Here is a 57,789-nt window from a genome sequence, read left to right as displayed (position 1 = left end):
GAAGTCCATCATTTCTGATGGAGAATCTGAACGCATTTCAGCATTCACCACAAAAACTCAGATCCATGCAGTGCCCTGGAGGTCCTAGTCCCATTAAGTATATTATCAACGTGGGAGTAACAGGAGGAAAAAGGAGGGACTGCATTAAGTGTTTAAGAAATTCATCTAGTTGAAATGAATGAGTTTTAGTTCAGAAGTACATAAGAATAAAATTGCAATTTGGGTTTTCTCCTTGTTCAAATGACAGTGTTCTTAATATTATTGGTCCAAACTGTAAACAAGTGTTTTTATTTGTCTTTAATCAGTCTAAAAATCAATCTAATTGGCCTAGGAAACGAAATGTCTGTGCTTTGTCTTTATTAGGTCTTTGATTATATCAGAAAGTTGAATCTTCTCAATATTATAAAAGCTGTTCTGTTAACAACTATAGAAACTTCTGTATTTGCCTTGAATCTCCTATTGCCACCTTCTCTAAATAGATAATTATTAAGTTTTTCATGACCTGTAATCCTATTTAGGCATTTAAAACTGCTTATTTGGGACAAAATCCAGCTCATTATTTTTAATATTTTAAGTTTATTTTACTTGTTTGGAGAGAGAGAGAGTGAGTGAGTGCGCACAAGAGGGGCAGAGAGAGGGAGTGATAGAATCCCAAGCAGGCTCTGCACTGACCGTGTGGGGCTCAAACTCACAAACCATGAGATCAGGACAGCCAAAATCAAGTCAGTTGCTTAACCAGGCACCCCTCAAACTTCGGCATCTAAATAAAGGCTTTTTGACTATTTAGGCTTGTTTATTTAGTATATCATATTACCAGGGAAGCACTGTCAAATACGTGATGGTAAATCTTCTTAGGTTATAGTGTATGGGTGAATGTTATCATTGTTCCAGAATTTCCTAGAGTTTTGATATGTGCTGGTTTAATCACAGAAATAACCAAAACTCCTTGTCAATTGCATTGATAAACCATGGCCATCTTTGAGTCTGGCCACTGACAGTAATTGTTTTACTCTGATGCTCTTGCAAATGTGTTTCTTCTTTAAGGAAACTCATAAAATTTTCATAGAAAGATTTTGACAACTACAGGACTGTGATAATTTCTAGAATTGAATACTGCATTCAGGCAGACATGGGATTGAATGAATTGAGGAAGAAGTGTTGTCAAAGTCTCAGATGCTGTGGATTCCTTTTGCACATTGAAGCAAATCCTGTTAGCAATAGCAAATGACACACAACAAAGGCTTCCAAAGATGCATGTAAGTATGAAGGACTGATAGATTTATCATTTTATGCCATCTAAGAGATCCAAACTGAATAAAACCTGTTTAGACTCATTGTCAACTTTTCCTATCATTATTTTTAACATGAATTTGTTAGGGCAGATTTGGGATTAGCATTCTTTGAAGGAAGCCAAAAATATGCAGGTGACACCCCAAATAAGGATCATGACTTATTCTCTGAACATATGATTGCAATAAGAACTAGAAGGCAAAGAACTGTTAGCAGTGTCATAGTAACTGGTCCAGATTCAAATACTTCTGTATTTGAAGTGGTTTCTGAAACCATTATTAGAAAGATTAAAGGTGGTTCCTGTGGAAACAATAGGTCATATTCCCCCCAACTATTGAGAAAGTACATTGTTATGCTCAGCAATATGTCTATCCAAGGCTATCCACAGAAGTTTCTCAAATTCCTAAAGATTTTTACCTTCAGCTCTGTAAACAAAGCCAGTGGTTAAACAGCTCACCAATCAGTGCTAGGGAGCTGGGTTGTCTGATTTATTTAATGAAGGCAGCAGCAAATGTAGAATTGAGAGCAGAAGATGCTAAGGATTTCAAGTTTATCAACTTTGGCAGACTGCCAAAAGCTAAACATACAGGTTGCTCTTGTAAAAGAACTACCAAGCCAATACCTCCAGGGATTCTTAGAGACCATGGAAAGAAAATTCTATGACTCTCATTGAAAACACTGCTGGTTGTCTGTTTATTCTTCCAGGTTTTAGAAAATTGCTTCTTGTAAGCTATGTATAACTTAAAGAAATTTGGTAACAAATATCTTTTTCTCCTTCAAGAATTCGGAAACTGAGTATTCTTATATTTTCATGGCAATGCATTTATTTGATGAGTTTTATAGGCTTCTGTTCTCCTTCTGTGAGGACACCATTGGAAATGTTGGTCATATTACCAAAGATCTGACTGGAATGTTCTATGTAGGAAAATATGCATAGGCTCAGAAATGACCAGACAGCTTTAAGGAATTAGGCTGATCCTATGGAGCCAATAAAGTCCCTTGGAAAAATCAGCCTGGTACCTTGCTTATATGGTTTCCAACAGCCTTACCAGGTAAGTAAAGAGGGTCACTTCCTGGAAGGTACAGGATCCTCAGGATGATTTGGGGACCTTGTAAAGAGAGGAATCCCTCAAAATGTATAGATACTACAGGCAAAAATCTGATGGCAAGTATTTGGCTTGGCTATTTAGCACTAAAAGGCTCTTAAAAGTTCAATTTGAAATTCCTTATGAAAAGTTGCAACAAAACAAATTAAACAACAACTGTGTGGCCAATCATTATTCTTTCTGTGCCTATGTAAATAGGCCAAGTTTATTAAAATTGGACTTATTTTATGAATTTGCCTTAATTTGACTATCTTTGGTGGAAATGAAGCTCATTTTAGAGAACTATGTTTCAGTCACACACTTTTCATGTTAGATCCTAGTTCTGATTAACTTCTTTGAATGTTTGCTGTTTGCCTATACACCTGGACTAGATCCTAAATTCTGATTTCCTCTAATGCCTAGACCTGACTATTCAAACTAAGGTTTCCAATTTTCTCCCATTCTTTTTATTTAGAGTCACTGGAAACTGAAATATTGTTTTTTTCCTATACCCTTGCCACCTGAAGCTAGACAGCTTGAGGTCATCTTCAGTGGCAGCCTGTACAAAGACTTCAAAACTCTATAAAGACTTCAGTACCATACATAGAGTTCACTAAATATCAACTCGAGTATTTCCTGGAGGACCTAAGACAGACTAAGAAATGGGGACTTGGACACCATGCTAGCACTAAAGATGGCTAGAAATATAATGAATCTGTATCCCAGAAGTTGTTATAGAGGAGATAACCATATTCACCACAGCACCCATTACAGGTGAGGTGCTACTCTAGTAGATCCAGAAATATATAGGGGTGCCAATCTTCAGAGGCCTGTTTTTTTTATGTGACATCTGTGCTAAAACTATCCTAAAACTGGAGTCCCAGCTCTTCTAAAAGGTATTCAACTTAAAGGCATCTTTATCTACCAGACTTTACTATGATGCCAAAAACAGGTAGTTCGCAATATTTGCTATATTCTTTTTAACTTTTTTATGAGAGTATAGTTGTCATATAATATTACACAAATTTAGGTGTACAACATAGTGATTCAATGTCCCTATACCCTATGCTTATGACTAGTGTAGACATATTCTGTCACTGTACAATGCTATAACATTATTTATGACTATACTTCCTATGCTATGCCTTTTATTCCCATAACTTATTTATTCCACATCTGGAAGCCTCTACTTTCTATCTCCTTCAACCTTTTTGCCCATCCTTCCACTACCCCTTCCCTCTGGCAACAATCTGTTCTCTGTATATTTATGTTTGATTCTGTTTTTGTTTCTTCTGGTTTGTTGTTTTGTTCACTATAACAGAGGAAGTATGAGATTTTGCCACTTGTGACAACATGGATGGACCTAGATGGCATTATAGCAAATGAAATAAATCAGAACAAGAAAGACAAACACCATATGATTTCACTCAGATATTTGCTGGTATTTGTGGACACCTTTAGAAGTTGAGTTGAAGCTTTTACATTCTATTCAGAGAATAGAATGTTGTTAAATTTTTAAGCAAAATCTTTTTTAGGTTTGGATTGCCTCTAACCATGCATAGAAATAATGGAGCAGCATTCATGGCAAAAATCACACAAGTAGTGTCCAATACCTTGGACGTTCAATGGAAATTACACTTCCTAGATGTCTTCAACAGTCTAGAAAAACAGGAAAAAAATGAAGTTTGGCAAAGATATGCCAAGAAATCAACTTAACTTGAGGAAAAATCCTTATGAACCTTGCTTCAGGTAAGCGTAGTCTTTAGAAGTAGGCTTGATTTAGGCCCCTATGAAATGTTATATGGAAGACATTTTGACACTCTTTTCATGACTTAGGAGTTCTTGATGGGGCTCACATTAGATTATTAGATACTACCAGGTACATTAAGTACATAAATTTCCTTCAGCAGGTTGATGTAACCCACAGATGTGCCTTTGTACCACCATTAAAGACTTGGAAGAGCCAGCATCCAGAGAATCAAATTCAACTTCGTTGGACAATACCTTTAGGGGGTATTGTTAACTACCCATTCTTGAGTGAAATCACAAGGGATTTAAGCTGTGGCTTAATCACACTGAAGTTACTAAGAATCCACAGGTTCCCTATTCCCCTGTCAGCAAAGAGAAAATCAAAAGGAACACTGGTTGGACCAACGATGGACCTAAAACTATTTGGGAGAGCTGATCCATCGGTAAGTACAATAAACTATTTAGTTGCAACATCTCCCCTAATGCTCTAGATAAAATATAGTATAAACACTATTAACCAAAGTATAAAATATCTTGTTAACTCAGAATGTTGGGATTCAACCTTGAACTAAAGAATATGTATAGGTGAGTGAGGAAGGGTTCATTTTTCTAATCCTAATCCTTACCCCATTTCAGCAGGAAATATCTAGAGGGTCCATCATCCCAACTGCCTCAAAAATGAAGGATGATGAAAAGAAAGTGAGGATTGGAAGCCTTAACCAAAGGGTTTTTTGGATTAAGAAGGGCAACTGCAACTTTTTACCCAGACATTTTTGTCTGCCTTTCGACCGCCCTGACTCTCCTATTTCTGGGAGGTGGTTTGAGGCTTGCCCTGTCTTCCCCCTGTTTGGCTGCCTCTCAAATAACCATTTTCCTTGCTGTATCCTTGATGGCTCAGTGATTGACTTTGCTGGACACTGGGCAGATAAACTGGGTTCAGTTACAAGTACCTTGAACCTGGTGTAAGGAATCAGATTGTTTAATATTAATGTTAGTGCTGATATTGTTAGTATATTTTTGAGTTGTACTTTGAGATCTATTTGCTTGAAAATGTCTTTTAAATGTAATAATGTTTACAGATGACTCAGAGTCATGGTTTTGAAGCTAATAATTTCTATTTCAGTAATTAGAATGCATTTCTAAATATTTCAATAAACCATTGAAGCTATTTATTGGAAAATATATATTAAGTGTCAACTGTATCCAGTATTCTACATTCTTGCTGCAACAAACAAAGCAGACAAGTTCCTGCTTTTATGAAATCTATAATATACTTAGTGGAAAGAGACAATAAGAGGGTAAAACAATCGATAGATAATTTCAAAGAGTATTGTGATCAGAAAGACATTAAGACAAAGTTTTAGAACTTGTAAGGTGAAGTTACTTTAGTTAGAGTGATATAAAATTACATCACCGGAGCAATTTAGAACTATCTTTAATGTCTCAAAAGAAATCTAAAATTTGAAAAGATGAATAACTTCAATAATAGTTTCAGCTTAATGAGCCCTGTCAAACTGCTTGCTCAGAGATGAAATAACTTACACTTTTACTTTAAAACTCTGGTTTGGACTAAAAATTCCATGGCATTTTTTTTTTTGAGAACTTTACTAAGATTACCTGGTCATTTAGATAGCAGGATTTAGGGAACCAGTAGACCTGGGTTCTAGTCCAAGCCCTATGCTGACAATCTACTGGTCTTTGGAAAATCATACCTTTCAGTTTTAGGGATTTAGTTCCTCTGAATTCATGTTTTCTCATCTGGCTACTGAAGGACTAAGCCTAACGATCTTTAATATATATATATATATATCTTCAGGTTGGGGCTTCATTAGCCTAAGATGTCAGGGAAAAAGTTTTTGCTGAAAAATCCAGTACATGAATATCAAAGGAAATTCTAAAAATTTACAGATACAGAGGACTGAATAATTTTTTTGCAGTTTCTTATGTATTATATCTTTAATTTTTATTTAAAATTTTAATAGAATTTATTGTTGTCATCCCAAGTGCCCTCCTTAATGCCCATCAACCACTTTCCCCTCTCCCACACCTCCCCATCAACCCTCAGTTTGTCATCTGTGTTTGAGTTTCTTATAGCTTGCCTCCCTCTCCTTAACTATTTTTCCCCTTCCCCTCCCCTATGGCTTTCTGTTTTCAAGATTCACATAGGAGTGAAAACATGAGATATCTGTCTTTCTCTGACTTATTTCACTTAGCATAATACCCTCCAGTTCCATCCATGTTGCTGCAAATGGCATGATTTCACTCTTTATCATTGTCAAGTAGTATTTCGTTATATATATAAACCACATCTTCTTGATCCATTCATCAGTTGAAGGACATATAGGCCCTTTCCATAATTTGGCTATTGTTGAAAGCACTGCTATAAACATTGAAGTACATGTGCCCCAATGCATCAACACTCCTGTCTCCCTTGGGTAAATTCCTAGTAGTGCTATTCCTGGGCCATAAGGGAGTTCTATTTTTAATTGTTTAAGAAAACTCCATACTGTTTTCCAGAGCGGCCGCACCAGTTTGCACTCCCACCAAAAGTGCAAGACAGTTCCTGTTTCTCCACTTCCTTGCCAGCATTTGTAGTTTCCTGATTTGTTCATTTTAGCCACTCCCGCTGGTATGAAGCAGTATCTCAGTGTGGCTTTGATTTGTATTTCCCTGATGATGAGTGATGTTGAGCATCATTTCATGTGTCTGTTGGCCATCTGGATGTCTTCCTTGGAAAAGTGTCTATTATCTTCTGCCCATTTCTTCACTGGATTATTTTTCAGGTGTGGAGTTTGGTGAGTCCTTTATAGATTTTGGATACTAGCCCTTTATCAGATATGTCATTTGCAATGATCTTTTCCCATTCTGTCGGTTGCCTATAGGTTTTGTTGTTTGTTTCCTTTGCAGTGCAGAAGTTTTTACCTTCATGAGGTCCCAGTAGTTCATTTTTGCTTTTAATTCCCTTGCCTTTGGAGATGTGTAGAGTAAGAAATTGCTGCAGCTGAGGTCAAAGAGGCTGTTGCCTATTTCTCCTGTATGTTGTTTTTTAGTTCTCCCAGTACCACTTGCTAAAGAAACTTTTCTTCCATCGGATACTCTTCCCTGCTTCATCAAAGATTAGTTGGCCATACATTTGTGGGTCCAATTCTGGGTTCTGTGTTTTATTCCATTGGTCTATGTGTATGTTTTTGTGCCAATACCATACTGTCTTGATGATGACAGCTTTGTAGTAGACTTTAGTCTGGGACTGTGATTCATCTGCTTTGGTTTTCTTCTTCAATATTACTTTGCCTATTCAGGGTCTTTTGTGGTTCCATGCAAATTTTAGAATTTTTTGTTCTAGCTTTGAGAAGAGTGCTGGTCCAATTTTGATTGGGATTGCATTGAATGTGTAGATTGCTTTGGGCAGTATTGCATTTTAACAGTGCTTATTTTTCCAATCTATAAGCACAGAATGTTTTTACATTTCTTAATGTCTTTCTCAATTTCCTTCATAAGTTTTCTATAGTTTTCAGCATACAAATTTTTTATATCTATGGTTAGGTTTATTCCTAAGTATTTTATGGTGAGTGGTGCAATTGTAAATGGAATCAATTCCTTGATTTTTCTTTCTTTTGCTTCATTATTGGTGTATAAAAATGCAACTGATTTTTGTACATTGATTTTGTACCCTGCGCCTTTGCTGAATTCATGTATCCATTCTGGCCATGTTTTGGTGCAGCCTTTTGGGTTTTCCATGTAGAATATCATGTTATCTGTGAAAAGTGAAAGTTTAACTTCTTCTTTGCCAATTTCGATGTCTTTGCTAGAGCTTCCAACACTATGTTAAACAACAGTGGTGAGAGTGGACATTCCTGTCGTTTTCCTGATCTCAAGGGGAAAGCTCTCAGTTTCCCCCCCTAGAGGATGATATTAGCTGTGGACTTTTCATATACAGCTTTTATGATGTTTAAGTATGTTCCTTTTCTCCCAACTTTCTTGAGGGTTTTATTAAGAAAGGATATTGTATTTTGTTAAATGCCTTTCTGCATCTATTAACAGAATCATATGGTTCTTCTCTTTCTTTTCTTAATGTGATGTATCTCATTGATTTGTGAATATTAAAACAGCCCTGCAGCCCAGGAATGAATCCCACTTGATCATGGTGAATAATTCTTTTTATATGCTATTGAATTTGATTTGCTACTGTCTTGTTGAGAACTTTTGCATCAGTGTTCATCAAGGATATTGGCCTGTAATTCTCCTTTTTTGTGGGGTCTCTGTCTGATTTGGGAATCAAGGTAATGCTGATTCATAGAATGAGTCTGAAAGTTTTCCTACCATTTCTGTTTTTTTGGAACAGCTTAAGAAGAATGAGTATTAATTCTACTTTAAATGTCTGGTAGAATTCCCCAGGGAAGCAGTCTGGTCCAATACTCCTATTTGTTTGGAGATTTTTGATAACTGATTCAATTTTTTCACTAGTTATGGTTCTGTTCAAGTTTTCTATTTCTTTCTGTTTGACTTTTGGTTTTGTGTGAGTCTTTGGGAATTTGTCCATTTCTTCCAGGTTGTCCAGTTTGTTGGCATATAATTTTTCATAGTATTCTGATAATTGCTCATATTTCTGAGGGACTTGTTGTGATAAATCCATTTTCATTCATGATTTTATCATTTGGGTGCTCTCTTTTTTTTTTTTTTTTTTGAGAAGCCTGGCTAGAGGCTTATCAATTTTCTTTTTTCAAAAAACAAACTTTTCATTGATGTGTTTTACTTTTTTATTTTTGGATTCTATATTATTATATCTATATTATCCATCCATCCAATCTCTATATTATTATTTCTCTTCTTCTGCTGGGTTTGGGGTTTTTGTTTTTTGGGTTTTTTTGTTTGCTTTGCTTCTAGTTCCTTTAGGTGTGCTGTTAAAATTTGGGATTTTTCTCGTTTCTTGAGCTAGACCTGGACTGCAATGTATTTTCCTCTTAGGACTGCCTTTGCTGCATCCAAAAGGGTTTGTATTGTTGTATTTTCATTTTCAATTGTTTGCATATATTTTTAAATTTCTTCTGTAATTGCCTGGTTGGCTCATTAGTTCTTTAGTAGAATGTTCTTTAACCTCCATGCATTTGGAGGTTTTCCGAACTTTGTCATATGGTTGCTTTCAAGTTTCATAGCATTGAGATCTGAAAGTGTGCATGGTAGGATCTCAACTCTTTTATATTTATCAAGGGCTGTTTTGTGACCCAGTATGTGATCTATCATAGAGAATATTCCATGTGTACTCAAGAAGAATGTACTGCTTTAGGATGAAAAGTTCTAAATTTATCTGTCAAGTTTATCTGGTCCAGTGTATCATTCAGGGCCATTGTTTATTGATTTTCTGTCTAGACAATCTGTCCATTGCTGTACGTGGAGTATTAAAGTCCCCTGCAATTACCAATTATTATCAATAAAATTGCTTATGTTTGTGGTTGTTTTATATATTTGGGTGCTCCTAAATTCATAGCATAGACATTTATAATTGTTAGCTCTTCTTGATGGACAGACCCATAATTATTATATAATGCTCTTCTTCATCTCTTGTTATAGCGTTTAAAATCTAGTTTGTCTGATATCAGTATGGCTACTCCAGCTTTCTTAAACTTCCAGTAGCAAGATAGATGGTTCTCCATCCCCTCATTTTCAATCTGAAAGTGCCATTGGGTCTAAAATGAGTCTCTTGTGGACAGCAAATAGATGGGTCTTGTTTTATTTAAATCCATTCTGATACCCTATGTCTTTTGATTGGAACATTTAGTCCATTTACATTGAAAGATATGGGTTTAGAATCATTGTGTTATCTGTAGGTTTCATGCTTGTAGTAATGTCTCTGGTCCTTTGTGGTCCTTGCAAAATTCCACTCACAGAGTCCCCCTTAGAATCTCTTGTAGGGTGATCACTTCCTACAGTTTTTGTATGTTGGGAAAAACCTTTATCTCTCCTTCTATTCTGAAGGACAGGCTTGCTGGATAAAGGATTCTTGGCTGTATATTTTTCCTGTTCATCACATTGAAACTTTCCTGCCACTCCCTCTGGCCTGCTAAGTTTCAGTAGATAGGTGTGCTATAACCCTTATGAGTCTGCCCTTGTATGTTAAGGCCCATTTATACCTAGCTGCTTTCATAATTCTGTTTATCTTTGTATTTTTCCAGTATCGCTATGATAGGTCAGAAGATCAATCCAAGTTATATCTGAAGGGAGTTCTCTTTGCCTCCTGGATTTTAATATCTGTTTCATTCCCCATATTGGGGAAGTTCTCAGCTATAATTTGTTCAAGTACCCTTTCAGCCCCTTTCTCTTTTTTTTCTGGAACTCCTATAATATGGATATTTTTCCATTTCATTGAATCACTTAGATCTCTAATTCTCCCCTCATGATCCACAGTTTTTTAAATCTTTTTCTCAGCTTCCTTTTTTTTCCATTATTTTATCTTCTATTTCACCTACTCTCCCCTCAGCTTCTTCAATCCTTGCTGTTACTGCTTCTATTTTATTTTGCACCTCATTTATAGAATTTTTAAATTCATCATTACTACTTTTTAGTTGCTTGACTTCTACAATAGATTCTCTGCTGTCTTCTATGCTTTTTTCAAGCCCACCAGTTAATCTTATGACCATTATTCTAAATTCTTGTTCAGTTATATTGTTTATATATATTTTGAGCAATTCTTTACCTGTCCTTTCTTCCTGGAATTTCTTTTGAGGAGAATTCTTCCGTTTCATCATTTTGGCTAGTTTTCTGTCCCTTATGTGTTTTAATTGCTTGTTATGTGCCCTGCACCTGAGAGTACTACTATATTAAAGAGGTGCCGTACACTGTCCAGAGCCTGCCCCTTCAGGAGGTGTTTTTTAGAGAAAGTTACTTGCTCTCTGTTGTGACTTCGGTTACTTTATCTTTCTACCATAGTGATGGTTTGGACCCTCCACCAGGGGTGCTTTGATTTGTTCCTTGAAGTAACCCATATTACTCAGCAATTCCAGTCCTAGGTATTTACCTTAAGGAGGGGGGGCATATGAGCAGCAATGTTCCAGAGAACCATAAGAAATCTGGGCCAAGAGATGTGGAATCATGAGAAAATCCTAGCTGAGAATACTACATTGATGCAGGTGGAGACAGGCAGAGCCCACAGCTGCCCTACCAGTGTGCAGCTTTTTTTTTCTTTTTTGGCAGCTTCAAGTTTTTACTTAGATTCCAGTTACTTAACATACAGTGTTAACAGTTCAAAAGCAGAATTTAGTCATTTACCACTTACTTATAATGCCCATCACCCATTTAACCCACCCCCTGCCCACTTCCCCTCCAACAACCCTGTTTGTTCTCTATAGTTGAGAGTCTGTTTTTATAGTTTGCTTCTCTTTTCCCCCCTATGTTAATCTGTTTCATTGCTTAACTTCCATACATGAGTGAAGTCCTATGATATTTGTCTTTCTCTAACTTGTTTTGCTTAGTATAATAGACTCTAGAGCTCGATCCACATCATTGCAAGTGGCAAGAAATCATTCTTTTTGATAGCTGAGTAATAGCGTGTATGTGTGTGTTTGTGTTGCATCTTCTATATCCAGCCATCAGTAGATGGGGACTTTGGGGTCTTTCCATAATTTGGTTAATGATACTGCTGCTATAAACATCAGGGTGCATATGCCCCTTCAAATCAGTATTTCTGTATCTTTTCGGTAAATATCTAGTAGTGCAATTGCTAGATTGTAGGACGGTTCTATTTTTAACTTAAAAAATTTTTATTTATTTTAAGAGATACAGAGAGTACATGTGAGGGAGGTGCAGAGATGGAGAGTAAGAAGCCCAAGCAGTCTCTGTGCTTCCAGCTGAACCAGGGGCTCAAACTAAAAAAACCTTGTAAGATCATGACTGGAGCCAAAAGTGAGTTAGACACCTAACTGACCCACCCACAAACCCCTATTTTTAACTTTTTGAGGAACTTCCATATTCTTTTCCAGAGTGACTAGACCACCTTGCATTCCCACCAACAGTGCAAATGGGTTCCCCATTTTCTGCATCCTTGCCAACCTGAGTTGTTAATTTTAACAATTCTGGCAAGTATGAAGTGATATCTCATTATAATTTTGACTTGTATTTCCCTGATGAGTATGTTGAACATCGCTTTATGTGTCTGTTAGCCATATGGATGTCTTCTTTGGAAAAAAGGTCTATTCATGTCTTCTGCCCATGTCTTCTACCCATTTCATAACTGGATTATTTGATTTTGGGTGTTGAGTTTGGTAAGTTCTTTATAGATTTTTGGGTAGTAACCCTTTATCCAATATGTCATTTGTGAATATCTTCTTCCATTCTGTGGGCTGCCTTTTAGTTTTGTTGATTGTTTCCTTCACTGTGAAGAAGTTTTTATTTTGATTCAGTCCCAGTAGATCATTTTTGCTTTTGTCTCCCTTGCCTCAGGAGATGCATTTAGTAAGTTGCTTTGGCTGAGGTCAAAGAGCACAGGTTGGTGTCTCTGTTCTCCTCTAGGATTTTGTTGGTTTCCTGTCTCACAGGTCTTTCATCAATTTTGAATTTATTTTTATGTATAAGAAGTGGTCCAGTTTTCCCATCACCATTTGTGGAATAGATTGTTTTCCATTAGATATTCTTTTCTGCTTTGTCAAAGAGGAGTTCACCATATAATTTTGAGTCCATTTTTGGGGTTTCTATTCTGTTCCACTGATCTACACGTCTGTTTTTGTGCCAGGACCATACTGTCTTGATCACTACAATGTTGCAATATAACTTGAAAAAGAAAAGCAAAGCTTGAGGCATCACAATTCTGCATTTCAAGATTGCTTTGGCTATTACAGGTCTTTTGTGGTTTCATACAAATTTAGTATTGTTTGTTCTAACTCTATGAAAAATGCTGGTTATCGTTTCATAATAATTTCATTAGAGGTGTAGATTGCTTTGGGTAGATTAGACATTTTAACAATATTTGTCCTTCCAGTCCATGATCATGGAATATTTTTTTCCATTTCTTTGTGCCATTCTCAATTTCAGAACAAAGTCCAAAATAATGGGCCTGGTAAGGATGAGTTATACTTGAAACACTCTTCTGAGGTATAATCAACAGGGATTTTTGGTCAGTTGGCCATGTAGAGGGAGAGAATTGATGTAATTTGCAACTACTGAGCTTTCTACGTTAGAAAATAGAACCCTAAATGAATGTAAGAAGAATAAAATCCTACCATGCATCTTTACCAACCATAGTAGTAGGAAACTAGAAATCACAAGGAAAAGCCTGGAAATACAAACACTTGGAGGCTAAACCATCAATGGGTCAACAAAGCCATCAAAGAGTAAATTAGTTCATTTAGGTATAAGGTTATCTGGTTTATTTGAGCGTTTTCTTGTTCCTGGAGGTAGGCCTGTATTACTATATATTTTTCTCTTTGAATGGCTTTTGCTGCCTCCCAAAGATTTTGGACTGGTGTGTTTTTCATTTGTCTCCACATATTTTTTTCAGGCTTGTTCTGTGGCCTAACATGTAATGTATTCTGGATAATGCATGTACAGCTGAAAATGGATATAGGGACACCGGGGTGACTCAGTTGAGCATCTGGCTCTTGATTTGGGCTCAGGTCATGATCTCACGATTCATGAGACTGAGCCCTGCACTTTCAGCATGGAGCCTCCTTGGGTAGACTATTCTTAGGGGTAGGTTTATGTTTCCTTTGTTCCCCCTCTGTCCACATGTTGAATTAATCCTGTCATTCCCTTGGGGCTTGCAAAGTTTCTGCTGAAAAATCAAATTTCCCCATGTAGGTCACTTTTTGCTTCTTTCTTCCTGACTTTTCTTCCTGATTTTACAACTATCTTTGTCTTTGGCATTTTAATTATTATGTGATATACTGTGGACCTCCTTGGTATAGATCTTGTTTGGAACTCTCAGTACTTCTTGAACCCAAAGGTTAGTGAAGTTTTCAGCTAGTATTTCTTCACATAAATTTTCTACTCCTTCCCTTACCCTGTCTTCAGATGGCTGTCACGTTCTTCTGTATTTGTTAATCTCTTGTTGATTCCCTCTGGTGTGTTTTTCATATCCGTTATTGTATTCTTCAATTCTGGTTCTCTTTTATATTTTCTCTTTATTGATGTTATCACCGAGTCCTTCCCCTCTCCTCTCCAGGCTCTTGAGCATCTTGATTATTGCTTTAAAGTCTTTTCTTTATTGGTTATATTGCTTATCTATTTTTCATTTAGCTCTTTTTTCAAGTTTTTTTCCTTGTTCTTTTCTTTGGAACACTTTCCTCTGTGTCTCCTTTTTGCTTGGATTTCTGTGCTTATTCCTGTGGGTTAGGCAGAACAGCTCCTCTTCGTCTTGCTGGAATGTTCTTATGTATCCTTTGTTACCTTTGGTGTCTGGCAGGAGCTATGTGTTTGTTAGTTATTCTTTTAAATTGTGGCTTTTTCCTGAAGGAAGAAAATAAGATGACAAAAAAATTGAAAGTTAAAAACCAAAATGTTTATAAATCAATGGAAGAAGAGAGACAAAATTGTAAAAAATAATATTTTTAATATTTAATTCAGACATAATACAAAAGATAAAACAACCCATGGCTTATTTTTTATGTTCCAGCACCACAAAGGATGGTGTGGGCTTGTGAACTCTGGGATCACAGTGAGCACCAGATCTGTTGGTAATGGTATATGGACCCCACTCTTGGCTTTTAAGGTGGGGTGGTAACAGTTTTGTTTTGTTGTTTTTCCCCTCCATTCCCTGCTACCTGGATAGTGTTCTTGTAGCACTTTGCGTTGCTTGGTGTAGTTCTAGTTTTGTCTTTTTTATGCTAGTTTCTCTTTTAAACTGTGGCTTTCTCCTGTTTCCAGAGACAGAGGAATCTATGCCTGGTTGCTCAATACTACCCCTCCCTACAACCATTCCACAGCTTTGGAGTTCGTTTTGTTACAGTGTTTCTTATTCTCTTTTGCTATTCTAGCTTTAGTTGTGTAGAAGCTATTTAGTGGGCCCTCAATTCTTCTTCAGGAGGAAGAATGTGGATAGTTATAATGTGGGGTGTGTGTTTCAGCCAGGAGGTGAGTTCAGGGTCTTCCTATGTTGCCATGCTAGACTGGAAACCTTAACTCCATGAATGGATGCTCATCTCTCTAAACAAGGTTTCAAAACATGGGAATTACTAGTTGTAATAGTGAGTGAGTATGACAACTAAACTCAGTACATGAACAGGTTTTGTCACAGCATTCCTCTTAAGATCATTTTCACGTGGAACTGTAGTTGTAGAAAATGTTTCAATGATACACAATTGGCCAATTACATCTGATATTGAACATATATGTGACTTTTTTATGCCAACATAGGTTTTTTGTTTTTTTTTTTTTGCTTTTGGAAATTTAATGGAGATCTTTGTCCTTTGTTGTATGATCCATTTTTGATTTGCTAACAGCAGATATACAATTCCTTAAAAAATTTTACTATTAATATTTAAGAGAAGTACAACTTTGAAGTTATTTAAAATCATGTATTTCTATTTTTAATATAAATTTTTACACAGGTACAAATTTCCATTACGAGTAAGTTCTGGTGATCTAATGTGTAGCATGGTGACTACAGTTAGCACGTTTTAGGTATATAATACAATAGCATTAAAAGATCTTAAATGGCCTCACTACATACACAAATAGGAAATTATGTGAGGTGATGAAGGTGTTACCTGTCTTAGTGTCCATATATGCTTTATCAGATGCTTAAACTTATACAATGTTGTATATCATTTACATCTCAATAAAATTAGGAAATATGCTATATGAAAGAAGCCCATCACAAAAGACCACATGTTATTCCATTTGTATGAAAGGTCCAGAAGAGGGAAGTTCATAGGAAAAATGAGTGGTGGTCTAGAGCTGGGAGTGTAGAGGGATATGGGGGATGACTGCTTATGTGTACAGAGTTTCTTTTGGGGTGCTGTGTTGTATAATAATGGTGATAGTAGTACAATTCTGAAGAATCTAAAATACATTGTACATTTTAAATGGTGATGTTATTGCATGTGTATCCTATCACAATATCACTATTTCTTATAAAAAGAAATTATACTAAATAATTTACAGTAGTAACTTAAACATTAATTTTCCTTTTAAATTGAATTCAATTTTTATATTAAAAATCTAATCTACATGTGGCAAAAAGAAAATAGGAAAAAGAGAATGTTTATGTAACTGTTTTAATTCCAGGAGAGTTATCAATAATAATGAGTCTTCTAAAGAGATTAATACTAAATCTGTATCTAGTAAGAACATTTAGCTAAATATGGCAAGTGAGAATGTGTTTATTCCCCCTTTTAAAATCCCACTAAGAGGAAGGTAATGTAGTGTATTGCATATAGTTCCAGGCAAAGTGTTTGAAATAAAAATCATCATTTATTATGATAGTCCTGAACTGGATTGGTAAAAGGGATAAGATGGCTTTCTTGTTCAATTTCATATATAAGTGCAATGGAGAGTAGCAGTGAGTCAAAGGAAAAAATAGAAGATTCTCAATATGGACTGGCTAGCACCTATATATAAAAGAGAGCCAGTCAAGAGAGCAGATAAAAGCTTACAATAAAGGTATTTTTTAAATAAATGATTATTCCATTTTAGTTTTGCTGATTGCTTCCTTCACTATGCAGAAAATCTTAATTTGTATGAAGTCCCAATAGTTTATTTTTGCTTTTGTTTCCCTTTTCTCAGAAGACACAAACCTATTAAGAAGTTGCTACAGCCAATGTCAAAGATTATTGCCTGTGTTCTCCCTTAGGATTTTAATGGTTTCATGTCTCAAATTTAGGTCTTTAATCCTTTTTGGAATTTTTGGATATGGTTAGGAAAGTGGTCCAGTTTTTCCAACACTCTTTGTTGAAGAGGCCATCTTTCCTGCTTTGTCAGACATTAATTAATCATATAGTTGTGGGTTCTGCACAGCGAAGGGAAAAAACATCAACAAAACTAAAAGACAACCTATGGAATAGGAGAAGTTATTTGGAAATGATATATCTGATCAAGGGTTAGTATTCAAAATATACAAAGAACTTCTATAAAACACAGCACCTAGTAAAAATAATGCAATTAAAAATGGGCAGAAAACATGAATATTTTTCCCAAAGAAGACCTACAGATGGCCAACAGAAACAGATGCTCATCACCCTTCCTAAATGAAATACGAATCAAAACTAAATGAGATATTACCCCACACCTTTTTAGAATGGTTAAAATCAACCACACAAACAATAGATGTAGAGAAAAGGAAACCCTTTGCACTGTTGGTGGGAATATAAACTGGTGTAGTCAGTGTGGGAAATGGTGTGGAGGGTACTTAAGTTAAAAATAGAACTATCCTATGACCCAGCAACTGCACTACTAGGTATGGACCCAAAGAATACAAAAATGATAATTTAAAGGGATATATGCACCCCCATGTTTATAGAAGTATTATCTACAATAGCCAAATTATGGAAACAGCCCAGATGTCCATCAGCTGTTGAATAAAGATATGGGATATTTTAACATGGTGGGATATTACTCATCCATAAAAAGAATGAAATCTGCTGCTTGTGAGGAATACGGATCCAGCTAGAGAGTCTAATGCTAGGCAAAGTTTAAGTCAGAGAAAGACAATTGTCATATGATTTCACTCATATGTGAAATTTAAGGAATAAGACAAGTGAGTAGAGGAAGAAAACGAGAGAGCAAACCAAGAAACTATTAGTTATAGAGAACTGATGGCTACTAGCGGGGAAATGGGTGGCAGAATGGGTGAAGTAGGTGATGGGGATTAAGGAGTACATTTGTGATTAACACTAGGTGTTGTATATAAGGATCAAATCAATAAACTGTACAATGAAACTAATTTTACACTGTATATTAACTAGAATTTTTAAAAAAGGTTTAATATCCCCAGCACCTTTTCTTCCTAAGGTCCTGGAAGAGTGCTTGTAGAACAAGATTTTGATAAATGTAAAAAATCAGTGCAACCAGACCCAAGTGAAACAAGGAGACTGAGAAATAAAATAGTAAGTCTGCCTTTTGGGCAAATAAGACAAACAAAAAGTATATGTATTTAAATTATGACAGAGATAATAGGTCAAAATAAGAATTGGTGTTTGGAAATTTGTAGGTGAAACATAAAGCAATATTAAACTGAAAAGCAAAACTTTTTTTTCTTTTGTACAATGTTTCAAAATCGTGATAAACGACATAGATAACATGACATGAAAGTCATTAGTGATTCAATCAGGAAGTGTGGTATTAACTAAGGAGTACAAAGAGACAGAAGTAAATTGTGCTGGGGAAGAACATTAAATGTTCATCTCTAATTGATCAAAATAGAGATATAAAATTATCTAGAAATATCAATGTAAGTACCAGAATAGATTACACAATTAGAAATTTTATCTTGTCACAGTAGGACTGATCATGTAGAGGGAGGAGATGAAATTATTTTTAAGACTTATACTGCTAATTATATATCTCTTTATAATAATTATATACATAGATATAAATAGAAACATACTATTTGTGTAATTATATAAATTTATTATTTTAATAAATATAAAATTAGAATGTATTTACCTTGTTATTTTCCAGCATAGTTGCTAATATCAGAAAGCAGTTCAATTTGATAACATTTTTTGGATTCAGTGACTTTGGCTGATGACTTCTAGGTCCAACTGTGACTTGCTTTCTTAGCACGCCTGTCAATCTTGGTAGTCTTTCTATTTCATTTCAGTCACAGACTTCAGTGAATCATAAGAAACTGTTAAATAGAAAAGGATATGGCATTTCTCAAGTACAGTAATTGAATAGTGTTAAAGAAAAACTGCAGTAAAATGCTATTAATGTCAAAACAAAATTGGAAAATATGGATTATTTCTTAAGTGATGGTCCATGCAATTTAAAGGAAAATATGTGAAAATTGCTTTCATTAAAAAGTGACACCTGAAAGTTTTTGAATAGGCATATGTTGTTAACATACTATTATATTTTATTTCATAATCATACTAGGAAAACATGATCAATACTGGATGCAGCTTTGAATCAGGAAGATTCCATTCATACTAATGAGCAGAAATCAGTCTATATTTATGAAATACAGATATAAATAAGTCTACATTTTCTGATTATAATGCATATTTTTCTGATTTCCTGCCTATTTTGACAAATAAGAACTTGAAGTTGTAATATAAATGGAATTGATATGCACAATTTAAAGTTAAGAACAATTTGATAGCTACTGCTAAACAAGACAAAAAGGACTCCAAAGATTTTGCTGCAAATCATTACCAAAAGCAAGGGATAAGTAAGTACTTATTTGTATTAGTTGAATAAAAAAGAAAATTGAGCCCTTACGTGTAAAGTAAATAATGAAAGAAAAATACCTCAGAGGACATACAGAGAGAATATATTCTATTTTGTTTGTGCTTATAAAGTTTGCCAGGTTGAGTAAACTTATCTAGTGATAAAACTCAGGGGATATGATGCATTTGAATAATGCACTTAGGTACCTTAATCCTAGCCTCCTAGGTTGTTTTGTAGTTGTTATTTTCAAATAAGTGGTTGACTGTTTTCTGCACAGACCACAGTGCTAACTTCTTAACATTGAATTGTGTCAAAACATAGGAGGAACATACATGTAAAGGTCCTTTGGCTTTCTATAAGATGATCATTAAATTGTAATGTTTTACAGGCTTTCTTTAAAAATCTGCCCTCAGATTCTAAATCCATTGTTACATACTGATTTGAGAATATTGTATATATATACATGTTTAAGTTCAATGCTTATATATAATTCTTGTCATTATGCATTTTACTTTCCAAAGTAAATATCTATTTGTCTATTATTTACTTTCCAAAGTAAAATGCATAATATTTAAGAAAAAACAAATACTTCCAAGAGTTTTAAAAATAACAATTTAAAAAAGAGAACAATTTTGTTGATGGAAAAGATCTATATTTTGGCACTAAAACTGAATATTTACCCACATTAGCATTCAAGATGAAGCATTTTCCCCACTGTCCCAGTAAACAAATACTCTTGTGATATTCTACAAATATAAATCTGCATTGAAAGAAATAGAAGCTACAAGGTTTCCATACGTTAGCCACTGTAGCCACAAGGACATTAGGCCCATATCCTCTGAGCAAAGATAAGTCTGTGAAGCATTTCTTTACCCTACAGGTGAGTATCTCAGACATTCGAATTTCCATGTAAAAGACTTCATTGGGACACTGCTTATAGACAGAGAAGATGATGTTAAACTTTTGATCGGTGAACTGTCTTTCACAGTAAATTGAAACTACTCGCTGTGTTAAAAGGACCCAAAGATTGGCAATATCTCTGACTTTGCCTTAGCTCTCGAATGACTGGAGCAAGGCCTTTGCTGGGCCTCTAGAAGATTTGGAACTTGTCAAGGATTTTTGAGAACAGGAATCCATATCTGCAAAGACAAGATTTGAACTTGCCTGAGAAAACAAACTCAGAATATGTGAGGTATGGATTAGGATTTTTCAACATTCAATTTACATTTATGTAGGTAAAGAGATTGGAGAATAGAAATTCTTGAGTGTGTTATTAAGCAACTAAATGTAATAGAAAATCTGTACAGTGGGAAATTTAGAAAATCTTATTCATAGATTTTAAACATATTTTACTGTTGTTTCCTTTGTGTAGCTGAGTTTTAAGACTTTATAAATTTGAAGTAAATATATTCTAATACAACCACAATTTTGTGTGTGTGGGTAGTGAAGACAATGTGAATGACAAATAGATATTATGTGTGATATAAAAATTTATAATCTGGAATACCTATAATTTCTATTCTCATAATTATCTGTATGTTAGGAAACATTTAAATATTTAGGCATTTTTTCATGTTAAGTACATTTTATGGTTATTTTTAAAGAAAACATGTGCCAGTTTATACACACAAGGACACATGCAGAACCACCCTGAACACTCCACCTAACTTGCTAATAACATGCTTCATCCCTGTGCTCTTCTGTGGCTCCACCCCTTCTAACAAAGTCTCAGAAGTTTTCCAAAGATGCTACAGGTATCCTCCAAGCATATCAGTACAAACTTTACTAAGACCTGATCAGCCACCACCAACATGACCTTGGCAAGAGTCCATCCAAAGCCATACCACAAGCATGACTGCGTACAAGCAGCCCAGAGGCAAGTATGACTTTGAAGTGACTCCTTCCCCTGGGATAAGGGAAGATAACCACATATACCTCTCTTATTGTGGCCCCAGCACTGGATAGGCAGCAGACATCTGTAGACATCTGTTCTGAGAACAGGCCCTGCCTATAAAAAAAAAAAAAAAAAAAAAAAAAATTCTCAGAGGGCAACACAGGGATTATGTTCTGCAGTTCTATACAATGATAGCTTTGGCAAATGCCTTGTCTGAATCAACTCTAGCCCAAGGCTACCATAGAATACTCACTTAATTGCCTAGACTAGAGAAGAACTACAAAAACAACTGTAAAACAAGTAGCAAAATGGCAATGAGCATATACCTATCAATACTCACACTGAACATAAATAGACTAAATGCTCCAATCAAAAGGCATGGGGTGATGAAATGGATAAAAATGCAAGCCCCATCTAGATGCCACCTATAAAAGACTCACTTCAGATCTAAAGACACATTCAGAATGAGAATAAAGTGATGGAACAGCATTTGTCATGTAAATGGAGTAAAAAAAAAAATCCAGGATAGCAATAATTACATTGGAGAAAATGGACATTAAAACAAAGACCACAACATAATCATAAAAGGAACAGTCCAACAAAGACATAACATTTGTAAATATTTATGCACCCAAATACATAAAACAGCTATTAACAAAGTAATCAATAGTACAATAGTAGGGGACTTATCACCCCACTTAAATCATTGTATAGATTATCCAAACAGAAATCAACAAAACATTGCCTTTGAAAAACACATGGGAACAGATGAACCCAACACGTATATTTAGAACTTTCAATGCTAAAATAGTGAAATACATGTCTTCAAATGCACATGGAATATACTTCAGAATAGATCACGTTAGGTAAGAAGACTCAACAAATTAAAAATGATTAAAGTCATATATGCATCATTTCTTACTACAATGCTATAAAACTAGAAATCAACCACAAGAAAAAAATCTGGAAAGAACACAAAGAGATGGAGACTAAATAACATGGTACCAAACAATGAATGAGTCAATCAAGAAATCAGAAAGTTAGACATAAATGGAGACTTATGTAAAAAGAAACACAACGGTCCAAAATCTTTGGTATGCAACAAAAGATGTTCTAAGATGGGAGTTTATAACACAGGCCTATCTCAAGAAGCAAGAAAGATCTCAAATAAATAATCTAACCTAACCTTACATTTAAAAGGAACCAGAAAAAGAAAAAAACCCCACAAAAGGAGTAAAAGGAAGACAATAATGAAGATTAGAAATGAACTAAATGAATCTAAACTCAAAACACCACCACCACACAGTAGAAAAGATCAATGAAAGCAGAGCTAGTTCTTTGAAAAGTTTGACAAAATTGCTAACTCTTTGCCAGACTTACCAGAGAGAGAGAGAGAGAGTGAGGACAAAAACAAACAAAATCATAAATTAGAAATGAAACCAATGCACCATAAATACAAAGAGGATATTATGAAAAATCATATGCCAACAAGTTGAACAACCTAGAAGAAATGGGAAAATCCCTAGAATCATACAGCTTTCAAAAAATAAATCAGGAAGAAATAGAAAATTGGAACAGATTGTTAACACTAATGAAATTGAATCAAATAAAATACTGCCAACAAACAAAAGTCCAGGACCAAATGGCTTCACAGGTGAATTATACCAGGTTTTTTGTTTGTTTTGTTTTATAAAGAGAGGAGAGCGCATGTGCGGGGCAGAGGGTAGTGGGAGAGAGAGAATCTTAAGCAAGCTCCATACTCTGTGTAGAGCCCTACACAGGACTTGATTCCTCAATCCTGGGATCATGACTAATATGTATTCTTCCTAAACTATTTCTAAAAATGGAAGAGAAAGGGGACTTTCAAATGCATTCTATAAGGTTAGAGTTAACCTGATACCAGAACCAAATACATTACAAAGAAGAAAAAGGGGGCGACTATAGGTCCATAGCTCTGATAGTCATAGGTGCAAAAAAGATTCTCCCAACAGAAGGTTAGCCAACTGAATAAAAAGATACAATAAAAAGTCACTCACCACAATGAAGTGGGATTCATTCCTGGGTTGCAAGGGTGGCTCAATATTTGAAAATCAATTAATGTGAAATATCACATCAATAAGAGAAAGGTAAAACTACAAGATCAATTCAATACATGCTGAGAAAGCATTTGACAAAGTACAACAACCAACATGATAACAAAAATCCAGCAACAAGGTAAGTTTAGGGGGAATATACCTCAACACAATAAAGGCCATATACGAAAAACCCACAGCTATCATCATTTCAATGGTGAAAAACTGAGAGCTTTTCCTCTAAGTCAGGCACAAGGCAAAGATAACCACTGACAACTTAAAATGATTCGTTTATTTATTTTTAGAGAGAGAGAGAGAAAGTGAGCATAAGCAGGGAAGAGGCAGAGAGAGAATCCCAAGCAGGCTCCATGCTGTTGGCACAGAGACCAGCTCAGGGCTTGAGCTCATGAACCACAAGATTGCGACCTGAGCCAAAATCGAGAGTAGTGTCACTTAACTAAATCACCCAGGTACCTGTACTAGCAACACTTTTATTCAACATAGCATTGGACATGCTAGCCACAACAGCTAGACAAGAAAAAAATAAAAAGAATCCAAATGGGTAAGAAAGAACGTAAAACTTTTGTACTATACATAGAAAATTCTAAAGATCACACCAAAATCTACTAGAACTTACACATGAATTCAGTGAGGTTGCAGGATACAAAATCAATATTCAGAAGTCTGTTGCATTTCTACCCACTAATACTGACCTAGAAAGAAGGAATATTAAGAAAGCAAGTCTATTTACGACTGCACCTAAAATAATACAATACCTAGCAATAAAATTAACAAAGGAAGTGAAAGACCTGTACTCTGAAAACTATAAAACAGTGATGAAAGAAATTAAAGATGACAAATGGACAATTATTCCTTGCTCATGGATTAGGAGAACAAGTATTGTAAAATGTCCATACTAACCAAAGCAATCTACGGATTATATGCAACCCCTATGAAAATACCAGCAGCATTTTCCATAGAACTAGAACAAATAATACTAAAACTTGTATAGAATTGCAAAATGCCACAAATAGCTAAAGCCATTTTGAGAAGAGAAGAATGAAACTGGAGATATCACGATCCCAGATTTCAAGATATACTTCGAAGCTGGAGTAATCAAAAGTAAGGTGCAGACACAGATCAACAGAACAGAATAGAGACCCTGGAAGTAAACCCACTATTCCATGGTCAATTAATCTGTGGCAAAGAAGATAAGCATAAGCATTGGGGAAAAGGCATTCCCTTCAACAAATGGTGCTGGGAAAACCACACACCTACCAGCAAACGAAGGAAACCAGACGCTTTTGTTATGCCACACACACACATGCCTTAAAATGGATTTTGGACCTAAATGAGAGATCTGAAACCGTAAAAATCCTAGAAGAGATCACACAGTAATTTCTCTGACATGGACCATAGCAACATTTTTCTGAATATGTCCCCTCAAGAAGGGGGGATAAAAGACAAAGGCAAAAATAAACTATTGGGACTATATCAAGATAAAAATCTTCTGTATAGCAAAGGAAATAGTAAAACAAAACAAAACAAAAAACCCTACTGAAATATTTGCAACTAAATACCAAAACCCAGACAATCCAATTAATAAATGTGAAGATGTGAACAGACATTTCTCCAAAGAAACAGATAACCAAAAGACACATGAAAAGGTGACTAACATCAATCATCAGCAGGAAAAGGTAATCAAAATTACAATTTGATATCTCCCACCTTTCAGAATAGATTAAAAAAAACACAAAGGTGAGGATGTGGAAAAAAAGGAATCCTCATACACTGTTGTATTATTTTTAAAAACCCCTTTCTTTAAAAAATTTGGTCAAAAGATATCTTTACCCCATTCTTTACCCCATTCTGACACAAAGTGAAATAAATTATAATATGTTGGTATCAATTTAAAGAAAACTATTTTATGAAAACTCTCACATAAGAAATAAAATTCACAGATCATTATTTTGTCAATTTCAATTAAACCTTAATGGGAAAAAACCACACACATACATAGAACACCAATCTTATATAAACTCTTCTGGAATAAAGGACACTTTCCAACTTCTTTTGTGAGGCTAAAGAAGCTAATTTTGTATTTGATACTTTCCATGCTACTAAGGTGGTAATACTTTATCATCCTACCCTCCCTGAATTATTACAATGGACAGAATTCCTTCTCAGAACCATGCTGTATATGTAGTGTTAATAAGAAACAGATATTTGTTGTGTATGTTTAGTCATTCAGATTTTGAGATTTTTTTTTATTTCATCATAATTTATCCCACCCTGGCACTACTCAGAATGTGGTGAAACAATTAAAGAGAATGGTAGTATAATATTCCAAAGTGGAATATGCATGGATTAAATAAATGTTAAAGATAAAATAAAAAATATATAAAACAATATTTTGTTTTAGAGAAAATTTAAGTTTATTTTGAGAGAGAGAGCGATAGCATGCAAGCAGGAGAGGAATGGAAAGAGAGGAGGAGAGCTTGGCACTGTCAGCACAAACCCGATGTGGGACTCAAACCCACAAACCATGAGATCATGACCTGAGCCAAAGTCAAGAGTCAGATGTTTAACCAACTGAGCCACCTGGTGCCCTAGAGAAAAGAATTTCTGAAGCTAAGTCACAAACGCATAAACCACACAAAAGATCATAATACTTATGATTTTCAAATTTCAATGGAGGTAGTTAATAGACAATTTATAGAATACGATAATCTTTAACATCTAAAATAGAAAACTAATATCTAAAATATAAAGAGAATAAATGGGCAAAATATACCAACAACTTACAGAAGAGGAAACGCAATAAATACCACAAAAGTGAATTCAAATGGATTGGTAACTAGAAAAATACAAGTTGCAAGAAAAATACTTTTCTTTTATTCACCCGACTAGTAGTGTAGAAATTAGAAATAGTATTGTGTTCATGCCTAGCAACTGAAAGTGTGCTTGGAACTAGATATATGTGTTAAATAATTAAAGCTGAATAATGCAAAATTTGGCAGGTAATGTGATTCAGAAACACACACTATTGGTAACAATTTGGTGCAGTTGGTCTGAAGACAAACCTGTGAGTAGTTACTCAAATTAAATATAATCTATGATCCCAAAGTCCTATCCCAGAGAAAGGCAAGCATGTGTGCATAAGGGGGCATATGTGAAGCTGCTCCTTCTAGCACTGTTGTGGTTAGGAGGAGTTGGAGGCAATCTTGAAAAATTTAATAGCTTGAAAGATAAACACATTTTAGTTTTTCTTGTTACTTATTTTCCTTCTTAAATATCATTGTAAAAGGAATAACGTATAAGCCTGTGGTACTTTTGGTAATGCATTCTAGCAATTTTTCATTTTCCCCTTCAACATTATTGTATTTAACTTTATATATACTTGGGTATTTAAAACTATTTTCTGTGTGTGCATGTGTGTGTGTAAAAGGCAGAGATTACAGAAATACATTCGAATAATATTTTGAGAAATTAAAGAGGCTAAGTAGAAAACTGCTTTCCTCTTACTTCTCACTTTATATTTATTATATTACATGTTATCTGTCGACTTGAGTTTGTAAATATTTTTATTCTTCTCCACTGTTCTCCAAAACTAACTTAAATTTTTCCTGCTCTTCCTTCTCATACCTTTTTCTTCATCTCCTTTCATCTCTCTTGCCCTTCTTGCACACTGCATTGTTTAAAATTATCTTTCATATGGAGATCAAAATCACAAGTTAGAAGTTATTCAATGCCCTGAAGTGACTGTGACAGTTACATAATAGATGTTGGAATACTAGTCAGGAGGACTTCTGCCAAGGTACAGGCAAGGAACACAATTTGTTTAGAAATTTTCCCAATACATTACGTTCACTAGTACTTTTTGAACAAATATTTCAAAATAAATCATGAACTAGAATTCAATTAGTAAAATCTATTCAAATAAATGTATGAATTAAACAGATGTTACCTTACACATACGGTAACAGCATAAGCATTTCCCAAGAAAACTAAAGAAGACCTTGTAAACATCTAGTTAATATAAAAGTTATATTTTTCCACTAAAAACTATTCAAAGCACCTAATACTTAATGCAGTATAGTGTAATTTCAATATTACCTGGGGGAGTAATTATTTGTCAGGGCTTTCTAATGGTAACTAATCAAAGCAGCCTTTGAAAATAACAGACTTCTGGGGAAGATGGTAGAGTAGAAATATCCTAGACTCACCACATCCCAAGGACACACCTAGATCACATTCACATCAGTGTAACTAACCCAGAAAATGACCTAAAGACTGGCAGAACAGATTCTCCACAGCTAAATGTAGAGAAGAGGCCAAATCAAAAGGGAAAGGAAGGGAAGGGACGTGATCAGGAACCAAGCTGACCCAGAAAACTGTTGAGAGACAGGGTTGGACTTGACAACTAGAGGAGCTTAATTTCTCGAGTTCTTACAATCAGTGTTGCTAAATACCTGGAATTTAAAATAAAAAAAAATCTGTGCTCTCTGCTCTGAGAGACCCAGGGAATGAATAGAAAGGACTCCCTGCCCCTAAAGAGATGACATTAACAGCCCTGCTGGGATACAGCAGCATACAGGCAGTAATATGAAAACCACCAGGGATAATCACAAAGGAAATCTATTTACTAATCTCAAAAAGTGTACTGGAAGAGCAGTGATCTTTAAGAGATTTATCCAGGTACAAAGGAGAAGGCAGGCATGACATCCCCCCCGTCCCAGCCTAAATACAGGGATTCCTGTGGAAACCAGCAGGGCATGAACATTCTCCATCTAACCTGCTAACAGTGCACCCTATTTGGGCGCTCACATGTGGACTAACCCCTCCAACCCACCCTCAGCAGTTCTCTAAAGCACCTCCAATTCCCCTCTAACAGCAGCTCCATCTCTGCATTCTCCTGTGGTCAGCCTTTGGTGGTTCTCCAAAGCTACTCCAGGTCCCCTCCTACAGCAGACCTGTGCAAACTTTACTAATACCACTCACCCTTCCCCTGTGTTATCTTGCAGTCTGCCCTTTCCAACCCAGATTTGGCAGAAGTCTATCCAAAGCGTGGCAGTGCCAGCACCAACCCAAAAGTGACTCTTGTCCTGAAAGGATAAGGACACACACCAATCTGACATCAGCCACAGCACTGCACTAGGGGAAGACATCTTGTCTGACTGAAGTCACTGCCCAACAAGAAAATCTTGGGGAGGGGGGCACCACAGGGAGAGCACCCTGCAGTTGGAGTGATTGCAGCTCTGGCAAACGCCTGGTCTGACCAAACCCAACTCCAAGGCAGCCCCAGACTGACACAGTAATACAGGGACCAAACCCTTCAGAAAACTGGCAAAGAGAGCCATGGAGAATGATTGAAATGAAGGCAAAAACAACTCAGCTGCAAGAGTAGGGTGCACACACAAACATAAGAGAAATCCCTGAAGCTCCAGGTTCAGATGAACAGGGACAATGCATTTTAGAATACCACAGGACCTCTTCAAAAGGCCACTATTTGCAAGAGCAGAATACATAAGTGACTTTCCTAACACATATAAACAGAAAAGAGTTAGACAAATGAGGAGACAGAAGACATGTCCCCAATAAAAGGACAAAATCATAGCAAAAGAAGTAAATGCAACAGAGATAAGCAAAATGCCTGTTAAAGAACTTCAGACAATGGTCATAAGGATACTGGAATTGAGAAAAGAGGGCAGGACCTCAGTGAGATCCTCAACAAATTGATTGAAAACAAAGAATAAATGAGAGAAGAATAAGTCAGTAACTAAAAATAAAAATATACTATAAAGGTAATAAATAGTAGATTAGAGAAGCAAAAGAACTATATCAATTCAGAAGGAGAAGAGAGAGAAAAGGGGACAGAATATGTATCTGAAGAAATAATAGCTAGAAACTTCCCAAATCTGGGAACAAACAAACAAAAACCCAGAAATCCTTATCAAGGAGGCACAGAAAGTACCACATTCCACCCCACCAAATCAACCAAAGGAGGTCCACGCCAACACACATACTAACAAAAATGACAAAACGATTATAGAGAATTATAAAAGCAGCAATAGAAAATTTTTAAAGTTACACACAAGAGAAACTCCGTAAGATTATTAGCTGTATTTCAGCAGCAGACCAGAAGGGAATGACATTATGTGTTCAAAGTGATTAAAGGAAATAAAATCAAAACAAAACAAAAACCCTGCAACCAAGAATACTCTATCCAGAAAAGCAATCATTCAGAATAGAAGGAGAGATAGAGTTTCCTAGACAAAGATTAAAGGAATCATCACTAATAGAGCATACTTAAAAGAAATGTTAAAGGGGACTCTTTGAGTGGAAAGAAAAGACCATAAGCAGAAGAAAAGTAGGAAGTACAAAAGCAGTAAAATTAAAAATATCTATTAAAAAATCAGTCAAGGGATTCACCAGATGAATGGATGTAAAGTCTGACACCATATACCTAAAACATGATGCAGGGAGAAGTAAAAATGTAGTGTTTTTGGAATGGGTTAAACTTTAAGTGACAATCAACTTAACATACTGTTATATGCTTACAATTATGTTTTTGCAAACATAATGGTAAACACAGATCACAAATCACTAATAAATATGCAAACTAGTAAAGATAAAGGACTAAGTATACCACTAAAGAAATCCAGTAAACCCTGAGAGAAAAGAGTAAAAGAAAAGAGAACTACAAAAACAATAAGTACATATCAATAATTACTTTTAACATAAATGGACTAAATACTCCAATCAAAATACATAGGGTAATAAATGGATAAAAATGCAAGACCCATCTATATTCTGCCTACAAGAGACTTGTCTCCGATAAAGACACATGCAGAATGAAAATAAAGTGATAGAAAAGCATTTATCATGCAAATGTAAGTTAGAAAGAAAAAGCCAGGGCAGGATAATTACATTGGAGAAACTAGACTTTAAAACAAAGAACATAACAAAAGATAAAGAACACTACATAATCATAAAAAGAATACAACAAGAAGATGTAAAATTTGTAAATATTTCTGCACCCAAAATTAAAGCACTCAAATTCATAAAGCTGCTATTAAAAAACGTAACTCAGTTGGTTAAGCATCCAACTTTGGCTCAGGCCATAATCTTGAGTTTATGGGTTCAAGTCCCGTGTCAGGCTCTATGCTGACAGCTCAGAGCCTGGAGATTACTTTGGATTCTGTGTTGCCCTCTTTCTCTACCCCTACCCTTCTCTCTCTCTCTCTCTCTCTCTCTCTCTCTCTCTCTCTCTCTCTCTCTCTCTCTCTCTCTTTCTCTCTCTCCAAAAAAAAAATTGGAAAAAGAAATTTCAAAGGAACTAGAAAAAGAAGAACAGAACCCAAAAAGCAATAAGAGGAAGGAAATAAAACAAACTACATCAGAAATAAACAGAAACTAAAAAGAAAAAAAAAATAAAAGGGGTCAATAAGAGAGAGGAGCTGGCTCTTTGAAAGATCAACAAAATTAATAATCCTTGGCAAGATTTATCAAAAAAGAGAGGGTATGCAAACAAACAAAATGAGAAAAGAGGAGAATTAAAAACAATGCAACAGAAATACAAAAAAATTTCAAGAGAATATTATGAAGAATTGTATGACAACAAATTGGACAACCAGAAGAAAGGATAAGTTCCTAGAAACATATTCCATATGAAAACAGAATTAGGAAGAAACAGAAAAGTTAAACAGATGGATTGCCAGCAATAAAATTGAATCAGTAATCAAAACACTCCCAACAGACAAAACTCCAGGACCAGATGGCTTCACAGGTGAATTCTACCAACCATTTAATATCTATTCTTCTCAAACTACTCCAAAAAATAGAAGAATAAGGAAAGCTTCCAAATTCACTCTATGAGCCCTGCATTACCTTGATATCAAAATCAGGTCATGATCTCACAGTTCATGGGATCAAGCCCCACATTGGGCTCTGTGCTGTCTGCTGCTTGAGATTCTCTCTCTTCTTCTCTCTGCCCCTCCCCTGGTCTCTCTCTCTCTCTCTCTCTCTCAAAAATTAATAAATAAACTAAAAAAACTAAGATCATTCATTTAGAGTTTTATTTTCACAATCTACCAATTAGGTCATGCCATGAAATTAATAATATTGATAATGCAATTTTGAACATTTAATATGTTTCCAATCACTCTATTTTATACTTCATGTTTATTATTAGATTTACTCACATCAACATTTAAATGGGGTTATATTTTTATCTGCATTTTACAGATGGGTGAAGTGGGATGCAGACCTGTCTCACCCATTGTTATGGAGATGATTTCAATAGCCAAAATTTGAATCCTGAACATTTAAAAATACCACCTAGTAACAAATAGTCTCTTCAACCAATGGTGCTGGAAAAACTAGACAGCTACATGCAAAAATCAAAACTGGACCATTTTCTTATACCATACACAAAAATAAACTTGAAATGGACTAAAGACCTATATATGAGCCTTCAAATAATAAAAACCTAAGAACAAAGGTGATAATTTCTTTGATACTGGCCATGGAAACATTGTTTTCTAGATATGTCTCATTGGGCAAGGGAAGCAAAAACAAGAGTAAACTATTGAGACTATACTAAAATAAAAAGCTTTTGCACGGTGAAGCAAACTATCAAAAAACACATATTTGTAAATGATATATCTGATAAGGGGTCAGTATACAAAATATATAAAGAGCATACAACTCATCACACAAAAAAGCAAATAGTCCAAATAAAAAATAGGCAGAGAATCTGAACATTTTCCAAAGAAGACATTCAGATGGTCAACAGACTCATAAAAAGATACCCAATGTCTCTAATCACTAGGGATATACAAATCAAAGCTCAAGGAGATATTACCACCTCATGCCTGTTGGAATGGCTAAACTAAAACAACAACAACAACAACAACAACAAAAACCCAAAGAAATAAAAGAAAAGTTGTGCACTGTTAGTCAGAATGCAAACTGGCACAGCCATTATGGAAAACAGTAAAATGGTGCCTCAAAAATAAAAAAAAAAAAAATAGAATTACCATATGACCTATTAGTTCCACTACTGAGTATTTACCCAAAGAAAATCAAAACACTAATTTGAGAAGATATATGCTCCTCCATGTTTATTGCAGCATTGTTTACAATAGCCAATATATAGAAACAACTTTAGAGTCCACTGATAGATGAAGAAGACTAACTGGTATACACACACAGATACACAGACACACACAGATACATACATACAATGAATATGATTCGTTTATAAAAAAGAATGAGATCTTGTGATTTGCAACAACATGGATGGACCTAGAGGGTATAATGCTAAGTAAAATAAGTCAGGAAAAGACAAATATATTATTTCACTCATAGGTGGAATTAAAAAAAAAACAAATGAAACAAAAAAAGGGAAACTAAAGAACAACTTCAATACAGAGAACAAACTGATGGCTGCCAGAGGGGAGGTGGGTGAGGGGAATAGGTGAAATAAAGGGGATTAAGAGTACTTTTATCTTAAAAAACATTATCCTTACCTTGAGGAGCACTGAGAAACATAGAATTGTTGAATCATTATATTGTACACCTGAAACTAATATAGCACTATCTTAATTATCCTTGAATTAAAGAAAACTTCTAATAAATTAAGATTTAAAAAGAAAAAGATCACTTTGTACTGTGACATAAGCCATTGTACATCATAAGCCAATATGGAAACAAGTCTGGTAATTCACTACCACAAGAAATGAAAACATGTTTAAGAGACTTGTCTGTGCACATACATAGAACTATGCTTAATAACTATATGTCATCAATAGGAGAATGGACAAACAAGTTACGGTATATCTCTACAATTGAATCTACACAATCTATACAATGGAATACTGCTCATCAGTAATAGGAACTATTGCTATATACAACATGAAAAAATTTCAAAATCATTTTCTAGAATAAAAGGAAAGAAAAGACTGCATATGGTATTATATTTTTATAAAATTATGGAATATGTCATCAATGGTGGCACAAATCTGATCAGTTTTTGCTTGAGAATGGAGAGTGAAGTGTGTATGTTAATAAGGCCACAAGAATCTGTAGGGTTTGATAGAAATATTTAGTACCTTGAGTATGATAATGGTTTAAAATGTTAATTGAAAATGCAGAATTTAAATGTATGCACTTTATCATACATAAACTAAACCTCGGTTAAAGCTTTAAAAGCACCAAAGAACTTAGGTAAACCTGGCATCTGTGACCTACATTATAAGCCTAAAGTTTTCTATTTTCGTGAAACTTTTCACTTAGCAGAACAAGAGAGAATGGAGAACACCATGTATCTCATTGAGAATCTCATTGTTATTGTGATGAAATAACTAGGTCTTTGACCCACAAAGACTCGATTTAAGTGTTTAATTACAGGTGCTATGTGTTCCCAAGGAAAGGATTGCACGAATCCACTGGCAGTTTGACTTGCTGCAGCACAACATGCTATATGGAAACGGCTCACGGTAAAGATCAGTAATGTTCTCTGCAACGCGGCTGAGTCTAGGCTGCTTATGCAAGGTATTATGTAACCTGAGAATAGATGACTAAAGACAGTGAATAAGTGTCAGCTTATTCAAGGAAAAGCAGAGTGAAAGCAATGTCTGTAATCAAATGCAAATGGCATGCCTGGAATGAGAAATGAGAATTAGGTCTAACTGGTAAGAAGTAAGGGGTTACTTCAATGGAATTCGCAGCAAAGAATAATCACAAAATAAGTAAGAGCATCTAAGTCCATGACGGCACACGGACCTAGTAAAAATAAAAACAAAGTTGAATTTGATTAATGAAAAAATATACGAGGTAATCCTGGGTTAGTTATAGAGTGAACATTTTAATTAAGAATGATATTTTAACTAAATCTGAACATTTTACTTTAGAATGATGTATAGTATGTTCTGGAAGTAGATGTAGCCAATTACTATACATCTGACCCCTGAATAATGCAGGCATTAAGGAACTCTTAGTCACTCATAAGTGACTCTTATGGTAGAAAATCTGCATATAACTTTTGATTCCCCCCAAATTTACTAATAGCCTACTGTTCAGAGTCTTACTGATAACTTAGTCAATTAACACATATGTTGTATGTCATATGAATTACATGCTGTATGCTTACAATAAAGTAAGCTAGAGAAAAGAAAATGTTATTAAGAAAATTACAAGAAAAAATTCATGAGGAGGAAAAAAATGACTAAATGACTGTATATATATTTCTTCAAAAAAAAATCCACATATAAATGGAACCAGAAAGTTCAAATCCGTGTTAAGTCAACAGTAGTTTAAGAAGTAAGGAATAAAATAATAAAGATTGAAAGGTATGAAGCAAGAAGTAAAAAATGTCTCAGTCCTTTTTTTTTTGAAGTTTAAGATCTATTTTGTACATGACAGAGGTTATTAAATGTTTTTAGGCAGGAAAATAATCAATTGTCATTTTAGTACAAGTATTTAGTATGCAGTGGGAAGGGACATTTAATGGGACACTCCAGACCATGTGATTTTACATTACAATGCTAGCTGTTGTAATATTAGATAATAATATCCAAGATACTATGAGAACAAAAACTACATAGGTGGAGACAGTCATATTAAGTTCAATATACAGAATCTAATGACAGGTCTGAAAGAGAAGGGATAAATGGGTTTAAGTAGTCTAAACTGCTTCTATAATTTCTGGCTTTAGCCACTTGTTAGTTAATATAGTAAATAGTGAGAACTAACATGTTTCACATTTGGCTTGCCTAGTTTACGTATCTATGGGAGTGCTAGGAGAAGATGTCAAGTACTTAGTTATATATTTTTCTGGAACTCAGGACAGTAACCTGGACTAGAGATACAGATTTAGAAGCCTTCAGACTATGACTGGTCAGTCAGGAAACGGATGAAATAACCAAGGGAGGCACTTTTGATTGCAAGGGGAGGAAGGACTGGAAAGGGAAAGAAAGATGGATTGAGAAGGAATGTTCATAAATGAACAATAAAATGGTTCTGTAGAAGCAAAATGGGAAAAAAATTCAAGAAAAAAGGTTATGAATGGTTTCAAATGTTCAAAGAACAAGTGAAAAAGACTGAACTAAATCACTAGAATAGACAATTTTCAGTGGTGAAGGATGTCAGATTAAAGTAGGCTGGATGCTAATTAGAAAGTATGTGACCAAGATGTTTACTTTGCCTTAATCCTGCTTGATGCTGAGACAAGGAGGAAAGAGGGAAGGGGAAAATAAATCCTAGTCAGAAACTGGTCCAGAGTTTCTGGTCCAGAGGAGAGACCAGAAATTTTACTTATCTGGTACCTTAATTTTAAGTTCATAAACATCCAATATTTATTCAGCACTAGGTATTTATCTTCACTAAGTACACAAATCAAACAACCACATTTTTCATTCTATTTAGTAGGAGCTGCTTGAATGGAATCAGAGTCCGTTTATCTGGTTTCAGGATCACTTCTCTGCTCAGGGAGGTAGTGGAGGATGACAAAACAAGAAACACAAGAACTGAATTGGAAATAAGCATGTAGGTTAAAAACAAGTCCCAGAAAATAGGTTTCATACTATTCTTGTGGAAAACGGAATCAAAAATACTCTGCCATATTATAATATGCTACCCTTTACTTTTTACCAATTTTGTTACAATTCCAGACACCACAAATATATCATAAAAAGTGGGAAAGAGAACCATATACAGAGCCCCTAAAGTTTGGTAAGAATATATTATATGATTCACATGGTGTTACTGTTTTTATATTTCATTTTTTTACATTTTATATAGCTTTTCTTTTTTTTTTTAAATGTTTTATTTATTTTTGATACAGAGAGAGACAGGCATGAGAGGGGGAGGGGCAGAGAGAGAAGGAGACACAGAACCAGAAGCAGGCTCCAGGCTCTGAGCTAGCTGTCAGCACAGAGCCTGACGCGGGGCTCGAACCCATGAACGTGAGATCTGACCTGAGGTGAAGCCGGAGGCTTAACCGACTGAGCCACCCAGGCGCCCCTATATAGCTTTTCTTATATATTATTTCATTTGATCCTAATGACAACTAAGTGTTAGAATATCATTTTTTTTGTTTTGTTTTGTTTTGTTTTAGGTGAAGAAATTAAGGTTTCAGAGGCTCCAGGGAGTTGATTAAGATTATTAGAGTTCAATGCTTGAAGATTATATATGAATAATAAGGCTATAGACATTACTAATATAGACTCCCAATTAATTCAAGTTTAAGGAGAAAAAGAAGCGAAAGATATATTAGTATTCAGCTTCTCATGAATTTCCAAGTACACATTCCTATTAGTTTAATGATTCTTTAAAAATGGGTATTTAAAGCAGGAAACACAAAAGACATGCAGGAAAGAAGACTATGGAGGAGTTATATATGGAGGTGGGCTTGGATGATGAATCATGCTCACCATGTATAAAAGCGCTTGCTAAGTCTTTGAAATATTCTGTGCAGTTAGTTTATTAGAGGCGTTTGCATATCATTCTTTGCCTTGCTCTTGTGTCTGTAGTCCTGCTTGTGCCCTCCCAGTTATGATTTAACATTAAACATATTTTGGTACATAATCTTAGGAAAAAAGAAGTGAATTTAAGTTTAGAATCACTCGTCTGTATAGCCCACTTTTCTTCAGATGTATTCTAGCCTTTTAATTTAGGATGATGTAGTTGAAAGAGGACTGGAATTATATTTAGATTTTCTCTTCCCAGATGCCACTTGTACCTCTTATTACATAAGCTTGCGCAAAACACTTGAATTATTTTTATTCGTAATTTTGAGCTTGATTATTTTTATCCATAATTTGAGAATACAATACCTATCCTGACTACTTCACCGGTTTGTACTAAAATTCAGATGAGATAATGGATGTATCGTTAATAGAACATATATTGGGAGCAACATGGTATAAGGTAAAGAATGCAGGCTGACGAACCGAACTCTGGGTTTAAGTACTGATTGTGTCACTTTCCAGCTATGTACCCCTAGCAAGTAGCCTGGTCTCTCTGCACCTCGGTTTTCTTATCTGTAAAATAAGTATGATAATACTAGTTTAACCTTATGGATAAGAGGAAATACTCTACCTAATGCTCTTGAACTGTGCCTAGGATATAGTAAGAATTATCCAAATGTTTGTGATGTCCCAGACACTGATACAGTGCTGAAGGTTTCACAATCATTTACTTCAGTAGGTAACTTGGAGAGATATAAAAGCTCAAAACTGCAATACTGAAACTGTTAATGAAATCTATGGTATTTCTGAAATTTAATTCATAAAGTCTACAAATCAACTTGAGCTTCCTTAAGTGACTTGCAGGCTAAATCAAAATGTAAGCATAGAGAGCCCCTTTCAGTTGCTTTCTTCTGGCAGAATCCCCTTATCCCACACACTAAATCCCTAGGAGACAATGAGATATACTGAGGAGGTCCAGGATCTGTCTCAAGCACTGTTATATTGAGATCTCATCTGTAAACAAACTCACTGAATAACCGGTTTCTTAGGTCTATACATGGTTGAAATCAAATGCTTTAGTGACTCTTTTATGTATAATTCTACAACTAAAAGTTCAATCTTTGAGATTTTAAAGATATGACCAAATGTGGTCACAGTAGGTGTGAATTAATGATTTCACATTTGAAATGCTGAACATTAGCATATATTTTTTCAAAAGATAATCATACGAAAAACTTAAAAAGATGTTTGGTTAGCCTAATTGTTTGCTACTACTGAGAACTCTAATTTATTCATTATGAGTGGGTTGACTGGTTTGCTGGGATAGTCCCACATTTTTCGTCTTGTTCTGGCTCTTTTATTTTCACTGTCCATTTCATTCTCAAAAGTGCTTCAGTTCATATATGCAGTCACTTAATTTATACTTTTAATGTAACTTTTAAAGAAATACAAATCAAATCTAAGCAAGTACCTATGTCTTGATATGGCGCATTTTTAGACCTAAAAATTGAATTCAACAAAATGAACTAATAGAGTGCAGTTTATTCCACAAAATGAAAATGAGTGGAATTTTGAGGATATTGAAGTTATACAATGCACTTGTAACAGTGCCTAGATATAGTAAGCATTATTTAAATGTTTGATGTGGAGGAGGAGAAGGGGGAGTGGTGAGAAACTAAGATATAATGGTTAAGAATTCACAATTTCAATAGGTAAAATGTAGGTGTAAATGGAAGACTTAACTATTGTAATACTGAACACTAGCATGTATTTTAAAAAAGATACTCATACAAGATGAATAAGAATACAAATTGTTCTAACTGCATATTTCATGAGCAATCAGAGTTCATCAAGATCCTACATCTCATAATAGGACATGGTTCTTGAAGTCAGACACTTTTATTTGAATCCTGGCTTATGATTGAGACCTCAAGTTTTTATTTCTTACTTCCCTATCTTGGGAAAATCAACTAACCTTTTGAGACCTCAACATGATAATCTTTAAATATATATAATAACACAACTCTCAGGAATGTTATGAAGATGAAATGGCATAAAAGTGACAGACATATTAAAAGTGTTCAGAAATTGTTAGCTATTGTGATTATCAATTCTTTGATAATTATTACTTTGCAAATTCTAGTTTCATTGCAAACATTATTCATAATATAGGATCGCCAAAGGAAGTACCGTCTACAAAATTGTGATCAAAATTAGCATACATTTCTTTTTAAATACTTATTATAGAAGAAGTTAGTAAGAGGTTTCCTAATTCCAAAATTAAAATGTTGGGATCATCTGTACCCACAAATTGCTGGAAGCAAGTAAATTCTCAAGGACCATTATTTTTTTAATTTTTAAAAATTTATTTTTGAGAGATAGAGAGAGCACGTGGGCGCGCGCGAGAGCTCATGAGTGGGGGAGGGGCAGAGAGAGAAGAAGACACAGAATCCCAAGCAGGATCCAGGCTCTGAGCTGTCAGCACAGAGCCCATTACATGGGCTCGAACCCATCAGTTAGGGGACCATGATCGGAGCCAAAGTTGGATGCTTAATTGAGTGAGCCATCCAGGCACCCCTCAATGACCATTACTGAGTGTTTATAATGTATTTTTTAAAGGAACAGAAGCAAAAGAAATATTTAGCAAACAGTATTCTAAAAAACAGAAATCATGTGTGGATTATGATATTGTAAAAAAGCAAAATGAAAAAAGTTAACTGCATTTCTGCTTGGATATGTGAGAATCCCAACCTGAGTTATTAAAAATTATACAGAATAGGGGCACCTGGGTGGCTCAGTCGGTTAAGCGTATGGCTTTGGCTCATGTCGTAATCTCATGGTTCGTGGGTTCGAGCCCCGCATCGGGCTCTGTGCTCACAGCTAGCTCAGGGCCTGGAGCCTGCTTCAGATTCTGTGTCTCTTTTCTCTCTCTGCCCCTCACCTGTTCACGCTGTCTCTCTCAAAAATAAATGTAAAAAAAAATAAAATAAAAACAAAAGACATTAAAAATTACATAGAACAGGGGCACCTGGTGGCTCATTCTGTTGAATGTCCGACTTTGGCTCATGAGTTCCAGCCCCACATTGGGCTCTCTGCTGTCAGTGCAGACCCTGCTTCTGATCTTCTGTCTCCCTCCCTCTGCCCCTCCCCCACTCTTCTTTCTTTCTCTTTCTCTCGCTCTCAAAAATAAACATTAAAAAACTTTACAGAATACTCCAGTTTTGTCAGAAACAAAAACACAACACTCTCAAAGCTATGGAAATATCCCAGTGACAAATATCCTCACAGTTCACAGAACTTTCCTACAAACATTTCCCGTGTGATTTAGGCAACATAAAATCTCTCAATGTCTGAAGAAGCATTCTATCCATAGTCCTATACCGTCTCTGAGGAGCTAATGTGATAATAGTATCAATCCAGCATCAAAAAATAAACACATGGGCCACTTTGGGCCGAGCCTAAAGAATGGCTTAATTATAATACTGTGAGCCAAAGACTGACTTATTCCTCTGTCTATAGAAAGCAGTGCTGGCTCTGTCAGATATTTATAGAGTACAACTTAGTTTCAACATCTGTAAAATATGAATAAAAATAATTACTTCAAGATTGCTGTAAAAATTCAATCACAGGCTTAAAAGTTTTCATATCATAATCTGCAGTAATGAATACTTCTCCCCCTCATGTGTTGATTCTCTTCCAAAAAACCCTAAGATTTCACTTGTACGTTAAGAATGGCTTCATTATCAGGAAGTTGAAATTTATATCCTAACAAAGGCTATCAGAAGAGGTTATTGTGTTTTTATTGCAGATAAAATCAAATGATAACTACCTTCAGTATTACTAACACTAGCAGTAGTTAGTTGTATAGTATTATCAGCAAAGATTATAACAATTATAATAATAGTCATGACTAAATTTTATATAGTGCTTTTTTGTGTCTGATATTAATCATTGTTATTTTCACAATAACCTTATTGTAAAGATGAAGTCAATGAACATGACTTGCCCCAAATCAAATTTCTGATTACTAGTGGGGCCAGGATTTGAACCTAGAAATTTTCACCTCCAGGGATCATACATTTTATAAATATTTTACAGATTATTTATAATTTATAGAAGCTCTAGAATGCAGTTATTATGGTATTATGGAAAAAAACTGTCTATTTTATTATTGCTTGACTAAACAGATGAAATTACTTGCCTGTTTAAACATTTTTCAGACAGGCACGATATGGACTAAACATACGTGTTAAATAATGTACATCATCATTTCTTTGTTGTTGTTTATTGGTTTCCCATTCCCACCATAAGGAAAAGGACTTCTTGACAAAATGTTAAAATTGACAAATAATTTGGAATAGATAATTATGTGCCTCTTGAGTACCTTAACTGTTATGAGCAGCTGCTGTTTTTGATATTCTACTTTACCATTTGATAAAAATGCTAGTAGATATACATCATTTAATAATTGAGAGGAATTTTGCAATTTGGAGAAGACATTAACATTGAAATTATCAATATAATAATTCAAAATTTTGTGACGGTACCCTTTGAATGCTTTCCAGAGTTTATAACATTACTCTTTAAGGAGAGTTAATTTTTTTTAATATATTAATAAGGTAAGCAAGTGTAAAGAAATAATCAACTGATCTTAAGGCTTGTCTCTCCCTAGTCATTCTTTGTTTTGAATGTTTATTTTTGAGAGAGAAAGAGGACAACTGGTGGGGGGAGGGAGCAGAGAGAGGGAGGAAGACATAGAATCCTAAGCAGGTTCCAGGCTCTGAGCTGTTAGCACAGAGCCTGACGTGGGGTTTGAACTCACAAACTGTGAGATCATGACCTGAGGTCAGATGCTTAACTGTCTGAGCCACCTGGGCACCTCAATCCCTAGTCATTCTTGACCTGATAGTCCTAGCTTGCAGCAGAAAGTAATAGTATTTTTTGAATTATTAAAACATACATTTGCTCTTAACATTGATGAAAACTTCAAAGACATGTCTTACTACAACAAAATTGTGAGGAAAAATAAGTATTTTTTATATGCACCTTATAGTTTTACACTGTGACAAATGTTGCATTAATGTCAACAATATAGCATTATAGATATTGGAATTTTTATTTGGATCTTGGTAATATTCCATATTTTTATTATGAGAAATAGGTTATTTGAGAAAAATAACATGAAGCAAAACAACATTGAGTATTCTAACCAAGTGGCTATTATCCCAAAACACATGAGATAAAATAATCAATTTTAGTGATTTTTTCTTTTTCCTAATTATTTAATATTTTCTAAAATATTTATGTTAATTTTATATGTTGAATACCAACATTTATGTCTCTATGGAAATATATTTTAAGTTATAAAGTTACTGTTTATTAATTTTAATTTAATTTGCATTTTACTTAATTTTGTAATACCTCTCCATATAAGTAATTATTCCTAAAAATGAAATTGGTAGACCATCTTATTTCTATTTTTCCCCCCAAACTTGAGTGGCATATTATAATTGCCCTCTAGATGTTTTAACGAATCTTCACTCCCAAGGTGTCTTTCTTACCCTTGCTAATTGCTTTATCATCAATATAAAAACTTCAGTTTTGAAGAAAAATGATGTATATGACCCACTTCATATTCCTTTATGAATCCTCATACAAAGTATAAATTATACAATAATGGTGATTACATTTTAGGAAAAAACATTTTAATATTTATAAAGTATATGGTCTCCATTAACAACAAATACTGTAACTAATTTAATACTAAAGGTATTATAAACAAAACATGTAAGTATATGTATACATATGCATTTGCACATATGTAGAGAATATACAAACTATAATATTTATTGCTGCTTGCATCTGATATGAACTCTTTTTGAATTTTATTAAAACTTAGACATGTAGATTTTTGTATGGATTTCTTTTTGCTGGGATTTAATTTGGTAAATTATTAGAAAAATCAAATAACTTGTTCAAGCAGAAATCTTGCTTTTTGTTGTGAAAATGGTCTTCATCAAATATTATGATCTTATCAACAAGACAATTCTGTTACATCAAATACGAGTTTCTCTTCTGTATGCGCTATGCTGAAGATCAGAAAGATGAAAGTGTCTCATTTAGTTCACACCTATCATTCACTGGCACTTTCACTGTGTTATAAAACCCAACATTTCATTTGTCCTGTTTGACTACAGTGGAGAGTAGAGACATTCTTTTCCTCACCATTTTATTCCATGCCACTAGAAAAATAAACTCATAAAGCTTTTATATATGCATATATATAGATATACAGTACCTTCATATCTATAGTATAGTGATCTGTAGATAGTATACTGAGATCTAAGTAGATCTGTAACCACTTTTTTCATTTATTACCTAGAGCATATCTGTAAAAATTCATCGAATGTGCTATATGTTTTAGATCTTTACACATACACAAAAACACATTTCTTTCTTTTCACTTTCACCTTTTTAAATATTGTTCTTGCCTCATTTTTTTACTTTTATTTTTTAAATCCCATTTATGCCTTTGATTGTATCTATTCTCTATTGGAGACCTTGCAATTTAGTCTTCATCTCAGAGACTATTTTTTTTTATTTAATTTCTTTAGTCAGTTCTTATATGCTTTCATGTGTCCATTTGTAGTCAGACTGTTTGTATTTCAAAAGATCTGAAGTATTATTTTGATTCTGAAAATACTTGTTGAATTACATTTACTTCACAACAGAATGGTGTTGATGTTTTTGGTTTTTAATTTAGAGAACATTTTTGGTTAAGAAATAGAATGCTCATGTTTTCTTTTATTCTTATGGTAACTTTAATGGGTTCAGGGTTCACATTTCGCTGTTTTGATTAGTGTGTTGAATTTTCTGGAACTAAGAAAGAGTCTATAAAGGTGAGGTTTGATGACGTCCTTAACTTCTTATCTCAAGAGTAAGATTGCCTGTTGCTACAGTGATTTCTCTAACAAATGGAAATTAACAGAATCTCTACTGGTCTAACATTTTATATTTTTTGCTATTTTCTAATTCCAATAGCCTTTAACTTTCAGCTACTTCTTTTATCTCTTCACCATTAGGTCTCCAAAGAGTCCCTTTCTAAGGATTTTCAATTGCCTGCAGAGTTGATGACTACATGACATGATTTTTGAAGTGCAATTAATATTCTCTGTTAATGGTCTCTATGCTTTCTTACTCTGGTTCTCCTTTTCAAAAAAAAATTTTAAGTGTTCATTAATCTTTGAGAGTGAGAGAGACAGAGCGTGAGTGGGGAAGCGGGAGAGAAAGGGAGACACAGAATCCGAAGTGGACACCACACACCAAGCTGTCAGCACAGAGCTCGATGCAGGGCTTGAACCCATGAACTGTGAGATCATAACCTGAGCTGAAGCCAGATGCTTAACTGACTGAGCCACCCAGGTGCCCCTGTCCTGGTTCTACTTTTCTACTTTTGAAAATGAATATTTGAAATTTTGAAAATTAGTATTATTAGTTCCATCCACTTAAGTACAGATATTAAACACAGTCTGTGGTCTTAGGGGGTTATTTACCATTAAAGTAAATTAAAATGTATAGCATTATCTCTGTCCTAGTTACGCTGTTTGTATTAACTATGGATGATTTTATTATCTAACTTTATTGATCTGTAATTTTTTCCCTTGAAGGTTGTGCAGAAATTCAAATTTTAAAAGTTCTTATTATCCTTGAGGTACTTTGAAATTCTACATTAATATTTTGAATGGAACAAAGGTACCATAGTTTAGAAAGAATTCTAAATTCCTCCAGAGAAGGAAGACAATTATAATTTACAAAGCAAAGCTTTTATTGCTAGAATAATTCATTCACTCATTCAAAGGGCTCTGAATAGGTAGGGTATGAAAGTAAAAATGTTCTAAGTGATACCGGCAATACTGCACTGAAGTATAAGCATGATGAAACTAAAGAAGACGAAGAACTGGGAATGTGTCATTTTCTCAAAAAGCAGAACTTTCATGAATTAAAATGTCTCATTGCTTTAAAAAATAATTCAAAATATATTACCAAACAGAGATACTATTTAAGGATTAAAGAAATCAGATAAAAATATTTAGTTACCTTATAACAGTCTTTCTATAATTCTGCTAGCCAATAAAATTCAGAAAGCTTTTCAACAACTGGAAAAATTGACCCCAAAGTGTTCCATATCCACCAAAGTACTCTGTTAGATGAGAACCACTTAGCAGATATGAAGATACATGTTTCACAGAAGAACCAAGCAATGTGCAAGTGCTGGAGAGTCAGTGGATAGTGAGGAGGCTATGCTTTCAATACACTGGGAGAAAAAGAAGATAAGCTTTAATCAAGTTACAGGAGTAAATTCTGCAGCATCAAGGTTCATAACAGACTTAGAATCCATGACAGCAAATCAGAGTTATTTAGAGGCTAGTTTTGAGAAGATAGAAAACCACCTGCTGAATCTGGAAGATTAATGTGGGCAGTGTGAATTAAAAAATTATACACTTAGCCACCAAAACTGGAAAATGATAAGAAAAATTAGAGGAAGGAACTTTAAAGCTTCAAAGCTGAACTAGATACAGAGCATACCCAGAAGGTCCTGGAATGCAGCATACCTAGCAAAAGAAGTTGAAGTTTTTTGAGGAAGTTTTCCAACAGATCATGGAATAGTACCTTTCCACAGGTTACTTTCAGAAAGCTGAGAGGTAAAGCACGTTGGGGAGAGAGTCCACTGGCATCAGGAACTCTTCCTGGATGTCCAGAGATGGTGTTTTGTCCTTCCCAGATTGGGGCATGGGATAAAGTCCACGGAAATCCCTTTTTATTATAGTGGGTGCATCATACCAATTTGTCTTGTCGTTGCTTTGCCTTTTTCTATAGTTCTAGGCTTTAGTGGAAAATAATTACATTACATGGAGTATGTTGAAGGAAGAAAATGAAGACAAAAGAAGCATTACCCATAATCCTACAGCACAGTATAATCTCTACTGCTGTTGTAGTGTGGTTCTTTCCAGTCCGTGTAAAAGATAATTTATGTGTAATTTGAATCACATGATATATAGATCTGGCTTTGTATCTAACTTTTCTTAATATTGTTTGGGAATCTTGCCTCCTAAAAAACACTGTCATATCATTTTCATTTTTCTACAAACTTTTATTTTTTCATTTTGTAAATTTTTCTATAATTTTGGATGAATTTCATCTGCTAATAAGTATGTTAGAATAACTGCATGTGTTTAGCAATAGCATTTCTATTTAATTATTATTTATTTAGTACTTCTTGTGCTCCTAATTTTTGAAATATTTAAATATTTCAAATTTATTTAAATTTAAAGCTTTATTTAAATTAATTTGTTTACAATTAATGTTATGAATTCCAAATATTTACAATGTAGTAGTTATTAATTTTGTATTCAAAAAAATATATAAAAACTTGTGTTATTTTCTTCCAACATTCAAATCAGTAAATAGGAGATAGATATAAGGTTTAACTCTAAATATTACATAACAAAGAAAATCATATTAATACAACAGAATTTAGAAAAGAAAAAATAGAATGCATGGTAGTTTCAAAGAGTTGAAATAAATATGAGGACATAAAAACTCACAAAAAAAGTGAATATTTTAAATTACAAAATTCAAAGTAGAAAGTCCTACCTTTTTATATAAAGCATATAAATGAGGAATAATCAAAATATTTATGTATATCTACTTAAATTATACATACCTAAAACTATCACAAAAAGTGAAAATAATGGAATTCACAGAAAAGCATATGTAAATACTAGTCAAAGCAAGAAACTGTAGTCAAAAATAATGTTAGTTTAAAATTTATAATATGGGGTGCCTGGGTGTCTCAGCCAGTTGAATGTCCAGCTTCAGCTCAGGTCATGATCTTACTGTTCCTGGGTTTGAGCCCCGCGTCAGATAGCTAGTTCAGAGCTTGGAGCCTGTTTCAGATTCTGTGTCTCCCTCTCTCTCTGACCCTCCCCTGCTCATGCTCTCTCTCTGTTTCTCAAAAATAAACTTTTAAAAAAATCTTTAAAATTTATAATATATCTCCTATGCAGAACATGTAACAAGCTTCCATTTCTATTTATGGTGGAAAATTAATCTTGTTCACTTCAATCTAGTTGTGAGTAGAGAATCGGAAAGCACCTCTTTTAGAAATTTAGGACAAGGGGCACCTGGATGGCTCAATCGGTTGAGCTTTCGACTGGCTCAGGTCCTGATCTCAGGGTTCATGAGCCGGCTGCCGGCTCTGTGTTGACAGCTGGCTCAGAGCCTGGAGCCTGCTTCGGATTCTGTCTCCCTCTCTCTCTGACCCTCCCCTACTCGTGCTGTCTCTGTCTCTCAGAAATAAATAGAAACAAATATTTAAAAAAATAGAAATATAAGACAGGAAAAAAAGAAAAATGTTTTACCTCAATTTCCACAATTGTGCAACTGTGCAAAATGTACAATGCAAAAAGAAAGATGAATAAGAAAATTGCAATAAAATAAGATAGAGAGGAGGGGTGCCAGGGTGGCTCAGCTAGTTGAGCTTCTGACATCAGCTCAGGTCATAATCTTGAGGTTTGAGAGTTCAAGCCCCACATTGGGTAACAGCTCAGAGCCCGGAGCCTGCTTCGGGTTCTGTGTCTCTCTTTTTCTTTGCCACTCTCCTGCTCTCACTTTCTCTTTCTCTCTCAAAAATAAATGAACGTTTTAAACAATTTAAAAAAATAAGAGGAATTAAGTATCTCACATAACTATACATTATAACAGTAGAGTTTTGTAAATGATAAAAAGTTTCATTTTTTTTCAAAAGCAAATAAAACTTAAAATAATTAATAAAATTATTTCTTTTATGTTCTACTAGTACAACTTATATTGGTTGTTCCCAATTTAAGCCTAAATTGCAATGGTTTATGACTGCAAAAGTTTTGTCTCTAATAAAAATCCAAGAGGGTCAGAGATTACTTGCAGGACATGTATCTCCACACAGCCATTCAGCGACTAAGTACTATTACCTAGGACACTGGAGATTTTCATGTATCCTCTTTACCATATATGCAAATGGTTAAAGGAAGGAAACATGGAATGCTGGGAGAAGTACAGATAGCCCTGTCACAAAAGTATTTGTATATCAGTTTCATCTATACCCCATTGGTCATAACTTAGAACTGTGGCTCAAACTCACTCCAAAAGGGCACAGGAAAAATATTCTAACTGTATTCCTAGAAAAAAGAGAAAATACTGCATTTTATGAGCATAGAGTACTCGCTAAAAAATCTAACATTTTGGTTACCAAATGTATGTTTTACTGCCACTCATTTACTTAGAACGTTTGTCTATGAAGCCATCACACAATTTCATTCAATTCCTGCATCTAATTGAAATTCAAGGATAGCAATATGTATCTCTGGAAGAACCCAATGTAAGACCGAGAAAGTTTTCTATGCACCACCTCTAAACAATCAAATTACAGTAATGGAGCAGGGAGAGACAGGCACAGAAATAAAACCAGAATATAAGAGTAAAACTAGGAAACACGAGGAGTGCTCTGTTAAGGGCACTGCCAAGTCATAAATCTTGCTGTCATTGTGCAAAGGTCCTTTTACACCCTGATTCCACTCTCTCAAAGGAACTGCTGTTTCTGTTTTCCCTGATGTTCTTGATTCTAGTCTTTGGGAGGCTGCTACTCATGTATTCACTTCTCTGGTTATGTCTGAATGAATGTTGGTGGGTGTTCCCTCACTGCCTCCTGGCAGTCTCAACAGGCTATTCAGCAATTGTTTTAAGATGAATTGAGTCATAGAACATTTTAGACAAGGCTTACATTCTCCCTGGTAATAGGATTTCCTCCAAATTTAAGTCTTAAATAAAGAAAACAAACTAATCTAATTTTTGCTGTAGGGCATTAAGGATTTTTAATGAGCTTCTACCACTCAAAAACCTCCTCAAGCTGATCTCCTAGAATTTTAGTTCTAGAAATGTCAAGATTTTCAAACATTTTATGCCCAAAATTGTGGGTCTCCCTCTATTCTCTTTCCTTTGCTAAATGACCAATTGTTTGTTGAATTTATACTTTTTTTTTTTTTTGGTAATACCTTATGGACGGCAGTCAATGGTAACTAACATACAATTCATGATGATGCTTTAAAAATATATATTTCTTAATGTTTGTCTATTTAGAGAGGAAGAAAACGTGAGACGTGAGCAGGGGAGAAGCAAAGGGAGAGAAAGAATACTAAGCAGGCTCCATGCTCAGTATGAAGCCCAAAACAGGGCCCAGTCCTACAACCATGAGGTCACGACCTGAGCCAAAATCCAGTGTCCAGCACTCAATTGACTAAGCCACCCCGGTTCCCCTAAAGCTATTTCTACAGCTAAGAAAACACATGCAGTACTTCCTCAGTTGTTGAGAGTGAAGATAGTACTGACAATTTGCCATAGTAAAACAAGCCTAACTTTCACTCTAACCTGTTGTCTGCCAATATTAAGACAAAAGTGCATACTTAATATTTTATTAAAATATTAACATTCTACTTCAGCATATCAAATTAGGTTTTAATTAGAAAAAATAGAGCTGGTTTACTCATATTTGCTTAATGCAGTTTGCTTTTCTTGGTGTTAAATATAAAGTAAATAATCTTAATTTTTTTTTAAATTTTTTTAAAATTTATTTTTGAGAGAAAGAGAGGCAGAGCATGAGCAGGGAAGGGGCAGAGAGAGAGGGAGACACAGAATGCGAAGCAGGCTCCAGGCTCTGAGTTGTCAGCACTGAGGCAGATGCAGGGTTTGAGCCCACAGACGGTGAGATCATGACCTGAGCGGAAGTCCATGGCTTAACCGACTGAGCCACCCAGGCACCCCTTAAAGTTCTATTTTGGAGAAATTTTTACTTACATATACTCCTGTTATTATCAGATCAATATATAGAGCAAATTTAAGCTCCTCAGAAACCTCCTTAATAATCCCCTCAACCTAGTCACTACTCTTATTACCAGAGATTAATTTTGCCCGCATTATTTGAATGAAACTATATAATATATATACTTTTGTGCTTGATGTTTTAATTCAAAATTATGCTTATGACATTCACCCATTTTGTGGCTTCTAACAATATTTGCTCTTTTTCGAGGCTGTATAGTAATTTTTGTATGAATATCCCACCACTGTTTTTTAAAAATTTTACTACTCATGGACAACTTAGGTTATTTGAGTTATGACTCTATTATGAATAGAGCTTCTCTAAGAATTATTGTACATATCTTTTCATGGAAATACACAATCATTCTTCATGGTTATATACAGAGCTGAAGTTGCTGGGTTATAAAATATACAAATGTTTAACTTTATTAGACATTGTCAAAATTTTCCAAAGTTGTATGAATTTATATTCCCAAGGCAAACGGTGAGATTACTAGTTGCTCCAAAGCCTTTAAACACTTGTGTTGTCACTACTTTTATTTTTATTTTTAATTTTATTTATTTTTAAGTGCTTATTTATTATTTCTAAATGATAATTTATTTTTGAGAGAGAGAGAGTGCATGCAAGCAGGAGGAGGGGCAGAGAGAAAGAGGAGAGAGAGAATCCCAAGCAGGTTCTGCACTATCTGTGCAGAGCCTGACACAGGGCTTGATTATGACTGCAACAAAACCAAAGGTTGGTCGTTTAATTGACTGAGCCACCCAGGTGCCCCTCCATTTTATTTTTGACATTGTCATAGGGATGCAGTAGTATAACAGAATGGTTTTATTATCCATATATCTATCTATACCTATTAATCTATATTTCAAGTTGATTAAAAATTTTGATCATTTTTACTACTGCAGTATTTGTCTTACAGGCTTATTAAACTTCTTTGTGCTTCATGGATGTGAGTTATTTTTTGTTACGTATAACGATTCTTTTATTAAATGTATTTGCAATTTATTAATTTATATTAAAATCTAATTCAATTTTAATGTACATTTTTGAAACTATCTTCTTGATTTACTTAAGTATAATTTATCAATTTGTTCTATTATAGAAAAGTTGTGATTTATGAGGTTATTTTTTCCCTCCTTTAGTTCTAGAAGATATTCTATCATTTAGAAGTTTCATAATTTAAGCATTCACATTTAGGTTTACTATCTATTTTGTGTATTTTTTTATGATGCAAGGTAGTAATCTTGTATGTAAATATATTATTGACCCTGAAATATTTATTGAAAAGGCAGTTATTTTCCTATGAAATTGAAGTGCTGTCTTTCATAAATCAGGTTTATATATATGTACAAGTATGTATCTTAACTCTTTTTGTTGTCCATATAAATCTCACCAATTTCATATAACAAGTCTCATTATTTGGCAGATAATAAATTATCTGGTTTTGTTGCTCACAAACAAAATGTACATAAGTATTCTCCATATAAATTTTCAAATCACATCAGTTTGGACACAAATCTGATGGAATTTTCATTAGGACTTCTTTAGTGTGTAGATCTATTTGGGAAAAAATAAGATGCTAACAATATTAAATATTCCAATCCATCTACAAATCCATGATGATCAAGTTATATCATTTGATTGATTTTGGGCTCAATTTATTTCTCTCAGAGACTTTTATTGTAAAGATCTTCCACTTTTTTACATATATTCCTATGTATTTAATGTGTATAGGTAATATCTGAAAACTTTTTCCTCTAATTTTTATTACTACTGTAAAGAAATGCATTTAATTTTTTATTTAAACTCATATCTAGCAAATTTAAGAATTCATATTTTAATTCTCATTGTTTATTTTGGTAGCTTCTTTTGAATTTCACATATCCCCAGTTATGTCAATTCTGAATAATGATTTAGTTGAAAAGTTTTTTTCCCTTCTTTTTATATTTATTGGAAGACTTTGTAAGATTAGTAAGTGTTGGGAAAAGTTAACTAAGTAGAGTTTTTACAGTAGGAAAAATTGAGGTAGAGATTGAATTTTTAAATAGATATATAAATAAGTATTTAAAATTTGTTTTTCTCTAATGTGCATTTTGGAAATCTGAGTTTCCATTAATCCTAGTTTGCAAGTTTATTGGCACTTTTTTCAAATATTATTGCTACCCTATTAATGTCTTTTTTAAAGTTTTTATTTATTTTTGAGAGAGAGAGAGAGAGAGAGAGAGAGAGAGAGAGACCACCAGCAGGGGAGGGGCAGAAGGAAGAAGACACAGATTCAGAAGCAGGCTCCTGGTTCTGAGCTGTCAGCACAAAGCCAGACACTGCGCTTGAACCTGGGAACCATGAGATCATGACCTGGGCTGAAGTCAAACACCCAACTGACTGAGCCACCCAGGTCCCCCACCTTTTAATGTTTAATGATGTCCCTTTTCCAGTTTGGATATTTGTCAAACATTTTATTTTTGTTCATCATTTCTTGATTATTCTCTACTTACTCTTCTATTGTCTATCTGTTGTCGATTTCATTGATTCAATTGCTTACTTTTTTTTCTTTCTCATTTAATTACTTTTCAGTATCTTTGGGTTTTCATGTATCATTTTAAGAATGAATGTTAGTTCACAGACTTTAATATTTTCTAAATTTTGTGATGTCATATTTTGATAGTCCAACATCTTCTTTTATTTTTTTATATTTTTATATATTTATTTTGAGGGTGGGGAATAGAGAGAAGGAGAGAGAGAATTCCAAGGAGGCTGTACACTGTCAGTGCAGAGCCAGAAGCAGGGCTCAAACACACAAACTGAGATCATGACCTGAGCTAAAATTGAGAGTTGGATGCTTAACCAACTGAGCCACCCAGGTGCCCCACTTCTAATATTTATTCTGACTCCTTTTGTTCCAAGGCTATTTTAAGCAATATTGATTAGTTTTCAAACATTAAAGAACATTAAAAAATTATTTCAAGGCTTTTTTTTTTTTAAGTGTTTGAGACTTACTTTGTGTTCTATAATATGGTTTATTTTTGCAATGCAGACCAGTTTCACCCAAGAAAAGTGGTTTGGTAGTAGTCTATTCTACAAATAGAAGTTATGTTAAGTGGATTAATTTTTTTCTAATTTTCATATATTTATTGACTATTTCATCTGCTTGCTCTGTAATTTACTGGAAAAAAAAAACATTTGAAAATCTCCAAGTACAATTTTGAATTTTTCTCTTCTTTTGATTCTTTACACTTAAATTTTGTGTATTTTAAAGGGTGCTTTACTAGTTTCATACAAATTTAGAATTCTTACATTCTTTCATTGTAAAGTTTTCCTCTTTATCTCAGATAACACTGTTTCATTAAAGTATATGTTTCTATTAATATATTTTTTACCATTTTGGCTAGTGTTTTCATATTGCTTATTATTATTATTTTCAAAGTTTGTGTTTTTACATGTAATGTGTCCACTGCAAATGTCCCACATTTATTTAAATCATAATGTAGTTTGCTATTTAAAATATACACTTAGTCAAAACCACACCATATATTTCTATTTGTAGGTATATTTATAGAAAACAGACATTTTCTATAGACATTATGAATGACATTTACTGGAGTTTCCCTTTGGGAGAGTGGAAACTTTACTATATACCCTGGAAAGACAAATCCCTATAACATCTGGCTTCGAAAAGAAGAGGTACTTAACTTCATGAGTTCTTACTGGAGCTTAATACCTGGAACTTTAAACAGCTGGTCTGGGCTCTAGAAGAGCCTGGAGGACAAAAGGAAACTGAGTCCCTTCCCTTAAAGAGACCGCATAACAAACAGCCTGCTGAGATAGAGCATGGAAGCAACAGTTTGAAAAATAGGCATACACAGGGAAAACTTGGGTATACAGTAAAGAGATTTATTTCCTGATCTCAGAACATATGCCAGGGGACAGGGATCTTTAGGAGACTTCTTCAAAAACAAGAGCTGGCCGGGCCTACTTACTTCTCCTGACCTTCAGCCTACAGACATGGACAGCGGCAGGGATTTTCATGAATACTCCACCTAGCTTGCTAACAACTCATCCTACCTCTGCAATCTCCTACAGCCTGCCCCCTCCGACCCACTTTCAGAAGTCCAAAGAAGAGCCACAGGGGCCCTGGGTGGCTCAGTTGGTTCAGCAACTGGCTCTGGTTCAGATAATGATCTACTGGGTTCATGAGTTTGAGCCCCAGTTTGGGCTCTGTGCTGACAGTTCAGAGCCTGGAGTCTTCTTTGGATTCTGTGTCTCCCTCTCTCTGCCCCTCCCCCAAATGATGCTCTGTCTCTCAAAATAATTGTTTTTCAAAGAAGGTCCACAAACAAGGTACTGTGTAAGCAGCACAGAAAAGGGGCCAACAACACTCCAAAGTGACTCCACCTCTGAGGAAAGGGGAGACAGCCTCATATACCTGCTTTACTGCTGCCCTGTGAGTGGGCAGAGGGCAGACAACTGATCTGACACCAGGCCCTGCCAGCTAATAAGCGCCTCTCAGGGGTTATCACAAGGAGAGCACCCTGTAGTTCAGTATGATTGTAGTTATGGCAAAAGCCTGGTCTGATCCAGCTCAAGCCCAAGGCAGCCCCAGACCAGCCCCACTCACAACACAGGACCAAGCCTTGCTCACAAAAGACAAAGAGAACCATTATAGAGAACTAGAATGAAGGCAAAAGGGGCCCAACCACAACCGTAGGGTGCATGCAACACACATTGGAGATCCCCATGAAGCACTGTGTTCTGATGAATAGGGGACACTGCACAGCAGGGCACTACAGGACCTCATCTTCCTAAAGCAACTACTTGTAAGAGGAGATACAGCTCACTTTCCAAACACATATAAAAATATGTGGAGTGTTGGACAAAATGAGGAGACAGAGGAACATGTCCCAAATGAAAGATCAGGACAAAAATCACAGCAAGAGAGCTAAATAAAATAGAGAAAAGCAAAAACCTGATAGAGAATTTAAAGTAATGGTCAGCAATAAATACATTTCTATAAATAATTACTTTGATTGAAACATTTAGTTTGTTTACAATCAAAAGACACGGGTGACACAATGAATAAAAAGACTCATTCTAGAGGCCCTTGGGTGACTCAGTTGGTTAAATGTCTAGGTCTTGATTTCAGCTCAGGTTATGCTCTCATGGTTCATGAGTTTGAGCCCTCTATCATGCTCTGTGCCGACACTGTGCAGCCTGCTTGGGATTCTTTCTCTCTCCCTTTCTCGCTTTGCCCTTCCCCCACTCATGCTTGCTTGCTCACAAAATAAATAAATAAACTTAAGAAAAAAAAGACCCATGTATATGCTGTCTATAAGGGACTGATTTCAGACCAAAAGACACCTAGAAATTGAAAGTGAGGGTAGAGAAACAAACATTGTGCAAATGAATGTCAAAAGAAAGCCAGAGTAGCAATACTTCTATTGGACAAAATAGCCTTTAAAATAAAGGCTATAACAAGAGACAAAGAAGGACACAATAGAATAATAAAGGAAACAATTCAACAAAAAGATATACCAATTATAAGCATGTACACAGCCAACATGGAGGCACCCAAATACATAAAACAGTAAATACAAACATAAGGGAACTAATTAATAGAAATAATAATAGCAAGGGATTTTAATACACCACTTATACCAATATACAGATCATCCAAACAGAAAAATCACTAAGAAAACAATGGCTTTGAATGACACACTGGACCAGATGGATTTTATAGATATATTCAGAACTTTCCAGCCTCAAACTGCAGAATATGCCTCCTTTTCAAGTATATACAGAACACCCTCCAGAATAGACCACATATTAGGCCACAAAACAAGTCTCAGAAAAATTAGTCATATTAAGAATTGTTTTGAATCATAACTCTATGAATTTACAAATTGACCACAAGAAAAAATCTGTGAAGAACAAAAATACATGGAGGTTATATTAAACCAAACAGTGAATGAGTCAACCAAGAAATCAAAGAAGAAATAAAAAAATTACCTTGAAACACGTGAAAACAAAAACACAACAGTCCAAAATCTTTGGGATGCAGTAAAAGCAGTTCTAAGAGGAAAGTTTATAGCAACAGAGAAGCAATAAAAATCTTAGCCTATTCTTACAACCAAAGGGGCTAAAAAAGAAGAACAAATGAAACCCAACCAGGCATAAAAAAAAGAAATATTAAAGATTAGAGTGGAAATAAATGATATAGAAACAAACAAAAAACAAACAACAACAACAAACAAAAAAGAACAAAAGAACAGATCAATGAGACCAGGAACTGGGTCTTTGGAAAAATTCACAAAATTGATAAACTTCTAGCCAGACTCATATGAAACAAGAAAGAAAGAGGACCCAACTAAATAAAATCACTAATGAAAAAGGAGAAACAACTACCAATGCCATGGAAATACAAACCACTATAACAATACTATGAAAACATAGTATTTGTTGTCCAACAAACTGGACAACTTACAAGGAAAGGATTCCTAAAAACAGATAACCTACCAAATCTGAAGCAGGAAGAAACAGAAAATTTGAAGAGCCCAATAACCAGCAATGAAATTGAATCATTAATCAAAAAACTCCCAACAAAAGTCTGGGACCAGATGGCTTTACATGTGGATTCTACCAAACATTTAAAGAAGAGTTAATATGTCTTCTCAAACTATTCCAAAAAAATAGAAATGGAAGGAAAACTTCCAAATTTATCCTATGGTGCCAGCATTACCTTGATACCAAAACCAGATGAAGAGTCCCCTATACCTACAAGTCAATATTCCTCATAAACATGGGTGCAAAAATTATCAATAAAATAGTAGCAAACTGAGTTCAGTAATATAGTGGGATTTATTCCCAGGATGACAGTGTTGTTCAATATTTACAAAACAATCAACGTGGCATGCCACATCAATAAAGGAAAGAATAAAAACCATATGATCATATTAATAGATGCAGAGAAATCATTTGATGATGTACAATATCCGTTTATGATAAAAACCCTCTGCAAAGTAGGTTGAGAGGGAATATAATTCAACATAATAAGGCTTTATATTAAAAACCCACAGCCAACATTATACTCAATGATGAAAAACCAAGGGCATTTCCCCTTAGATCAGGCACAAGACAAGGATGTCTACTCCCACTACTTATTCAGCGTAGTAATAGAAGTCCTAGCCAAAGCAATTAGACAACATAAAGAAATAAAAGGCATTGAAATTGGTAAGGAAAAAGTAAAACTCTCACTATTTGCAGATGACAGAGTACTATATATAGAAAACCCTGAAGATGTTACCAGAAAACTACTAGAACTGATTAATGAATTCAGTGAATTTGCAGGGTACAAAATTAATGTACAGAAATATGTTGCATTCCTATACACTAATAATAAAGCAGGAAAAGATGAATAAGAAAACAATCCAATTTACAACCACAGCAAAAAACAATAAAATATCTATGAATAAAGTTAACCAGAGAGGTGAAAGACTTGTGCTCCAGAATTATAAAATACTGCTGAAGGAAATTCAAGACGACACACAGAAATTGAAAGACACTCCATGTTCATGTGTTGGAGGACCAAATATTGTTGAAATGTCTATACTATCCAAATCAATCTACGGATTTATTGCAATCCCTTATAAAAACACCACGTCATTTTGTGCAAAACCAGAACAAATCCTAAAACTTGTGCAGAACCACAAAATGCCTTGAAGAGACAAAGTAATTTTGAAAAAAACAAAACTGTTCATGACTTCTGCCCATTTCTTCTCCAAAGAGGACATCCAGATGGCCTACAGACACATAAAACGATGCTCAACATCACTTATCATCAGGGAAACACAAATCAAAACCACACTGAGATACCACCTCACGCCAGTCAGAGTGGCTAAAATGAACAAATCAAGAGACTATAGATGCTGGCGAGGGTGTGGGGAGATGGGCACCCTCCTACACTGTTGGTGGCAATGTAAACTGGTGCAGCCGCTCTGGAAAACAG

At 34.8% G+C, this 57,789-nt stretch overlaps 1 pseudogene; it reads left to right on the top strand.

The window, feature by feature from the left end:
* The first annotated feature begins 4,531 nt into the window (after positions 1-4,531).
* Positions 4,532-45,583, top strand: LOC115291218 (annotated as a pseudogene).
* The last annotated feature ends 12,206 nt before the right edge of the window (positions 45,584-57,789 follow it).

Source organism: Suricata suricatta, chromosome 5 (assembly GCF_006229205.1).
Source record: "Suricata suricatta isolate VVHF042 chromosome 5, meerkat_22Aug2017_6uvM2_HiC, whole genome shotgun sequence".
Taxonomy (NCBI): domain Eukaryota; kingdom Metazoa; phylum Chordata; class Mammalia; order Carnivora; family Herpestidae; genus Suricata; species Suricata suricatta.
The sequence above is the reverse complement of the archived record's forward strand: the minus strand, read 5'-3'. Positions and strand labels throughout refer to the sequence as shown.